Below are 72,089 nucleotides of genomic sequence, written 5' to 3'. Positions count from 1 at the left end.
ATGATAGGGCGCGACTCCCGGAAACGTTGCTAAGCGTGTGCCTAGTACACACACGTCAGTGCTACGGCCAACGACGACAGCTGCTGAGTGGGAACAGGAATGTGTGAGGAAACTGGGGGGGGATGTAATTATAATGTATTTTTGTTTTCTCTTCAAATTATCCTGTAATTGAAGTTTGAAAAACCGTGGGCTCTGAAGATTTTTTTTTTTTTTTTTTTAATAGCTTTTCAATTGGGATTTTGCGGATGCTGATGATTATCTGAAATTTGATGTAGCGATGACGAAATGTGTAATAAGACGTGTAATGAGATGATTGGATGGGAAGCTGAATTGCCAGCCATTCCGACGAAATAAAAAATCATGGTAACGTCGTCATTGTGTTTATTTAAAGTCAACAGTTGGTATGCAACAATAGCTGAGGTATTTACGTGTGAAATAGCAATTCAATACCATTATACTGCGGTTGCTCTAAAGTTTATCATCGAGTGTCTTTATATCGATAATTTTTTAATGACTACCATTCATCCTACGGTATTTACAAGGAATACATAATAGTTTACTCCCGCAAAGATGTAATTTTTTAATTCAGTTGAGTGTTATCTATTCCCAGAAAAATCATATACCATCTCAAAGTCTCCAGACGAACAATTTATCTCTCTACTCTCACGGATAAAGAACCTTGGGTTCAGACCACTGAAGATGGAATGTAAATCTAATCTCAATGCAGCTCAAAGCTATACCAACAATATGTTTTGCCTATTTAAATAACAATTACTTGAGTTAGTCGAAAGACTTGATAAACGTACACGCGTACACCATGTGGTGACAAACTGAGATCACCCTCGTATACTTATAGGTACAAAATTTGTTGTACATTGAAAATAGACGATTTATAAGTGGTTGCACTTTTCGCTCTGACAAAATTGTAAGTCATCATTATTATGCATTGGTTGTGCCTAAAAGAGTATGATCAAAAACAGTATTTATATCTCACGAAAAAAAGGAAGGTACCCTTTTGTAAACTCAAAAAAAAAAAAAAAATCCAGCCTCCGTTACGCGTAAGCGCAGACGCCAGAGATCCGCTTGTATAAGGCTGTCCGAGCTGTCGAGCGTAATATCGGGGGCACGCGTATAAATCGCGCAAATAAATCAGCCAAGCAACGCTCTTTTTCTGCGCGCGAAAAGACACACGGCGACGCGCGAAATAATACACACACAAGGCTCAGGACACTGCATAAACGCAATACGTACAGGCGCTACAACAATGACACGAGAGAGGAAGAGCGAAAAGAAGAAGCTGCCGCGTACGAATAACAGACAGATCTGTTCCTTCTTTTCTCGCTGTACCTATGTGTATATACGTGCACACGTACACTCCACAAGCCGGACACCAGAAACTCGGCGTCTCGCGAAACAGACAAGAGGAGAGCTGTGTATACGAGAGATGATGCTCCACCAGTGCGTGTCACATGTTAATTCGCGCTCGAAGCGGGTATTGTTCACCGACGCCCGCGAGAGGTACAGGTATAATGCGCATACGACCACGAAGCTATGGGAGGAATAATCGCTAGAGACGGAAGAGAGAGACGAACAAAGGGGCTCTCGGTGCGATAAATAATAACGGTAATATAACGCGGAGGTAGCCTCATTACGTCGATGGTGTGCAATGCACGAGGAAAAAATAGAATGGGTCAGGTTGTGCTGTGATGCTCAAAGGAGGGTCTCTGGAAATAACTGGGGCGTCTTTGATGGCGAGGGAGGGCATCTTGTTGTCCGATGCCTCTCTGTGGCTGTATCTTCGAGAAGCTATGCTTCATTCTAGAAGTAGGTATTTCTGACAGAAATTCGCTTTTCATTGCTACTATTTTTAATTATCAGTTTTTGTTTGTTTTTTCATCGAACCTCTTTATATGTTTATTAGTTCGTTTATCTCATCAACCAAATGGTTTGTTCCCTCCCTCTCTTCTATTTGACAGTTGTGATACTCTGCGTTTACGTCTCTTGTTTTATATTTTAGTCTCGTTTGCATTATTTTTATGTCTTTGTTGTGAAATTTCACCAGTAATAATGAAATATCAAAAAAAAAAAAAATCTTGTATGATTTCATAAAACATTTTAGGATTGCTTGTGAGAGGAAAAATAAATGAGCAAGTGGAGTTACAACTGTCCAGGGTGTAGAGAAAACTGCAATAAATACTTTCATTGTTAACTAAGTATAGATTATTTCATTTGCAACGCTTCTTGTTTCTTCCCCATGTTTCGTTGAATCGATCTCTACATTTTTTTTCCTCTATTTTATACATGTAAGTACATGTTTGTCTCAAATTTTACATACACCGTTTGTTTGCCCTTATTTATGTACGTCTATTTTTTTTGTGTTTTCAAATGCCTGTACAAACACAACTTTAACATAAACACTTGGTCGTTTTCCTTCAGTTTTTATGCCTTTCTCTTTCATTTCGCAACTTTTCGCTTATGTTTTTTTAACTTAGTTTTCATTAAGAACTTTTGTATCGATATTTCCGGATATTTTTACATTCATCTCCAGCTACCTATTTCTTGGTACATTCGTTTTTTCATTCCTTTTTCGTATTAATTTTCCCACTCGTCTCTTTCTGAATATATCCTCAACTCTTTTTTAATCTTCACTTGTAATTTCAGTAAATCAATATTTGTATAGATAATTTACTTCGTTTGTAATTTTCTATGTCTTTAAAAAGGACGTGGGGAAAAGTACAAGAGAAACCTTAGATATCTTGACAAATATATAATGCAGGAAAATGACTGAAAGTAAAAATTAAACAACCACATCACGGCTTTTTTTTACCCAAGCGTTGGTAGCAGTGATCATTAGCTGCATGCATACCGATACTCTTCTCTGAGCTCTACATTACACGTAAGCTTTCTAAGTCGACCGTTGATAAACAAAATCGAGTACAGCCCAGGCAATCATTATTATCTTCATGGGATTGATTTTTTTCGTTTTTTGGTAACTGGAAATGTAAATTAAGGAATATCGATCATTAGGTTAATCGTTTCCAGCACAGTAGATCCGGCAACACGCAGCGAGAGACCGGCAATAATCACAGAGTACATTATTATATCAATACTTTAGCCGCCCTTCTCCGAACAGTTTGTGGAAAAAGGGCACATCCGGTGTTGCACGCGCGTGCGATGCAAAGAAGAAAAGAACAAAAAAATGGATATGTATTCTTCGCGTGCCTTGTGTGCAACTTTGAGAAATTCTTACGTTGGTATCCGATGCTGTGCACGTATGGACTCACACGGGATATTTCGCCAAGAACTTCGAGTCGTTTGTTATTCATCGCCGATTTGGTTATTAACAGTCGATGGTATAGTAGCTCGACTCATTAGGCAGCGAATGATAAAAAGGTGCATACAGTACAGCCGGGGAGGGAGAGTAATAAAAGCACCTATAGAAAAAATTCCTCGCTCCAAACGCAGTCCCGAGGACTCGTATAAAGACATGCACGAAACTCGTGATGGACGCGCTTTCCCTTGACGATGCAGAGAGAGTCCATACGGGCATATATTCCCGCGCGACGCGGAGGATCGAAAAAATACCGAAAAGACGATCACCGAGAGAACAAAGTCCGAGGGGTGCATTATTGATTGGTCTAATATCTCACGTACCGCGCGAGAATGAATCGGATGAGCTATCGCCCAGCGATTCGTCACTCTACTCTCAATGCTCGTACGCGCGCTGACAGCTTTTTTCACGCGCTGGCATGTGTGTATGCATCGTTGTACCTGTAGCATCGAAAAGCCTCGGGAAAACGACTTGGCTTTGAAAAAAAAAAGTGATTCCCCGTGAATGGACCACTGCTATGCTGGTGGTGGTGGTGAGGTCTAGGCGTGGAAGAAAAAAAAAAAACGAATACTCGGTGAAAGCACAGCGGGACGAAACGAAATTTTCAGAGCTGATTATTACACTTCACGAGAACTTTGTAACTATCGTTAACTTAATTGCGTGATTATTACGCCCCAAATGATTGAACGTCGAGGTGCATATTCTCCGTGCGTGTGAGTGATTGTAATCCTTTTATTCAAATGATCGAGTGTTCGGTTTATGTGCGGACGTGGATGGTAGTGTTGTAAGGGCCACTTGATTGAATCGAACATTTGTTACAGCCGTCAATGAGCAACAATTTTTATTCGTTAGTATCAAAAGGAATTTTTTTTTTACGTCATGCGATTCGTACCAACGCATTACGACTCAATGCGTCGCTACTAGGGGACTTCCCTCACCCGAAGCAAAATACATGATTTACAATACAACAGTAATTTTGCGAATGAGGAAAAATGAGAAGGGGTTGCTGATGATGGATGCGAGTTTGTTTGCGTGTGTTTGAAGTCTAAAATATGGTGCATCGAATAAAAAAAAATAAAAACGAGACAGAATGAGGGTAAAAAGCTGACTGGGCGGTCAAACGGTGCTTTCGAGCACGTGATACCGGTCTAATTGAAAGCAAACAGCTTCATTGAAAAAAAACATTGTTTTATCCATAATCGATTGATGAGCAGCTTAGCGGCCAAACTTTTTTTAAGTAGGTGAAAAAAAAGGAAAAGAAAGGTGGAATAAGTTTTTTCATTGGTCGATTTTTTCAAAAGGCTATCTTGGTATTGGCATCCATGACATTCGAAAATTGGTAATTCATGTTCCAAAATCATCATTTCGAAGTCTCTTGTAACGTGATTCTAATTACTATTGTAAGCAATGGGGTTCTTGTTTAAGAAGGTTCCGGCAAATAATAAAAAATGTTAGGCAACGCTGAAACTAAATCAAGAACATTTTATGTGTTCATTCATTTTTTTATTACTTTTTTTCCAGACATATTTTTGGTAAAAAAACTCATTTAATTTCACAACTAAAACTTTGCTCTTACGTGGATTAATATTTAAATTATATTCAAACTACCATTTAAATAAATCAAAACTTTTTAAAATCAGTTCAATAATTTTCCCCGGTTAAAAGTAAGCTGGGCATTGAAAAAGAATAAACGTAAAAAAAAAATCACACGAAAAACTTTAAAACAGTCAAATTGAATTGAATCAAATTGAATAAAATGCAATTGAAAACCAATAGAAAATGTGGAATTAGAGAATTTTGTTTGCCTCGAAAAAACGTGTGGAAAATAACGTTGAAAATATTTATACGCACATTTCATGTTCTTTAAAAGAACGTAATTGTTATTCAGTGTTACAACACTTTTTTTTCCGGAACCCCCTTAAGCTATCCCCACTGTGATTCCAATGAATTACAACTGTACAGAATACTTGTAAACGCCAAGTAATGAGATCGTGCTGTGATACTCTCATAGTCCAAAAATTATTATATTCGTTTTAAAAATTGTCATAACAATGAAAATTAGCATAACTTTACTGGTACTCTCAAAAAGAGTTATTTAAAATCTAGTAGATCAACACCAAACGCTGTAACGTGGGTTAAAATGAGGACAAATAAATCAGATAAAGATAAAAACTTTTACAGCCACCGTAATCCGGGAATATGAAAACAGTTCCAAGTCCACCTTCGGTTTTTACCCTGCATAAGCACATATATACACCCCGAGAAAACAATCGTACACGGATACTGCGAAAAAGAGATGTATGTATGCACACCCATACCACCTTTTCGGCAACGCGTGAAGGCCCCAAAGTGCATATATATACTATCAGCAATCTACGATCGGCCGATTCATGAATAAAGTCGTGCGTATGCACCACCGAAGCTTTCCTTGAAGCCAAAGACGACGAGCTTCGTATACAGGCATATATATACGTCGCATAATGCGAATCTTCGACGAGGGACAACGCAGGCCAAGCGTTTGTACATGTGCCTCGACATGTGCACGTAAGTGGGATCGACTTCTGCATTCGCGAGGCGCAATCGCCGCCAGACGACAGGAAGCATTAACGCGATTCGTGTTTTGCGTGTTGAATTTATTGCCAGCCCCGGGTGTTGTCCTTCCCTGGAGGCGTCGATGTCACGGTTTGCTTTTGTTTGGCTCAACATTTTGGTTTACACGAATCTTGAATGATGCTTTGGGAGTTGAGGTAATGTTTATTCAAAGTTCGCTATGTACACCGCTAACAGAGCGTGTTTTCGCACATGCAAACATAATTCATCAACTGATCGATTGTGTGGGATACTTCAAAATGCTCCAAAGCAAGAAGCAACTGATTAATCTATATGTTTACGTATGTGAACACATATGCTCGGTGAGTTAAGAGCTGACTTAATCATCATTTCCAAATATCATTATTAACTCCAAATATCGGGGGAAAGCTGTCAAGGTCTCGTGTATATATTAAATATGTGCACAGGATACAACAAATGCATACGGCCGCAGAGAACACGATGATCTAATAATAGGAGGGATGTAGGCTTTCAAGCCTCTGTAAGAGCCTATGGACACACACCCACGAGTGAGAGCAAATACTGTGCACCCACATCCACATTTGTATTCGAGCCGTTATAACGGCAGATATTACCAAGGCTATGCCAGTGGTTCTAATAATTGCTCGCTAATTACCCGGAGGCTACTCCACCTTTTGCGACACTCCTTCAATGCTACGCGAAACATTTATCATAAATGTACATACATACAGAGCCCTCGAGATTCCACCACCCCATTGTCTACTCTGCACGCACGCAAAGCCTCCATGCACCATGAGATGACTTAGGCTCCGTCTCGTCCCTCTTGTTGATTTATTTTTTTTCTCAATGAACGAACATATGTGGCTTCAAATTTTTTTACCTTTGGATTTATGTATTAGGTGAGGGTAGTACCTAGGACATGATTTGTTGCAAGATTCAGTACTTACTGGCTCTTGTTCTCCCTCTCATGTGGGCCACATGTCGTGGTTACTTTTGCACATAAGGCTTTTTTAATGAAGGAACTATCGATGTCATATTTATTTTTTATTTATTGAACGGAAAATATGTTTTATTGCGCTTGAGTCTTGAAAATCTTCTCGCATGAAATTCAACGTTATTTTTGAGCTACTCGTACATGCGTCCATGTCTTGTGAGATATGTTTTCCTAGTAGATTAAACGAAATGGGTCGGTGAAACAACGACAAAACCTCTCATTTACATGATGTACCGTTAAAATGGGCCTTTTGACTAACTACTCGTGGACACCCGAGACAGCGGAGAGCCTCTCGCCTATGTGAACGTGTTCACAAGGTCATAGTACTTTTGGGGGTATTTTGATCACGATTATAGTAGATATTTGGTAGTTTTGATGTTGGGTAACTCTGAAAATGGCCGGTCTCCTATGTAAATCTGGCACTATTTTATAAAGTATGGATTATTTGTGTGTAGAAATACTTTGTTTTTATTTTTAACGAATATTTTGTGAGATGCGAATGTTGCTAATGTATGAACCTAACCGGTATAGTGTAGATTTCAAATTTCTCACACGTCATTTGAATTTACACTCCTTTGAAAGATTGACAACAATCAAATAAAAACCCAACAAAACTACATCCCTCAACTTTTACAAACAATTAAGTGCACGCACGCATCGTCGTTTTTTTTATTTTTAAGAGTCACACAAAAGGACGAACAAAACAAAACCCGCGCGAGAAAGGGCTACACGCACATATATATATATATATACTTTACCGAAATCGCTACTCAAAATCTACCCCGTGCCAATACATCGACCCACATCCAAGCCCCAACAATAATAACCGGCAGCTCCTTCGATATCCGAACAATACGCGGTGCTCATAAATATTTATTAACTCGGTGCTCACGCGGCGCGCCTCGATAAATTAAGACAAAAAAAAAAAGAAAAAAAGAAAAAAGAAAAAAGGACCGAGTAAGAGAAACGAAAATAAGGAACCACACAACGAAGCCTGTATAAACACATACCTTGTACACCACTCGAAGGAGTCTCGGGCGCGTTATTACCGAGCTCGCGTGTAACGCAGGAACACGCATGCGACGGGCCAATCATAAAGCATCGGAGAGACGGAAAAGGGAGATAAGCCGTCGATGTGCCCAGCTGAGATGAGGGGGAAGGAGAGAAACCCAGGGATGCACAAACATCGGGAGATGGTCCGAGATAGCGTGTCCGAAATTGCAAATAACAGAGACACGGAGAGAGAGTGAGAGAGAGAGAGAGCGATAAGAGCCCGATCCGCGACAAAATCGGAGGGGAGGGACTGATGGCACTTCCTCCTCCCGCGGGCGCCCGCTCAGTAGGCCATCGACGACACGCCCGGGCTGGTGACGATCTTCTCGAAACACGAGCCTTACACGCCGGCCAATTTGTAATTAAAGAAACGGTACAGCCAAAGGATGCTCCTTCGAGATACCGATCGGGTGGCGTATGCGGCTTTCGTACGTACATTGGTGATCGATTCGAGGGGGTTTCGCTGTAGCTTCCACACACACACACACACACACACACGTCCTGAATCGCTTACTGCATTTGTATGCGAGCAAGTGGTGATGGTCCAAGCGTAGGTGAGACCAATTGTCTTGTACGAGTGTGGATGTGTGTACTTATGTTGTTTAGGCCACTCGATGAGTCAGGGTACCTTGCATTCCTGCAGGTGAATAGAGATACGTGGGTCTGTACTTCTTTTGAAAAAAAGTGTGGATCTGATTAATAATTTCCTTGGTTCATCGTGAAAGGAGGAAAAAGCAGATGAGCCCTCCTAAGTGATCGTTTGAACAGTTTATACAACGTGAAACAATCGGTCACTCGTACTAAAGAAAAATGCTTCCATTGTGAAAAAAATTATACGTCCAATGTATACTCTTTCATACTTTTTTCTCTCGCATGAACCAAGGAAAGTATTTCTTCTCGAGTTTATTCAACCAGGAAAGAGAAAAGTCAAGGGACACACAAAAGTACCCGTTTTACGTGCCAAGCTCAAAAGTAGATGAGCTGGGTCGTCGTTTTGTAAGGTTCCTTTGACGAGCACGACTTTTTCGGAGAGGAGTGTGATATATAGTGCGGAGGAAAATAAAGGAACCATAATGTCTCGGTTTTTGTGTCCGGGCGTGTACTAATGGGTGTACCAAGAGGCTGCAATGGTCAGTTCTTCCAGTGTTTTATCGATTTTCTTTCGGGACAGTAACTGAGAAATGATGGTTATAAACTTACGTGTGACACAGTTTCATTAACTCTGACTCGCAAGCGTGATTGGGAGAATATTAGATCGCGATTTGGTGGATTGGAAAATGGAGAATGAATTTTGAATTCCTTTGCGATCGAAGGAAAACAACAGAATTAAAAATGTCAGTGTTTGCTGATTAATTCAAAAATGTATGTTCGAAGCAATAGAAAATCACGGTTTTGTTTGTTTTTCCCGTATCTATGGAGTTTGGATAACAGCAGCAAAATTCATTTCAGTCCCAAAATCAACAGAGTCCGGATGGCGTAACCTCCTTCGTGAAATTTTCCGTCTTTTTCGATTCGCGTAGCAAAATTTCAAGTTCACCCCCGATGAAAGAAAATTACCTAGTGTTTTGAATATCCAGCCTTAAATAAATATCTAAATAAAGTAAAACATTGGAATTCGTATAAAAAGAAAAAAAAAATATAACAACAATGCCCTGCGACGGTAAGAACAAGTCCTGCCAGAAGAGGCGCGAGCTCCTGCACCAGCTAAAATGCCTTATCACCACGATGGAGCGCAAGTGAGTCCTTTGAAACACAAAAAAAAAAAAAAGAAAAAAAAAATCTAAAAGTACTCACCGAAAATCCATTAAAATCCTTGAAAATAAAGAAAACCCTGCGAGTGGGACGAGGAGCCGTGCGGCATAACCAGCTGCCTCCCAAAGTGCCCGGCGATCTGCTACAAGCCGTTCACGTGCCAGCCCCCGGTCTGCAAGCCACCCTGCCCACCGCTCTGCCCACCCCTTTGCGAGCCACTCTGCCAGTTGACCTGCGAGCCCCTCTGCTCGCCCCCGTGCAAGCCCATCTGCCAACCACCCTGCAAGCAGATACTCTGCACACCGGCGTGCGGACCGGCCAGCCCCCCAGCTTGCAAGATGCTGTATTTACCATCGTGCCCGCCAAAGTGTCCGACACCCTGCACCGTCGTCTGCCTGCCCAAGTGCCCACCACCGTGTCCGCCACCGTGCCCGAAGCCCTGCCCGCCTCCGTGTCCACCGCCATGCCAGCTCGTCTGCCCAGTGGCTTGTCCACCAAAGTGCCCACCTCCGTGCCAGATTATGTGTCCAGTGCCATGTCCACCACCCTGCCCGCCCAAGTGCCCACCTCCGTGTCCAAAACCCTGCCAAATCGTGTGTCCGGTGCCATGTCCACCCAGGTGCCCGCCACCGTGTCCATCGCCATGTCCAAAACCCTGCCAAATCGTGTGTCCGGTGCCATGTCCACCCAAGTGCCCGCCACCGTGTCCATCGCCATGTCCACCTCCGTGCCGGGTTATGTGCCCAGTGTCATGTCCACCCAAGTGCCCGCCACCGTGTCCATCGCCATGTCCACCTCCGTGCCAGGTTATGTGCCCGGTGTCATGTCCACCTCCGTGCCCACCACCATGCCAGGTTATGTGCCCGGTGTCATGTCCACCTCCGTGCCCGCCACCATGCCAGATTATGTGCCCGGTGTCATGTCCACCTCCCTGCCCGCCAAGGTGTCCACCTCCCTGCCCGCCAAGGTGTCCACCTCCCTGCCCACCCAGGTGTCCACCTTCGTGCCCACCACCGTGTCCAGCTCCCTGCACCGTAATGTGCCCATCACCGTGTAAAAAGCCGAGTTGTCCACCACCCTGCAAACCCAGGCTCTGCTACACGTCGTGTCCTCCCGAGCCGAAGCCCTGCTGCGTACGTATAGTCAAACCTAACCTCAAACATTATCCTCGGCTTTGTTTCGTTCATGAAAGACATTTCACGCAGATCCCCCTGAAAGCGTGCAAGAGCTTCGAGCTGCGGAGCAGTTTCATGCAAAAGTGCCACTGCATCAAGAGGAACGGCTTACAGGACAAGTGCCTCATGTCCGACTGCATGGGCTACCCGGAGTGCATGACCAAGCTGTTCCCGATCTGCGACCCCGGACAGTGTGCCCTCATGAAACTCAGCTACATGGGCGGGTCATAGGTGGATTGTTTTGTTCCTTCGTCCACGTCGTCCCGTGTGTTTTGTCTTGTTCCTGGATTTTTTTTTTTTTTTTGAAAAATAAAGCCATACTCTTTTGTACACTCTTCAAAACGGCCTTGGTTGTACTCTGTTGCGCTAACCTCAAAATCAACACCACGTACAATCATTTTGAATTTAAAAAAAAATTGAATAAATATCTCTGGGTAGCCGCGATTCTTGCAAATAAATCTCTCAAAAGTCCAGAGCGGAAGAAAGAAAGAAAGACAGATCGGGGGGGCGATTACGGGCATAAGGTAGAAACAGGTTTTCCATGGCAAAAGTAAATAGTGATCTGCGCCCGGTATTCCGCGACTTCGTGATTTGGCCGCGTGCGCGTGGGGGTGCATTCGAAATATGCGGAAAAATATCTGCAGTACGCCGCTACTACCAATGTTGGGGTGACCCGAGCGCTTCCTCGCTACAGTCCTGGGATAGGCACGTGGAATCTTTCTCTCTAAGATTCTTTCGCTCGATTGCCCTTCAAACAGATTTCACGCGCTTAGTACAGAAATTGTGACGACGCTAGTGCTAAATCAATTAAATCCCACAAAGGTACGTATAACCAAGAGCAGCCCGACGTTCCCCTCTCATCTCGGACCTGCAGACAATGCCCCATCCATCAATTTCTTGCGCAATCAAGCCCCGACGGAGTATCGAATGGCCAAGGCGCGACCGTACAGCCAACTTTGCAGACTTTACTCAATAAGTCGGGGCGACAGTGGAGCAGACGGACTCTGTCGCTATATTTACACGTCTCGGCGACTGTGGGTATATATGTACCGGGTAAATGGAAACAACGGAGACGTAATCCGATCGCGCTCGCCGGAAATCAAAGTTTCCCTCGCTCACCGAGCCACGTCGATCCGTTGACTTCGGGAAGGACGGATGATAAAAACCAACGACCCAAGCGATGTACTAAAAAAAGGGGGGGGGGAGCTCCAAAAACCCCGAAAATGCAAATATGGTCGAAACAGCTGCAATAACTCTTTTAACGCGAGACGTTTCGAAACTCGTTTGGCGAGTACCGGGCACGGAAAAAAAGGGGGGGGGGGTTGGTGGGGTACAACAATGCAATTTATTGATGTATCAATGACGGAGGAAAAGTGGCGAGACTCTTCCTGTCTGCGTACACGTATACACACCGACTTCCGCTCCCTCGAAGGGGTTGCTGTTGGCGCACCGAGAAAAAAAAGTACTTACCATGGCACGGGGGGGGGGGGAGCCGACGAGCAGGTGGCGGAAAGGTAAATCTTGCACCGCGGGTCCTTGGTTGTGTACGACCTTATCGGTGGCCTTAATTAACGCCGGGGCTGTGTGCCGCATCGCGCGTCACCGGCGCATGAATTTATGAGGCACGAAGCGCGATTCACACCGCAGGTGTGTGCATATGTATACACACAAGTGCGAATATAAATATACACGTTACAGAGAACTAGCTCTGGATTTTCAGTAAGTACATTGCACACACGTATACGTGTATATATACAGTATAGGTGAAGGAAGGGACGCGTTGACCCGTGCCCTATTGTATACAAATACACCCACCGAGTGAAGGGGGGGTTCAAGGGACGACCCTCTTTCGCTTCCTTTTGGCTCTTGTTGTTATTATTTATTTCCACTCTCGGGCTCTAAGAGTATATATATATATGGTTTCTTATAGTATGTGCTACTTGTAGGCAGGTAATATAAGGTATGCAATGCAAAGGAAAGTGCAGAAACGCGAAAACACGCCAACCCGGCGTCATCGCGATCGCGTTGGCGATGCAAATTTTCACGCGCCCTCTTTGTTATAAATACACGAGTATATATAAATGTATGTGTGGGTGTCGGTGCACGAGGCCAATAGGAATAATAGTGGCTGTGCAAAATCTCGAGTTGTGCACGTTGGGAAAGGAGAGAGATGATCTTGCTCGCCTGGGAGTTCGCGTGTGTGTCTGTGGATGTTTTGTATATATATATGTATACACGAGCGAAGGTGCGAGAGATCGAATGAATGAATGAATGAATAAGTAATTTTTGGAATATCGCAGATATGGAGGAACGGAGGCGCTACTGCGAGCGGGGCTCTTTTTCGGGAGATGGAATGGAAATTCCGGGATGAAAAATTGCTTCCGCGAACTCTTTGTGCTTTTGTTTTGGGAATTCTTTGGCTTCTCTCTTTGTGTGGTGTGCACAATGTGTATCCGGATACCAGTGTTCCATACAAACTTGCACGCCTTTAAGCCGTGCAAATGAATCGCTTTTACAAGGTGTTGATTTAAAGTTGAACATTGGTCCACCTGTGTGTGTGTGTGTGTGTTATCAATTACGAAAAATGACGAAATTTCTGTTGCTCCCAATTATTGTGGTGCCATTTTCTTGGCTTTTATGAAATAATTGGCGTTTCTCAACTTGGCGTGTAGAGTATTTGTTGGCTCTTGGACGCCCACCTATGAAATCCCTCACTATGAGTCACTGTTACTCACTTTGTGACTATATTTATACGTTATTATGGGACATATCACACAATAGATATGCGACTAATCTTCTTGGCATCCATACCTTTCGAAAGACAGGAGATGACTCTATACCCATAATAAAATGCTGATGTCATTAGGATTGGCATTACCAAATGCTGATGGGTAGAATATCCTAGCCATTTTGGTCTCGTGAGGTAATAGTACCTGTACGTTTACCCCTTATCAAATTGTAACAGTAGGTTGAACAGCTTGAACACAACAATTTTCACCTTGAATGAAATGGTTTGGAAGGAAAAATTATTCATCCGAGCAAATTGTACAAAATGGATTGTGATGTTGTTCGAGTAATAAAGCCATTTGGTTTTGCCTATTACCCAGTACTTGAACACCCACGAAAAATTATTAAAATCACTATTGATCAATAGTCGTATTGTATGTCAGCTAGAAATAAAAACTTCGATAATATCTGACAAATGATATTCAAAACAATTGAAAGTGAATAAAATTTATTTAACATAATATATTCTCCATCCCATTTAATCACCAAGGAATATGCGAGTACTCGGCGTGAAAAATGCGTATCGGTACTAATACTTGAACATGCTGTTCGTCTACTGGGTTGTTGTAAAAAAAATACTTTGAAATTAATTTAGTAGCTTCCTCGTCTTTTTTATTGATAGGAAAAAATATAAACTCACTGGTGCAACTCATTACGTAGTGAGGAAATTTATTAAACATAAAAATTTATGGCCAGTGCATGATGTACATCGATTGGCGGGAACAAAAAAAGTAACGCTTCCTCGGTAAAGTTCTCGCGAATATTTCACACCATGTGCACACGTAACGAGTGGTCGTTCAGCCACACAATGGTATAAACTTGAAATCCCGCAACGGCGAAACAGCGAATTCGAAAAACTCCCGGGAGATCTCGCGCGAACAAATCATCCGCCCTCGCATCCCCGATTGTATGATAAATCCCCGCATAAATCACGCCGGAGTGATAAATCACCTTGCCAATCAAAATCGGTTAATACAACCGGTCCCCTAAGCCATGTTCGGCAGCAGAAAACACACGACACCCCATATAACTCCGCAATAATTGCACACTTTTGTTTCTCACCTCGTAAAACGATCCCCATACGTACAGAATATATTATATTCGCCGATGGGTGTGCGCGTGTCGCGTGTGTACATAAATACACGAGCGAGCGACAGAAAGCTCGGGAATGACGAATGAATCGCGAATAATAAACATCAAAACGCGCCCACAATTTCGAGTTTCCCCATCATCAATCGTATTGTACACTTAATCGCGATAAATATCGTGTGCACACACAAGGTATATATTATACACAAGTCTCTTGTTTAATCTTGACGTATCGGTCATTGTGCTCGCCCATCATAGGTTGATCGGGAAAACATTTTTTGCCGCTAATCACATTATGGAATGAAACAACGAACACGGATCGCTATGTACTCGCTCCGGTGATCTAGTTTACCAAAGATGCAACGGGCACTGGCTCCGACCTCGAAAAATCGGTAAAGTGCATAATATATACACGGGGACGTCACGCAGCGCGAGCCCGACAGAAAGAAGAAGGCAAAAAAATCCCTAAACGAATTAACGAACTCGCGCGTGCATATATTTATACACGCGGCAGTAGCACACCCCGAGGCGGCGATTAAGACGTGCGAGGCAAAAGCGAGGGTGGGGGGCATTAAGTGACGTTTTACGAGGGCTCTCGCGTCCGCGCGTAACCCAAAGGCGTGTAAAACCCCATTAGAGCAGCACTTCCGGCCCTGTTCTCTTTTCCCTTTGGCCGGACGGTCTATATATACATGTGTGTACGCGTCAGGGGTGGGGCTGCTCTTCCTCTTCCTTCGAGCGCGTGCTCGTAATTAAAGTCGCGGCGCACATATTATTGCTGATAATCGCCGACACGATCTTCTTTCTTTCGCGCTCTGTACCCTATGTGCGTGTACGTACACATGCAGGTACTCTCTTCGTCTTCTACTATGTGTGTGTATGTGTGTGTTCATGAATGCATGTGCTAAGCTCTGCTGTTGCATGTAGGTACCTATATAATATATGGTGCAGGTAACACACAACCGGACGCGCTGATATATCACGGTGCTTGCGTCTACCGCCGATATATTGTACACCCAGTGGCGGTGCACATGCAACTGTATGCGTTTATCCATTGTGTGTTGTAGGTAGGTGCATCCGTGTACGTGGAAGTGCAGAGAGGAAGACTCTCGTTTTTCCCGGAGAAGAGCTTCATAGGCGCGATACATCCGACTTTTTTGGTTTCTCTGTACCTGAGGAATTGTACGCCCACTTGTTGCGTCGAGACTCTCTCGGGGGTATCAACACAGAAGGTATCTCTATTTGCCGATTTTTTTTTCTTATACCTGATGCGTGTACGAAAAAAAAAAAAAATTGTATTTTATCTCACATTGGTATTCTGGTGCCTCGCACAGTAGCTCACAAATGACGAAATTCTCATGCAAAGAAAATTAAGTATACCAGAGTAGTCATTTCTCAGGAAAAAATCGGTATCAGGATAAAGACGACTTCAGTATATATAAGAAAGAAAATAAAGTGTAATAAAAAACAGTCATCATCGAGAGAGTAACGTAAAGATGCAATCTGTCGCGACAATACCGATCGTCATCAGTAAAAGCAGACTTATCAACTGTACTCAACTGTACCGCTACCGATACTATATTAAAATCGAAAAAAAAAAAAGGTGGGAAGAAATAGAATAAGAAAACACGGCGCATTCGTCGTCAGGGCTGTTATCATCATGTGTGGATGAATCGCGACGAGAATAACGAGGCGCGAGAACCGCTAGTCGGACTATATTACACGTATCTGTTATACATGATCGGTATATATAGCTTGACCTTGCGACCGCGGACGCCCTGCCTTGTATAGTACACCTCTCTGCTATTTACATATAAATATTTCATAACAGATCTTGCGCTGATACACTTTTTCCCTTTGACTCTCTTGCTTTTGCACACGCGTTTGTACATCCACGAGTGTATACAATATATACATACGCATATACGGGGTGTGGGAAAACGCGACGTGGCGAACAATTACCAGCTTGTGTGTGTATAGGTATGCATATAGACAAGTCGATCGCACTTTACGCTGCACCTATGCACTGTGTGCCCTCTGTATATATGCATACATTCGTATTGTACATGAGCACCTTGTGCGCAGCCTTTCTCTCCTTCTCGTTCTGTTGTTATAGGTGTAGGTACACTTCTATTCGCCGAGGAGCCTGTACAATATGATGTGTGCTCAACCGGTTACCATGTGCATTAGGTGTGTTGGATTCACTCGCGAGGGCATGTACTTACGTGTGAAACATATTAGACCGGGCTCAAACAGTGATGAACCGGGAAAAATTATTCGCAGCCAATTTTTTGTGCTTTCTTGTTTAAAATATATTAATGTACCTAAAAGTTAATCTTGCCACCCAAGAATGTGGTCAGGTATAGTTGAAACAATTTTTTTGTTAACAATTTCTTTTTAAACAATATATAAGTTTCGTGGCTCAGCGTGTAGTGAACATATATAGGTATACACTCACGCGGGAGCGCGTGCTGAAACGCCCTGAACGTTTATTATTAAAAAACAATCTTGCCATTTAACTTTTCGACATTTTCTTTTTTGGAAATTATAGAGGAAGGCTTACAGTTTATGATCGTGTGTTGTAACATATGAAAATATTTTTATTTAGTAGTCTCGTAGAGCCCTAAAAATCGGAAAAAATGCATTTTTTGAAACTTTGGGAATTTTTTACTCGAAAACAATGGGGTTTAGGTATATACACTCCAATTAGTTTTTTGTTCCAAATGCGCCAAAGAATCTGAGAACATTTTTTTCAGGTCGAAAAAACAACTTTGACGAAATTGTTTATAAAAAAATTGTTTCAACAATACCTGACCACATTCTTGGGTGGCAAGATGAACTTTTAGGTACATTACTATATTTTGAACAAGAAAGCACTAAAAAATTGGCTGCGAATAATTTTTCCCGGTTCATCACTGTTTGAGCCCGGTCTATATCGCAATGGTCGCGTGCGAGCGCTCAACCTCTTTTGTGTGTATTAAGGTACGTTGTTACGAGAGTTGCAGCTGCCGATCGTAAATCGCCCTCGCGAACGTATGGTTACGGAGGCGCGAAAAAGGTTTTCGATGAATCTTTTTCGTCGGACGTAAGTCCAAAGGGGTAATTTTGTTTTTGCCTTTGAGTATTTTTGCAATTTTCGAGAGTCAAGGAAGCATAGGGTTTTCAGTTGTGTGTAATTTTTTTGGTTTTTGGTTTGAGGATCTTGAATAATGCATGCGGGCACGCAGGTGCCGAATCGGTCGTACTTGGGTGACTCGGTGTCGCTGAAACTGTCGATTATGGGACATGGATGTGGCATAAATTATGCCCAACTACCTGTACAATACTCGAAAACTAATTTGTTTGCACGTAATGTACGTCATTAACACTCTGACTCTAATTATGTTAAAAAAAAAGATCGGTAACATATGCTAACTTGTTTGACGATCATTTTACACTTTGACACCTCGATATCGATCCCTCATTGCACGTAATACTACATAAAATCGTTTTAAAAAACTTAAAAAATTAAAAAAATTAAAAAAAAAAAAGAAAGCTCATGATAAAGTAAAACATTTTAAAAATGTTGATAATACCCACTTTTAGGTTACTCACAAACATGGTGTGCTTACCACCTGCATGAAAACACTGAAAGTAATGGACTCTGCGCACAATTTTTCGGCCATTTTTTTTTTTCAACATTATTAAAGCGCCGAGTGATATTTGGGCTATATATACGCAGCCACAAGGGGAACGCCGCCAGACGCAAAGAGCCCATCACGCGGATCAACGCACGGCTCTCATTTTCACATTTTTCTCGTTACGACTATACCAGACGAGCCAATTAATTCGTCCCCTGCACCTCTCGAGCACGCACGTACGTATCGCTGTTCCCCTCCTGCTGCATAAAAGCCCGCATTCCGCTCATTGATTAACTAGCTTCTCGTTACTCCTTATATTTTCCCTTGGCCACCCTTATCATCGTCATCTTTTGTTAATTTCTTTTTTTTTCTCTCTCTCTCTCTCCCTCCCTTCCTCTTCGTTACATCCTCGCACTTTCCGTCCTCGTGCACGTGTGATGAGGCCCGAGGTAATGACAACCGGGCGTGGTGCAACAATACGCACCAACACGCCCCTGCATCCTCTCTCTCTCTCTCTCTCTCTATTTTTTTTCATTCTTAAACATATACACACCTATTTACACATCAGCTTCGATATCGGGCGTACAGCTAAGCGCATCTAATGATTTAAGAACTGATGCGACTTACGAATCAACAACATCGCGCAAGAGAGCGAAAGTATGATACAACAATAACACACGGGCGCGGGGATTTATAAGCGTAATAACGAGCACCTCGGCCAGCTGAGCTACAAGCACGCGTAGGTTTTACGTGCCGGTGGAAAAAAAAGGGGTGGAGGAGGAGATTAACGAGATTACAGGATGCGCGCGTGTGTATTTTTCGAGGAGGGGAGGGGAAGGAAAAAAACACCGAGGCGAGAGCGCGATTATCAAAAGTCGGGGGGGGGGGGGGGGCGAAAATTAAAAAGCTCCGCGAGGGTTCAGGGGAGGAGATCGCGCAGGAGGATCGTTGTGATAGAGAGGATTGATTTCGTTCGCGAGGCTCTGTGGGTTTTCGCGCGTACACGTCTTTTTTTTCTTTTTTTTCACGGGGCAGGGGGAGTCTGGAAATTGAGGCTTGTTATTTTTCATCTGATACTGGAACTTCGCGCCAAGCGCGCCTCCTTTCGCGGATGGAAATTATACTCGCGGATGGGTGTTACTCGAGCCGATTGGAATTGGCGATTTCGGGGATATTTTTCGCACAGCACAAACGTTACTTTTTGCGGTTGTTATTTTTTTATTTTTTTATTTTTTTTTGTTGGAACTGTGTCCTGTTTTGATTGGTGTTTTGCGGAGGAACAATTAATGCTTGAGCTGCATCTTTGGTTGATATACAGAACAGTCGATAGAGTTAGGGTGTCTTTTGTGGCCATAAGCGAAGAGTTTTTGGTACAAGATTTAAGTATGTAAAGAAAGAAAGTAATTGCAAATTAAACAATTGCACCAATAAAAACGTGCTTTTCCTGTTGCATTGTGGTAATTTAACATTAATTTTTTTCGCGGCTATCGATTGCGAATGACAATTTTTCTTCGCAACTTTACCGGCGAAGCGAGTGGATGGAAAAACAGAGTACTTTCGAAGAACCAATCAACTCGAGGGAAATAGGAGAAAATGAAGGAAAAGGCACGGATGAAAGCTCCTTCCTGAGCAAAAGTCCGCGATAAATCAATGCACGACTTGCACACGCATACACCCCGTATAGGCCGGTAATTACTCAACGTTCAGTGCGAGAGAGATCTCGCGAGAGGAGTTGAGCATTAATTATATTTATTAGAGATAATCATGATTTATGGAGCATTAAAAGATCAAAAGTGCAGGCATGTGGTGTATGGGGCGATGGTGAGAGTTGACGCGCGCGTCGCCCGCGAAATTCCTCTGTGCGCGCGTGCGGTGGAAAAATAAGGAGTATAGGGGGGTACATCGGAGGCAACGAAGCGCGGATAAACCGGACGGTTCGCAGGATCTATCTATTCAGCCGAGACTGGCTCCCGGTGGTGGCAGCTCTCGGAGATCACAGAGGCTTGTTTTCTTCGGGAGAGCCGAGCGCGCAAAGGTACCCGAGTGTGAAATAATTACCGTCGCCGTGCAAACCAGTCCCTCGAGCGCGCGGAAGCTGTGTGGTATATACAGGGGATCTGCAGGAGAGTGGTGAGATTAGCGTTAATGATCGGGGATCATCGGCGGACTACTGGATGTATACATGGTTTGCAGTCTATTGAAGTTTCTTTTTTCTTTTTTCTTTTTTTCCTCCCTCGGTCGTGTAGGCTGTTTCTCATCGCTGTCGTACTGTTTGGTGGGATAATATTATTGTTTTGAAGATACCGAAAGGATAATTTTTTGGGGTTTTTTTTTTGTACCTATGCGTCTGTGATGAATCAAAATCCAATTTGCCATGTCATGTGTATGGTTTTTCACTTAATTTTGAGAAATGGAGGAAGTAAGTGATAAAACTTTACGATAATGAATAATGAAAGACTTTGATTATATTTTATTTATTTATTTTTTTTTTTATTTTGTATTTTTTTTCAACCACAACTGCTTATAGGGATGGTTGTACCTCCTCGCAGTATGTAAATAAATTATAGTTGCAAAGTATAATTTCACCATGGAAGCAATTGAACAGGTCCTCTTAAGCCTTGTAATCCCACATGTAAATGTATGAAATTTATTGGTAATAAATAAATAAACGTTCGAATCCTGGAACGTCAAAATTACAATCCCAAAGCTTTCCAAAAAATTTTTTAGGCTGATAAGTACCTTTACATTCTGTCATAAACAGTGACTTTGACACGGCATGTTCCTATTTTGTACGGTAACTTGTTGATGCCGAATCTCCTCTTCTCCTACTACTTACAGAGCATCTATTATTTAATTACTTTTAAGACGCTAATTACATCCAAGGTAGAACAAAATTTAACTTCAAAAAATTTCAATTTTACAATAACCCGAAGAAAAAACCAAAAACAAAAAAAACTCAAAATCTCAAAGCTGATAAGCCGCAAGACCTCGTTAAAACAGTCCCCTTTCTCCACCCTATGCGCCAGAGATGAAGATAATTCAGATATAAATTCCCTTGTATAGCGCACTAATTAATGCACCTTTAGGCCGTGGAGAGTAGCACGCTACGAGACACACACACGAGCGGTGGCGTCGTCAAACAGAAAAGCGCATTTTTCGGAAATCCTCGATTTGGCCTTAATTACCATCGGTCCCTCTATACAACAGCCTCCACCAACATTTTACACACACACGAGTTCAAAAGAGAGGGGGTGGCCCGCGCCGGGTTGTTTAAGGACTCGTTTCTCTCCCTCTCTCTCCCTACAGAGGGCGAGAGTCGAGTTAATAAAATGATAAGCACCGTTTTTCTCGAACTCGTGCCAGTGCCATCGGCATTTTTTGCCATTGTAACGAATAACAGAGCCTGTCCACCCCACCCCGTTTTTTTTTTTTTTTTTTCCATATTTCCTCTTTTCGCAGCAGTCCCCAATCGCGTCCCCCTTATGTATAATGCACCCGAAGGCAAGCGGGCCCAGGGACCTCTAACACGACGGGGAAATTTACGGTCTCGAGGTGTCCTCTCTCTCTGCTCCTCCCGTCCCACGACGATTCCGCGTTTATCACGCGCCGCGTTTCTCCTCTTTTTTTTTTTTTTTTTTTTTTTTTTCTTCCCTCTCGCTGGCTCCTCTTCTCGGCGATCAAACGTGTTCCCCACCGTGACGCTCACCTTGTTTTTTTTTCTTTCTCTTTTCAATTTATTTATTTGCCCGCAGTGGCATACATTCGTCGCGGGGAGGGAAATGTATACCGTCGTTATTGGGTCCAAGAGGGAGCTGGTGATTTTCGCCGCATTGTTTGCCGTGGGTTTTGTGTGCCCCCGCCGAGAGTGGGTATACACTGGGTAACTGTGCCTCGGCTACTCCTCCTCTTCCAGGTCGTTACTCTGTTCCTTTTTTTTTTTTTTTTTTTTTTTTTTTTCGGGGCTAACTCGAGGGGAGCTTGTTATCGCGGCCGCGCTGTAACTGGACTCTAAGAGTCGCTTTTTCGGGCCTCCCAACCATGATCTCGCATCTTAGGACCTTTTCGCGGTCCTCGAGGGCGCGTGAGTTATGGTCCATTTAAAACGACCGGAGTTATTTTATTTTGACGATCGTGTGAAAAATTTTTGGCCTTGGTTAATTTTTTTTTCCACAATTTGGGAACGGGGTAGTTTTGGGCTTTTGGGTTGGATTTTTGACCGAATTTTTATCATCAGTTACTTCGCGACAGCATTACTTTTTGCACTCACAGTTCAGTGGATCCCATTACATTTACCGTAGTGTACATGTAACCGCAAAGTTCATGCAATTTGTTCGAGTAGAAAATGAAATGAAATAAAAGATTACCTTTCCCAATTTAAGGAGGTTGGATACATATCATCGACAATAGTTGGGGGCTCTAATTTAGTTTTTGATTCATTCTCTGTGTTATAAAAAACAAACATTCTTTTTTTGGGCGATCTCAGCCATGTAGTTATTAAGATATTTCAAATTAAAAAATGAACAATTTAACATGGGCTGTTAGGGGAGCAATGTTGTGACCTCAAAATGACATTCCTTAGTAATAGTTAAAAAATCGACAAAAAATATATTTTGATACTTCAAATACTGCAGATTCATATGATCCTCTGATTTTTGTCAGTATCCATACTAATTAAAGAGAAAATCACGATTTTTTGAAATAAAAATGAAAACTTTCGTTAGGTTTATAAGATGGTTGCATGCATCCGTAAGAATATGCTATATTACGTTCTGTCGGTTATACTGTGAGCTTCCCACACCCTTGACCCCGCTTCACCTTCCCTCTGAAAGATTGTATCGAACCTCCTAAAGTAAATTTTTGTCAAATGGATTACCAAAACTTTAGGGTTCTCTGTCTAGGTCAATTTTTATTAAAATAAAAAAACCCTCATATTTCATATTGTTCAATAACTTGTCTAGCAGATGAATGTAATGAAAACTTTTATTTTTTTTTTTTTTTATGAAAATACCCAAGACTTGTCACCGTTACTTTGATATCCACTTGGTTCCAAGATCGGCCTTTAGCCACTGCAGCTGAGCCAGCGAGTGTTTCGCAAAAGATCAAACACTCGATCGCTCGTGTGTACCATAACTCATCCATCCGTCTATTTGCTCGGATTTCCGGGCGTTTTCCGCGCATCGCCGTAAAAACAACGCAACTCGGGTAAACACAAAAATTTACGCAACTGCGTGGCACGAAGCACAAACAACATGGAAAAAAAAAAGCCAACAAGGCTCTCTCCGCTAATTCATCAATAATTCATACCGCAACGGCTCGTAAAATCACACACCGGCCCATTAAAAAAGCCGGTGTACATAACAGCGCGGTTGTCCAAACACCGCCTCAGCACCTTTGTATGTGCTAGGAAAAACAAAACGAAAACGCGAAACGAAGAGAGAAAATCCCTCGCGTCACTCTCGGAAAAAGAGCACCAAAACCGAGCCCAGGAACAAAAGAGCAGGAAGCTTCTTCCTGATTCCATACGGCAACGTTAAGCTAAAAAAAAAGAAAAAAAAAAACATTGAAAATCCCTCGTGGGCGTGCGAAGCAACAAGCGCCGTCGTTGTTATGGGAACCCGCGGCATTAACGGTTTAATTACACCGCTGTTGGAGAGACACCCACGGCGATTTTATTTTTCCAGCGCCCACAGCAACGCCTCGCTCGGACACGCGTGCCGAGGGTGTTTTCCGCGCCGTTGTGTATACCCACGTTGGCAAGGATGCGATGTAAGGAAGTGAGGATCTTTTTTTTTCTCAAGAGGCGTTGATAAGAGAAGCTAGGTGTGGATGGGAAGTGGAAATTACTTTGCCGATTCACGTGGATGTACAGCGTTTTTATTAATAATAATACGTAAGCGCTGATTAGGCCCAGTTATCTAACCGGAGAGCCGAACGCAATCTCGGTTTTGTGTTGGTCCAATGCTCCCGACAAGCCCACGATGATTTTTTGTAAAGCTCCATCCATGTAACTGCTATTGCGCACAAATGCAGTACAAGATTACGTGTGATATCGTGTTCAAATTCACAGATGTAATTTCCAAGTTATCATTGGATCCAAGTGTGGGTTGACGGACTTGGTCAATAATGGCAATTTGGTACAGCAGGACTATGGCTAATAAGTCCGATGAGCCGATCAACAAACACTCGAGTTCACGTGATACATCTGATGTAACCAAAGGAAATCCTCGACACGTAGATAGACATGATATGTGTGACGTATACCTTTCCTCTTTGTGTTGTATCGTGAACCTCGTAGAAGAGGGTCAAGTGTGCAAGTTGTGGAAGAATACCCATGGTGGAATAATGTGAGCGGGAAAAGAGGCTAGCGTGTCTTATGTATAAACATGCGAGATCGCGAGTATTTATGTATATACACACGCATACAGAGACACGTGTGTATGTACAACAAGTACCTCGTGGTCCGTGAATTCTCCATAAAGTGTTTATGTCCCCGAGCGACTCTCCATCCGCGGCTCTCGAGAGTGACGGCTCTGTTCGGCTTCTCTCTTCGGTCGAGTCCCGGTACAGTAAATATCCTTTGCTCGAGACGACACAGATACCACACTCGTGACATACCAATGTATATACACATTATAGTATAAACCCACGCCAGAAGAGCTTTGACGGTATTTAGTTTAAGTGGAGGGGCCGTTTTCTCCTTGGAAACTTTTGAGCGTAAGGGCTGACTACTATGCCGCTTCAACTAGTTACTATACCAAACGAGGTATGGTTCACTGATAATTCTACCATACGATTGTTCCTCTGTTGTCCCAGCTGGCTTCTGCAGAGCTAACAATGTTATACAAAAATGGCCCATCAATGGGATGGCCATATACTTTTAGCCGAGCAAAATGTAACAATTGATGACATTCACCCTTGTTGTCTCTGTTATATTTCTACCCATGATCATTTGAGATCATAGACCAAAAAATCATTTGATCTTCACAGCATCATTTAACATTCCTCACAAATGTACACACCACCGAATCAGCGAGGAATAACTTGGAAATCAATCAAAAATCTACGAAATCTGAAGCAATTTGGCTACACCTCACATAGAAGTTAAGCTAATAGCAGTGCAAGTGAGTCCCTCCCATTTTAGAAACCAAAGCCACTCGGGAGTGCTTTCGGCACACTTTACGTCATAAATACGAATTTGAAGGGTGTCACGCGTTATATACGCAAACTTACGCCGGGTATATACACTTTGCATGTATAAGACGTACACACACGTCTGCACCACCACCAAGGGGCTTTTCACCTCTCCCGCATCCTTAACGGAACCTCGCTCCCGCTGACGCGTTCCTCGATAAATCCTCGCAGGGGAAAGAGCGAGAGAAAGATATTTCGTTCACGTATGTGTGTGTGTGTACACCCGTACAACCGGGAAAAAGGGAGAAAAGGATGAAAAAAAAGGCGCAGGAAAGCCTGGCGCGAGAGGTCGAGACAGAGAGAGAGAGAGAGTCCCTCCGAAGAACGAGGAAGCGCTGCCATATGGCCGCAGATATCTCGGCGCAGTCATCTTTTTTTCGCGCTCGCGGTTGTTAGCTTTCCTCTCCCCCCGATGATCCGAGACGGTTATCGTAACGAGTAGTCGACGGGATCCTCTCCTCTGCCCAAGCCCGTGTGTCTACGTGTGTGTGTACATATTTATCCGAGTACGTGCGCGCGCGAGTTTATACGAGTACGCGGGTGTTGATGCTAAGATCGCGCGGGCAGCTCTTTCCGCACTTGCTGCCGTGGGCTTTTCCTCCCCACGGCGCGATATGTATATCCCTCGGCGAGGAAAAGATGCGCGGCGTGCGATAACTCCGTATTTGCCGAGGAATTTTTCCCTTCTTTTCCCGACTGTCCATGAGACCGGGCCCCGAGAGGTGTAAGGGCTGGGGGGGACTTTGGCTGGCTTATAATACCTGTTGCGCTAGCCAGTGGTGTAAGTACGATGAATTAGGGATGATAAGCGTGGTAAATGCCCACCCCTCCTCGAGGTCCCTCCTAATACCTTGGCGCGCGGCTGCGTGTATTGAATCGCAGTGTTTTTCCAAGTGGTTAAAACTAGATTCTTTTTCCTCGTGGCTTTTTTTTCTTTTTTACATCGATCACAAGATGATATTATTCCTGGTGAGAAAAAAGATACTCCTCGTTTCTTCTTTGGACGGCTTAGCTTTTGTACAGCAGCTCGAGTCTTGCTGAATCCATTGACCCATTTGCCTGGCTAAAAAATACGAGTAGTAAGGTTGTAGGAGTAGAGTCAAAGGAATACTTGACCTGGCTGTCAGTGGTTATCCTAAAACATGAATTCGTGTATTATTTCTAATCAAGTGTTTTGTTGGAGATGATGACAAAGTGCAAAAACTGAGGATTTTTAATTTTGTCTTTCAAAGCCACCTTTTAATCAGGAATAAAAACATGACTGTAATTTAAAGTCAATGATAACAATGCGACAACGATATTGAATATTTATTAATTGACTGTGACTATTTTCTGGAACCTCAAGTATTACATTTAATAGTCTGCAATGCAACTCTTGTTCCTTTAATTGTTCAATACTCATGGGAACGTCAAAATATGTTGAAAATTACAATTTGGATGGTTTGGTTAAGATGGCATTAAACAAATTTACATTAAATTAAAGAGTTTAATATAAATGAAAACAAGATACAGTTAAAATGTAGCTTTCATTGTTTTCAAAAGGTATTTTAGTTCTCTTACATTAAGTTGGGCCAAAATGTTATCTATAATTTCATTAGGAATACATATAAAACCTATTGTCTGAACGACACCTTCAAAAATTTCGTTTACACAATCTTTCGCAGCATTCAACAACTTTCTTTTTTCTAACGCCAAATCAAAACGACATTTCATCACATACCCCATGTACTCAAGATCTCTCTTTTCCTCAAGTATCGAACTATACAGTGAAAAATTATCAAAATACATCGGGTTGTTTAGCCATTTTACAATCTTATTTAATGGCATTGTCAAAATGTCGTAGAAAGTCATGTTACCTGCCTTGAATTTTTTCGACTCTTCCAGTACCTCGTTACAGGTAGAAAAAATTAGAGACAACCCATAATGTAGCTCAAATAATCCTTTCGCTGGAATCAAATCTGCACTTAAATTATTCATGTGCAAACACACGGCATATAAAAGTACCAAAAGATAAGATGATTCAATCACAGGTTCATTCATAACAATACGACGAAGGGCATTAATTATTGCTCGGTTAATTGTTACGCTGTCCTGGAATTCCCAAAATAAACAGATGATTCTTAAGTTATCCTCGATACTATTGGTTGCATCAAAGTGAGGTACTTGAGAGGGAAAGTGCCTGAAAAAAAGAAGCCATAAGTAATTACTCGAATAAACATGCCACGAGAATTTCAGATCATAATAATTGGTTGACTTACTCATCAGCTCTGAAGCCGGACTCAAGGAGCAGCTTAACAATCTTGTATTGTCCTGTTTCTGTCGCTAAACTTAGCGCTCTATTCATATCTTGGCAGCTATTTCTTTTGATCTTGTTGTTAAAATATGTGTCTAGCAAGTGATCTACAACTTCCGCGTTTCCCCAAACAATACTAATGATGATTTCGTAAAGTTCAGGCTCGTTGCTATTGAATGTATGATATTCAACAATGTCAGAACTATATCGAGCTTCAGTGTTATACGTTGTCGAGGGGATTCCTGTGATTTTTTCTAGCATTAACTTCACTACCTGTATATTGAACGTTTTTGCTGCCAAAAAAAATGGTGTTTCCTGTAAATAGTTTTTGACTCGGAAATCGCTTCCTGAAAAATTCTTCTTGTCATATAAATGAGTTGAGATCTTATTTTAGTTATTCGCAGTGGTTCAGTGTCGAGAAGTAATTCAATGACCGAGAAATGATTCTACGTTATCGAGACTTCAACTGTCTATAGTATAGGATGATGACACGACAACAGTAAAAAAAAAATGATTATTTTTTTTAACTTACCATTATCAATAAGCAAAGTAGCTATTTTGATGCAAGTTTCACAATGATAAATAGAACTACCTTTTCGTAAAGCCAAATGCAATGGTGTTTCACCATATTTATTTTTAACGTTAACGTTGGCCCCCCTCTGAATGAGATATCGAACATGTTTTACATCGTGGTAACGGACAGCTAGATGCATCGCTGAGTTTTGCGTGTTCCGATTGGAATTGGTTTTGTGCAGTAACTCGATAAGCAAACACTTTTTGCCTCTGTGATATCTAGGGTGCTTTTTTGATGTTAAATAGTAAGATAAAGCTTCGGGCGAAAAATTTCTGTTAATGTCCAATCTGGATGCGTGTTTCAGTAAATACTTCAGAAACAATTGGTTGCGTTGTTTTGATGAGCCATCACATACTTCAGATATCATGTCGTAGATATGGAGACTCTTTGCTCTATAAATAAGTTAACACATTTGATTACATTCACAAAGTACAATTTCTAAGTGACAATACCATAAAGTAATACAAAGACTTTATACCTGTACTTTACGAGTATCTTTAAGAAATTTAAATTGCGATGACGGATAGTCATATCTAGTGGTGTATTTTCAAATGTGTCACCAGTATTTAGGTTTGCTTTATACTTTATCAACAGTTTCATGATGATTCCAGGTTTATAATGTGTCGCAAAATGCAAGGCTGTGCCATTATATTCGTTTGGGATGTCAGGGTTACTATGATTCTCCAGAAGAAGTTTTATCCCATTGATCTTTGGATATTTTGGATAAAAACATTAAACTTTTGGTAAACTTTAAATTGTCGTATTAAAATTTTACCTGCTGTTTTCTAACTGCTAAGTGAAGCGCTGATTCATGTCTAGGTCCACGTGTATTTACGTCTGCCCCGTAGTCAATAAGGAGTTGCATAATAGATAGTCGGTCATCAGCTTGCACGGGATTTAAATCATTTATGTGATCGTAGACCATGTGCAGAGGTGTTTTAAACTCCAGATTCCAATCGTTAATACAAAATGGATCTCTGAGAAATGTATTAGGAGATTGAGAAATTGAAAGATTTACAGAAAATAAGGTTTATTTTTAAGATAAAATTACTTTGTTAGAATAGTTTTTACTTTTGCAAGGTCACCACAGTAAACTGCACTGTGAAGAGATTCCTCGTTTCGATTGCTCATGATTTTTCGTCCTTACCTTAGTTTAAGAATATCTGATCGTCGTAGATAGACGAATAAAAATGATAAACCTTTGGTTTTGGTACTTACTTTGCACTCAAGAGTAAATTAACTATTCGAAAACTTACTACCCTTATAAGTATATTTTTAAGTTTGCTGGCCAAGTTTTATTGGTTTTACGTCGAAACATCTACTAACATCAGAACTGAATAGAATTAAAATGGTTATTTTAGTTTATGCTTAACGACGAGTAAACAATTATTCCTCCAAGTCACACAGTGACAATCATTACCTCGATTTTATCTATCCGTGGGTTATTAGTGTGCTTTAATTAGTGGTAATATTATTACACTTGAATACTTAGTTAAAAAAAAAAAACACGTTTTTTTTATTTTTCAGACTGCCCATTAGCCCGGCCCGATAGTAGCCTCTTGCTGCCTGGCTTGTTTAATAGTAAATTTCAAGCATTAGGCTGGTATAGATAAAAAAATGCCTGAAGGTGAGACACTTGTGAATATGTTAATTGCTTAGCGTGTTGGTAAGTATATCTACATCCCCAGTCAACGTGCTTAATCGGTTATATAGATATACTGATATTATCATGCTAGACGTAGGCCCGAATCGTTCTCAAGTTCCTTATCAGAGGGCGCTGTTTCTTAACTGCGATTGAGAGTCGAGGCCGGCTGACATGTAATTAATAATTAGTAAATGCAGCAGTGAGTATCTGAAATAATGACAATCTACGGTCTTGAAGCATATTAGAAAAAAACGGCAAGTGTAAGCCAATCCGATGCTATAAATGACACATTTTAGACGTTAAGTTGAAGTATCTACGTCTCCTCGTGTGAGAAAAATAAAGTGTTGTATCGTGTTAAACATCAGCTTCTGCAGCTTAAAAGTATAAAAATCGTGGATGCGGAGTTAGTGGAGAGTATAATGTTTTGTACTCAATCATAAAAAAAATCATGCTTAGATCTTCAACTAGAATGTTACTAAAAATTGTTGCTTTGCTTGAGAGTTCTGTTAGTGGCATATATACATACATTTGTCAGTCGGTCGGTCAGATCCCTCCACGTAAGTATATCTATGTGTAAATATATTACTTATATTATGCCATTGAGTCGCCGCCATGCTGCGCTGGTAATTTCTTTAAAACCTGTGTATGTATATAGATATAAGAAACGCGGAAAAAATATAACCAACTGGCTATAAAACAGAATTGCTAGATGCTTTTTCACATGAAAGGAATTTTAGGCGTCATAAGCTCCCACTCGTGAACTTCGACCTGCTCTATCTCGACCAATTCATGTTTATATACAAAAAGAAACAATACATGTCTAGTATTTTTGTACAATCTACAAGACGGACCAGTTAGAATTTTTCATGCTAGATCCCAATTCTTATACAAAGCTAATACACAATTAATATACAAATAATATGAAGAATCATTTTTGGGGTAAAGCTTGATCTAGTTTATATACAAACTGTATACAATACTTTTACTTGGGATAGCATAATCACTAAGAAAAATAATGCATCCGAATGAGATCTCTGATGATTTCTCTAGTCCCGTAATGGACGACTAGACGTATGGCCGTGTTCCATGAAATACTTGGAATAGATTTTATGCAATGACTTGAAGAGCCAGCCCTTTTGTCTTTGTGATATCTAGGGTGCTCTTTATGTTTTTGTAAGAAAAAGTTTCTTTAAGGGGGCTCCTACGACTACTGCTGAGGTCAAACACAAACAAAAAATAAAGTTTTGTTTTTCAATAAACAAATGTGTCTGAAAATCATTATGATATTTTTAATAACGTATGAAGTGGGAAAAATGATATTTATGTGTGTAGTTTCACTTTGTACGAAAAATTAATTATTGTTTTGACCAGTCTAGTGCATACGAGGGTACACCACCAGACCAGACCACCTGTGCTGGTGTAGTATAGCAATGTAATATATAGGTATATGGTATATATATGTCGTGAACAAGTACGTCTGCTACCCACGTGACCTCCTGACCTCCCGGACACTATTTATTTATTTCCATCACAAATATCTCGCTAAAATGGTCCTTTATCCACAATTTTTAATACAGCATATTACAGAGGAAGACTTCGTCTACAAAACGCATATATTCAGTCTGCTGGGACTTTTAATTTAGGTTTATTATAAACGAAAACAAATTGTTTTTCACGCTGCCCCATAGGAACACGTGCTAATAGTTACAACTTTGAGCTCGGATTTCTCAAAATTTTGACCCATTCGAAATATAATTTAGACCACCATTAAATTCAGTAGACTTTTATTTACAAGAAATAATATATCTCTGTTTGGGGACTTTCGCGAAGGAGCCCCCTTAACTGTCCAGTTTGTCTGCATCTCTAACAAACCTATATTTTGACCGCAGATAGTGTTATCAAGCTGTATCAAGTCAGTAAATGAGTAGTAATATGGTTTGCTTCATACTTGAATAACAATTTTTTGATTAGTCCAATTTCGCGATGCACCGTACCATGAACTGCAAAGCTGTGAAATTATCATCATTTGGGGTATCGGGGTTAATATTGTTTTCCTAAACATAGGTTTTGCCTTATTCTTTGTAGGATTTAGAGAAATTAAACTCACAGTAAGTTTTTTGTCGTATTAAAATGTTATCTCCTATTTAAAATTTTTTTACTTACTATGTACTCAAGAATAAATAAACTATTGGAGAAATTACTACATGTCTCAATTTATTTTTACCGGCCAAGTTTTATCAGTTCCACGTTTAAAAATAAACTGATAGTGGAACTGTTATCCATAAGAAATGGTATAATGGTATATTGCTCTAATATATTTGGCAATCTACTTGCAATAGAATACTATTCAGTTGGCCAAGATAGAAAGGTACTCAAAACATAGGTGTTGTTAGCTTAGAAATCCGAATTCATCGAATAGTTGGAAATCCTACCATTCATCATTCCGTTTCAACAGTAACGATCTAACAATTAATTAGCATCCCATTTCCGATTTGCTGATTCGATATTAAGACGTGATCTAACGAACGACCACCTTATCATATTGATTAAACAAACGGATCATCCAAGCTGAATGAAATACCAAATCGGTTGACCCAAGCGCAGGCCAATATCTCTCAAAAGCCGCGACTAATGGAACGAAACGTGCCCGTCCACTTCATGAGAAAAGGTTTTAATTACAGTCAAGCGTCTTCTCGAGTTTTTACGCTTCGTCCCAAAAAATATCCTCACCGCTTAATTACACCGGGTCCCCTCGGACGATGCCCACGCATCGGTGGGGCCGGAGGAAAGCATTCTTTCTCGGTAGGACCCGCACGTCCGGGGAGGACTTGGGTGGTCCCCCTGTTACCCCCTTCTCGCCATTCCACACTCGACTACTGCCGATACACGTGATTTTTTGGGACAAAAGTCAGGTGTTCGGCTTAAACGTTTTTTCTCATTGATCGGCAATTTTTCAAGAAGACACTCTCGTCCCAGAGCTCACGCATTCCACGATAACCACTCGCACGCTGGAGGAGGGGCCCGCGATGATTATCGGGCATGCATATTACGTGCACGTTATAATCAACCCATACCCGAATATTCTTTAAAACCAATACTAATAATGATAATCCCCACAATCGATCACAAAACCAGGCCGGTCCAGTCGACCCGCGCCAACCTGTTCAGCCACCGCTGGGCCCACGAGATGCACACATCGCTCGCCCGACTCGGCTACCGCGAACGAGCAACCGATTCCGACTCTTGGCAAGATATCTTGTAGATTCAGGTGGAGGAAATTGATCGGGCTCAATTCCTCCGCGTGTGCGAGGTCCTGTTCCTGGAGTCGATGGGGCGCGAATTGCGTCCCGAGACGCGGGAAAAACGGGAGCAGGAAATATTTTTGCCCGAGAGGAGTTTCGCGTGGAGGCGCGCGATTAGGGGAACGGGAGAGGGTTGAAATTCCGGGGACTTCTCGGAATGCAGAGCAGCTGCGGTTGTCGGGCAATCGGTTTCCTTATCGTGTGTATTACGTATACATGCCCCGAAAGGAAGGCGTGTGCGTGTGTAGCCGGGGCAGATGCTATTACCGAGGGCCAAAACTACTTGGGTGGCTGGACCCTCTCTCCGCGCGTTTTTGACGCACACGTGCGCGTAACCGCAGCTCGGAAGTGGGCGACGTTCCTCGGTCTCTTTCTTTGTCGCGCCCGGGGGGACCTGAGGTTATTGTCGTTGTTCCGTTTCGAGATCGTACGTGCCCCGTGTACGAGATGCCGAGGAAAAAGGTGAGAGAGTGTGTCAATTCTTTGATTTTTTACTTTATTTTTTTTTCGGCACCATTTCGGAGAGATCTGAGGCGCTCGATGTGGCGGTACGATTGAGCTCTCAATTTTGGTTGATCGGTATCGGCGTGGATGATGTATTTTCATCGTTGCTTGCTGCGGTTGGTTGTTGGGTTATCAGTTTTCGGGATTAAAGGCTGTTTTTCATCAGTCGTGCAACACTAAGTTTCATCTTTTTCTTTCATTCCTCTGTACGGTTTAATTAGTTGATTGCCTCGTTACGATTTTAAGAAAATACGTGAAAGATTTGATAAGAAACAGTTTTTCAGTTTTTTCGTAAAGATAAATTTTTTATGACAAATAATATTTTGGATCTTATTTTGTGATAATACATCAGTACCCAATGTCAATGAAATTTTTTATTGTATAACTTCTATTTTGTAAGTATGAAATTTTGATTGTACCACCTGCATAAACTCCTAATACAATAATGATTAATCAGAAAAGAAAAACATGAATACAGGTATACTTTTTTTTTGGTGGAAATATATACATTGAAAATTGAAACAATTATTTACGTCATTAATTCATTTGTTACATTTGTATAATAGACAAAGCGTACAAGTTCTCAAGTAAATCCAATTAAAAAAGTATGAAGCATATTTTAACTGTAAAGAAGTATGTGTTGGTCGTAAATATATCATTTTTTTGCTTTTTGAATGAAAAATTTTTTTTAAGCTTTAAACATTGGTCTTTGTACGTGACAAACACACACGTTTTTATATAAAACTAGGTGATTTTGAAAAAGACGCATTTTAGGATTAAGCATCATTCTTTCCAGTATTTTACCACAAGCTTCTAAGCAACAATTTCAAACTATCAAGAAAAGTCGTCTCACAAGATAAAACCTAAATATTAAAATTGAGAATACTGAAAAAAAATTTTTTTTCAGGCAGCTTTGTAATAACCTAATCAAAATTAGTTACGGCTACAAAATATATACAATAAACATATTTTAATTTTTCGTATCAAATGGGTAAAATCACTTTTAACAAGTAGAGTGCAACGCTTTCCACTGTGGACAATTTTTAATAATTAAAATAAACTTCACTGGTTTCTGCAATTTTCTTTAGTTCCCTCATATGTAAATGAGTTAAAATTTTCATCGTAATTTTATCAGGCAGATTTACAAAATCAACTGTACTTAAAACACCTTGCAGAGCTTCGTTCAAATTATCCTTCGCCATTTTCAGTACCTCCATCTTTTCTATCGCTGTGTAAATACGAGCTTCTATTACTATGTATTGGTAATACTGTAATATTTTTTTTTCTTGTAGAAACGAAAGCACACGCACACAAGCATCGACATAATTTTCATTGTTCAATAATTTCACTAGTGAACCTTGTTGCATCAAAACAATGTCATACAGTGATTTGCTTTCTACTTTAAAAGTCTTTAAACCGCTCAATTGATCACTACAATCATCAAGAATTTCCGATAACTCTTTGCATGATTCAAATAGTCCTTCAAGTGGGATTAAGTCGACATTTACTTTATTCAAATGCAAGTCCATGGCATAGTAAAACACTAGTAGGTTCGTTAGTTCATTTACAATTGGTCTCCGTTCAAGAACTTTGTCAATGATATCAATCGTCGCTTGGCCAATCATTGCGCTATCTTGGAACTCCCGAAACAAGCATACTGTCCTTAAATTACATCCTGTCTGGTATACTGCAGAAAAACGAGGTACATCATGGGGGAAGCGCCTATCGATGAAAAAAAAAAAAAAAAAATACTCATTGAACCAATTTTAGATAAAGCTTTCTCAAATATCACCAATCAAGCAGCAAACCTATCTGTTTGGAAACCAGACTCCAAAAGTATATTGATGATGTCGTATTGGCGAGTAAAAACAGCTTCTTTTAGTGCTCTGTTGATGTCTTGGCAATGGTTCGTGTTTTTCTCAACTATGTAGTCCATTTCGAGCAATCGATGGATAACTTGTACGTAACGTAGGGCAATAGCAACGATAAGCTCATAGTAGGAACAAACATACAAGAGAGGAAGTGCCGTAGGATAGGAACACATGAGCGTTGTCTCATCGACTCCTGTGATTTTTGCCAGAATCAAGTTTACCAGTTTCATGTTTCTTTTTCTTACAGCCAGAAAAAATGGTGTTTCATCCATACAATTGCGTGCACGTAGATCTGCTCCTGCAAAAAGAAATGATTATTCTTTTGTCTGTCGGATTGCTCTTTTCATCATAATAAGTTTCGTGGATAATGTCTTGAACACTTCAAAGTCATACAAACTTGAATTTACCATACTTAACAAGAAGACGTGCAATTCTGGATGGTTTTTTATTCATTGACAACAAATGCAAAGGTGTCTCAAAAAAGACATCTCTGGCATTGACGTCTGCCCCTTCTCGAAGAAGTGCCTCGACCACTGCCTCTTCTCCTTCACAGACCGCTAAGTGCAGATCCGGTTTGCCCATAATATCATGAAGGCGAACACTTTTTTCTGATAGTATCTCGAGGAGAATACATGTTTTGTGGTCCTCGGCATTCAAAAAATTGTGTTTTTCGGATAAAATATAATAAAATAGAGCTCCGAGTGAAAATTTTCCATGGCTATCTATTTCAGTTGAGTGTCTTAGTATGCGATCAATCAATTTCTTCTTTGCCAACTGGTTCAAGGAATTTTTGCATACGTGTAGCAAACATTCGTAGATATTTTTGCTCTTCACTCTTAAAAATGTAAGTGAATCACATGACAGAAATTATTTCACCAAAAAGCATGCGGTGGACTGTGTGGACGCCCTACCTGAAATCCAAGAGTATTTTCACAGAGTTCAATTTGCCATTCCTTATACTGACATCCAGTGGCGTTCGGTCACGATAATCGACGATATTCGGGTCTGCCTTGTGGTCGAGCAACAACTTTATAATCCTCGCGTCATCGACAAATGCCGCACGATGAAGAGCTGTTTCATTGCAGACATTCATAATGTTCGGATCCGCCTTATTCTCTAGAAGACACCTCATCCCTCTGATCTTTGAATTCACAAAAGTTAGAATTTTCATTCATTTTGTGAGTTTAACAATTCATGAAATCGTTACCTGCTTCTTTTTGACGACCATGTGCAGTGCTGTTTCGAGATGAATATATCCACCTCTCATGTTCACATCTACTCCATACTCGATAAGCAGTTGCATTATCGGTAGCCTTTCATCAGCCGTTGCAGGATTATAAAAATAAACGGGATGGTATACCATGTGCAAAGGTGTTCGGAATTCAAGGTTCCAATGGTTCACACAGGATGGATTTCTGAAAAATTGTTTACAGTTACAGATTAGATATGACGATCAACTGAGTACATGTTGTTGGAAAACTTAAGTAGGATAGCTAAAACAAAAAGGAAATTATGATTTCTCGTTAAAAAAAATGATTTTCTGCAAAGAGCAGCAGGTTTTCTTAAGGTAAGAGTGACGAACATGCAACCTTGACTATTTAAGATCCTATTTGCGATATCTATATGATTTTACGTGTTTCGGTATACCAAAGGAGCTGCTCCAAAAGTGTAATAGTATAAATTCTTTGTACTTCCATTGTAATGATTATCCCCATATTTAAGGCATTTGTGGTATTATCCGCAGAGATTTTTAAAAAACAGTTTGGTTCAATTTCCAAAATAATAGTGATGGAAAGAATATTTGGAATGTTGGGCACAGATACCGTATTTGGTTTGTTAGTACGAAGAAATTGAAGTCAAAAAGTTACTCGTCGAAATTGGTTTAAAAATGCTTCGGATTTTAGCTTAGTGTTACAAAGAATACACGAATAAAGATATTAAGTAGCTGGTACGTTTCCATGCCAAAATGTATCAACTCTGATACTACGTATTTCTGTAACGATTGTTAACAAATTACTTATTTTACGAAACTTGAAGTGTGACTGACCAAACTGTTACAAAAAATCAGAATGAAAATTACCTTTGTAGAATTTTTTGAACCGTCGCCATGTTGCCAGAAAAAACTGCTTCGTGAAGATTTTCCTTATTCTGGTGATTCATTATTGTAGTTTCACTGTATTTCTTTGAAAAACCTTACTATTACGAACTAAAATTTGGAACTAAATGTTTTTTTCTTTCTCGTGTGAAATTTCCATGCAAAAATAAAGAAAATTGTTTGAAAAGTCACAATTTTCAAGAGGTATAATTTGTATTAGTAAATGAACAACGGTACCACTGCAAGAGCACAGTGGCTACTATACGATTAAGTTGGACGCATAAGCGTTTGTCGATAATGAAGGCCAATAAAGCTGTTATTTCAAAATCAATTTACTTACTGATCATTAGTAGCTTCCTTTGTTTTATCACCAATTGTGTACTTATCAGCAGGTTATATCTCTAACAGTTTAAAATACCAAAGAAGTACATAAAAAAAACCAAACGAAAAGTGGTTCGTGTTTGATTAGGTAATCATACGTATGCTTTTCAGTTTACATACATTTTAAGGTAATACTGTCGACACCACACTAATCAACTTAAGAATTCATCTCAATGGCAGTGTGTAAGTGTATATATATACATGCATTGTATATGTATATGTAATAATTAAATATCTCACAGGCACATAATAAATATTTTGAGGTGACCAAAATGTAGTTTATGTTATAAGCGTCTTCTTCGTAGACTTTTATAAATATCTTGTAGATCAGTGTTTTAAAAGACAAAATAAATCGCTATTGTCCATAAGATTACGTGTTAAACTGATAAATAGTAAAATGCCCACGATTTTCTCCCTACGCACCCAAAGTCCACAAAAACGTAACTAGATCATTTTTGGGTACTGATTATTTAATGTGAAATACGTTCAATTTGATCGAAATTAGATATCTTCAAAGATGTTTCAATGGCTGCTTTAAAAAACGATAATGACATACGAACCGTAACTGCACGTTAGGTTAACGTTACACTAAAAAAAAATCACTTAATGTATCAAGAAATTTCTATTTTGAAGCCATTGATTATATCGCAGGCGTATCTAATAAACGATAAAAATCTTTTCAGATTCCTAGAAATATTGAGAAAAGTTTCCTTTACGATTTGTTGTTGTAAACTGAAAAGTTTGTTACTATTTGCGTTTGATGTATACAGCTCTCAGGTTTCTAACATCACAAAGTACATTTATTTTTTTTAGAGTTGGTTTAAATAATGATTTTATCAACCAGACTCAACCCATTGCGTCATCAACTCATTCAGGTGTTGTCAGCATGTCACCTGCGTCTCTGTTCATCCAAACCCCAATTCAACCGTGTAGGCTTGGCTAAAAATTCTTTCCCCACGAGAAAAATCACTCGACGCTCGAGTAAATGAGATACTCAATTAGTTAAACATTGTTGGAATTCCGCAATCCAACGCATTTCCAATGAAAAGCAACACCCGTAATCTTATAACACTCGAATAAAAATACAGATCCGTACACAATTTTCTCGCTCACCGTATAAAATATATGTACCTTTTACCGAACACTTTTCGTAACCAAATACACGTGTAGCTGCAACCCAACGCTCGATCCCAGGAAATCCCATTAACACACTGTTTGAGAAAAAATGCAACGACACAACATGGCTGAGCCAAAAAAAAAAAGATACATCGCTACTAAGTATACTTTTCTGCATTTATCAAAGATTTCTCCGTCAAACCCGAGGATATTCACGTATACCTGCACAACTTTCGAGACGGAAAAAAAAGACGAAAGATTCAGGAGGATGAGTGGGAAAAAGTGATGGTCCTGTACGTAAAAGCCGGACGCAGATTGAGCGCAAAGGTATACGTATAGAGTGAAGCTCCTGAGAAAAATTTACGCAGGTATATGCACGTCAGCGGTGCCTCCCGAGCAGCCGTACATCAACGGCCAAATCTCTGCTGCTCTGCTTGCGCATACGAGGTGTATCAGGGCCGAGCAAAGTTATACATCCCGGCCCGTAAGTCACCCACGCCCGAGGTGAGTTTCGGCCACCGAAAAGATATCCCTTGTACGCTTATATATATATACGCACCACACATTATGTCAGCTGCAGCTCGAAAGGAGGGACTCGTGCTCCCGAGAGCGGATTTGCAATCAGCATAAAAGAAGTTGTAAACGTTAACCGAGTTCGAGAGGGTGCTGTATAATATATATGTACGCGTTGCCGATACATTTGGGTTTCCCCTTGCTTTTGTTTCCGGCGAGTATTTACGGGGTCGTAAGTTACTCCACCTCAAACCCGCGCGGGAAAAGGTGGGAGGGGCCTGAAAATGTGACACCTGTAATTATAAGCGCAGTTTATGCCCAGCCGGGAGTTTTACCATACACTTTTTGGCGATAAAATTTACTTTTTGCCGGACGTAAATCCTCTCGGGTATGAAGATTTTAAAAGAAAAAGTTATTAATTCTTATTGATTATCGGACAAATAAGTGCCTTTTCGAAAGTACCGTTTGGTTTTTATACGCATCTGTTTTTCACATCATCATTCGAGGTTCCGTGTTTTTAGATTTTTTTTCTTTACACGTTTTTGGTATATAACGTTAAAATGTAAAAACAACAAGTACACGTAGAAGGTATACGAAAAATTACCTTTGTTTCGATAATTGAAAAAAAATATAATCCGCCAGACTGAGAAAAGGTATGAAGAACATTGTGTCATGTAGGGCATTGATTCTAACCTCCGTTTGGCCTTTTTTTTGAACTAGCTTCTAAAGAATAGAGCCAAGAAGAAAAAATATGTGCGGTGTATATTTTGTCACCGTGATTATGGTATAAGTTTTAAAAAACATGTGCTTCACCAGAGAAATCAAGTTACGTAAACTCAAAAATATGTAATTTTTAAACTGATGCCCAAATCACTAGGTCCATTTTCTTGGATACCTTCGATTTTTCATTATCAAACTATACTATAAGCAGTGAGTTTCGAGTGTTTAAGTGAATTAACACATCCATTTTTTTGTTAAAATAAAAAGTCCCTCGCTAAGTTCTACGACTGATGCGCCACTACGCGCTTTACAACCTCCTCAATAGGTTTTGGCGCTCAATAACACCGTCGAGCATACCATCACGGACTCTTTGGACGAAGCTTTGGTACACGGCTAAAATCACACATCAGTGCTATTCACGTATTTTATCGCTCGTACACCAACGAATGAAAAAGCCGCTTTTTATCTAAAAGCCTCGCGCATACGCGCACAAACCGAGGGCATGTGTATACATACCCGTGAGGATTAAGGAGCCCTAATTATGGTCCCTTTTTGCTTCCCTCGCATTAGCATCGGGTTCAAGGTATGTAGATACATGCGCACAGTGAAGGAGGCTACAGTACCTGACTCTCCGTGCCAGTGTGGGCCTTTTTCCTTTAATATCCGCGAGCCAAAGGACGAGCAAGTATGCACGCGGGGAAAGAGAGAGAAGAATACGAAGCACCGAAGGAGAAGAAGAAGAAGAAGGGAGCCTTGAGTCGTGGCTAATGATACGCGATGATACGCGGCATTCGTCACTGTCCGATGTCCGGCTTGATTGCCGCTACTGTTCTCCTCCTCCTTTGCCTACCTGCACATCCTCTCTCCCCCCGTTATAATATACAAGGGTATAGAGGACGATGCGCCCATGTATATATGTGAGTATGCACCCGACGCACACGTAGCTCATTCTCATGCGGAGCCACGCTATCTCGTCCCTTTTCTTCTTCTTTCCTCGCAGACTCCGTCTTCTCCTCGTCTCTCTTGCATATTCGCCTTTTTTTCGTTTCTTTTTCCTCCTGATGCGGGAGATGAAACAATGAGGAGGGGAGGTGCGTGCCCGTCGCGGGGGAGGGGGACGAACTTAGGGGCCTCTTTTTCAAGGGTCCCCCTCTCTCTTCTTTGCTCTAAGATCGTGTGACTTTTACTTACGTTGCGTCCAGCTGTGCGAGGGCGCCAGTCGTGGGGAGAGAGAGCCTCGAGAAAGCGAGATCATATCTCGAAAAAGAATCGCATTCCGCGCGACTTTCGGCCTTTTTTTTCGAGGCGCGAGTTTTTTTTTTTTTTTTTTTTTTTTTCTCCTTCGTCCGTCGTTTCCTGTCGCGGTGTTTTGCGCAGTCTGTGCGGTTTTCAAGAAAAAAAAAAATCGTGTTTTACCATCTTTGGGTGCGAATGATCTCTACAGAGAATATCTTCTCTGTTGCATGCGGTTTGTATTTTGTCTTTTACGAGTGTGTTCACACCGAGGGAAAAAAAAATTGGTATCGCCTACTCACAGCTTATAACCGTCAAGTTAACAGTGTATTTATTAATAATGTCTTGTTACGCAGTTGCCCCGCTAGTCTGTATTTGTCGAAACAAAGAATACAAAACAACTTAAATTAGCTGTAAAAATCCATGAAAAACGATAAAAAAAATAAAGCTTATAAAACTGGGTATGGAATTTTTGTAGAAGCTTGTTCATATATCTGCTGGGGGCAATTATCAAATCGATTGATCGTCAATATATTTCGACGTCTCTCCTGTTGTAGATGGGATGCACGAATCGCCAAGTTGCAAAATTTACTGTTGCACATGGTTTTTATAAAAAAAAATTAAATGTTTTAAAAAAAATGTGAAGGAGCTCATTTATGCAATCCTTTGTAGATTGTACAAACTGGTTTTCAGTATAGCTGTAGGCACAAAAAGAACCAATAAATTGGGCATGTCGATACATATTTTCCTCAAGCCTAGCCTATACCAAACCAAAATTCATTCCAATGACTCGGACCCAATTCTGTTTTCAGTGTAATAGAGAGATTTGCAGTAACTCGTACATCGAGTGCTTTGAACTGAGGAATTTGCTCAGCGCAAACACGAGCCTATACGCAGTTGGATCCACTACTACATCTGTCATATAATTTACAACTGTAGTATTAAGGGAAGAAACAAAAAAATATCAACCGTTACCCACACTCCACGACACCCGTCAATTAAACATCGGTATCGTTTAATTGTCCCGAAAAGTCGGTACAGCCGCAACCACCGAAATTTTCTTGTCAATTCAACCAAGACCGCCAGCTATAACTCAAACTCACTCGGACACGTGGCGAGATATAAAGGCTACCGTTAAAACGGACTCGTTATCGGGAGGAAGCGACTGCATACGCGTTATTAATCGACCGTCGAAGGAGCATCTGGTTTCGAGCTAAAGGTATTTCTGGATTCCTGCACCTGACGCTCCTTCTCTGATACACTTTTGCGACTGATATGCTCGAGGAGATGCTGAAAGTCTTATCGACTTTGAGGCTCGGTGTGATATGTTGTACATTTTTTTTTTTTTTTTTTTTTTCACAGTACATGTGTTTGAGTTTCAGTTAATGAGTACCTGTGCAACGTCAAGTTGCTTCACAGATTATAATTTCATTCACAAACATGGTCCAATGGATTTCAAGACATTGAATCACTACGATACGATCAAACCCACGTAAATTGTAGAGACTGCCTTAACGAATTGAAAGCGAGTTTTGGAAACAATAAATAAATACATCTGTAGCTAAAAGGGATTAACTCGATAACTCTTACTTATAACTTTTTCTGAATAAACTTTGTATCAACAGTGATAATTCGCGTCTTCAACATTAATGAAGATTAATCAGTTTTTAAATTTAAGAGTATAATATTGACATCTAAATTAGTCGATGAAAACGATTCAATTGAAATCGATTGTTTCACTGTCAAGATATAGTGATCTTACTCGAATTAGTAAATCAGTGAATGTTCGCTACTTTGGATACGAATGCTCTGCAACAAAAATCAAGTTAGTGTACAAAACAACTACCTTTTATTTTGTTGAAGAGGAAAAAGTCATGAAAAAAAGGATCTCGCACTTCCAGCGAGTCGTGATTTATCGATCCCCATCACCTATTATCCGCGATTTCCACGCTCACAACCCGCAGAGGCTATGATCATTGGAGCGTGTCATTGTCACAATCAAAAGCAACACGGGTACCGCAACACTTTACAAGGCCCACTCCATTCGGACCCGAAACCCATCGAAGGACCCTCTCCGGCGTGGACATCGACGCAGTCATCAGTTGGGCCCATACAGCTGTTGTACATCCATCCGGGGGATGAGGGAAAAAAGACAAAAAAAAAAAAAAACAACGGTATCTTAGGAAGTCGATTAGTCACTCCGCTCATCCCCGACCATTGCGCACACACACACGGACGAAAGCGAACTTGGCGCGTGTGACGTGGAAATATGATCGCTCTCTCCCGCGTATAAGGAGGGAACAGATCGATACTTTGTACGAGTCCTTTCTCTCTTCGCGTTGTATCTATTGTACACGCGACATCCTCGATGTTGGCATAATAACAATAACACAACACGCGATGTCCGACAACTGCGACGGAGTTCAAAGTCTCAAGCCGGACGCAGGAAATAAAAAAAATAATAAAAAAAAAAAAAAGAAGAAGAGGAGAAACATCGCAGCCCATTAGGCCGGTGCGCTCGCGCTACAATAGGAATCGATCGTCCCCGCGTGTATATATATATATATACCCCTTCGCAAGCAAACCTTTGCTCGTCCTCTCTTGTTCCGATGAACTACACCTTATTCCCTCGCTCTGTCCATGATGCCCCATTTCTCTTTTTGCTCCCGCGTGCAGAAATACGAATAAACGGCCGTAGGGGCCCCACTGCGATCGATCGGTACACACACACACGAGCGTTGGGTTCCTCCCGGTGTCCTTCTTCTTCTTCTTTGACTTGCAAATGTTAGCTGCGATCGGATGCGCGCGTCGAGAAAAATCGAGACGCCGGGGAGAGAAAATGGTGTACACAGACGGTGCCGGAAGCCAGAGGATCGATGGGCCGTACACTCCCGGACGAGTGGAAAAGCGTCGATAAAAGAAATAAGGGGGAGGACCCATCGATCATCGGCCTATAGGGGGATGGTTTTTTCCGAGGTTAATTTCGAGCGTCCTTATCACCCCCCCCTCTCGAGCTCATCTACACGGTGTGTCTTCTTCTCCCCTTGATTGATAGGCCCATTGATTAATGACCCCCCCCCCCACCACCACTTGTTTATCCTATGGGCGTAGGTGACTTTGTTGCTTGCAGTTACCCCCCGGCAGTGATTTCGTTACTTTCCTCCGGTCGGATTTCCTACCGCCGAGATCGTTAATTACCGTGTTTTTCTCGCCCGACCTGCTTAGAAAGTCGCGGGCGGCACGGATTCCAAGAGAGAGAGAGAGAGAGAGAGCGGAGCTCATGTGTTGCGGGATCTGGGCGACAGCGGATTGGTACATGTGCGGGTATATAATGTATATCCGGGGGACAGTTGGCTTTGACGCGAAAGGTTGCTGGCTCGGATCGTTTTCCGGCCTTACTCTCTTCACGCGATCGATTGGCGGTTTGATTGGCTTAGTCGGGCCTTGAATAATAATTGGCGAAACGACTGTGGAAAGTTGAAGATCGCGTTTTCGATGGTTCATCCCTAAGGCGTGTTACTGGCTTTGTCGATCGTTAAACTTATCTTTTGGTGCACTTATGATAACTCCTGTCGTCTTTACAATGGACATCAAGAGGGGCATGCAAGCTTAGCTGTTGTGAAATTTTTCACGGTGTTTTAGCTCCAACTGATGAAATATTGGGCTATTGTTTGATAAACAATTTGGATGCCTGTTGTTTTATTTTTAACATTGGCTTTCTTCGAAATACGCTTTAACGCGCCACGAAATTTTGCTCACTGAATCTATAATAACAATTGTAACTATTAACAAACAGATGTTTTTCTTACCTCCGCATCCTCACAAATTATTTGCCTGCGTCAAAAAATGAGGTAGAGATTAACTCCCTTAAGGGCCATGTTAAAGAAATTCCACTACCAAATTTTTATTAAACTTAAAATATAATTGGTTAAAGCCTGTATCTCCATTTTAATCTGACTTGGCTATTGCGAGGGGGGCAGTTCACCCGAAAGGCATAAAAAACAATTTTATATCCTTTGAGACTTTTTCAATCTTTGAATTAAAGGACTTTGGTAGACTTTAAAGCCACCAAGAGTCTTTCGTAAGCTTTCAGAGATTCTTCAAGACCTTGTGCAGCTTCAACATCTTTTTCAGCGACTTAAACATGAAGAACAACTGCCAACTAATCGCCTAATCGATCACACTTCTAAATTCCACCTCATTGGTATACTCAAATTGTGAAAGCAGGTTCCTTTTTACTTCAATCATTATACCTAGAGTAGAGGAGCCTCGTGAATATAAATAATAATAATAAAAAACACAAGTTCCGCAGAATTCCTTGACGCCACCCCAGTTACCCAAGAACAGCGTAACATATACAATACTCAAGCCAGAGGCCAATCTCGCAAACGGGGAGGGAAAAAAAGACCAAAGAACGACCAAGCGCGTCCGCACCTGGAATCGAGAGCAGGGATCCGAGCAAAATTGAAAAACCCGCGGAAAACACATTCCACCGAGAGAGACCTGCTGGTGCATCAGGTATATGAGGAACAGGAGTGAAAAGCCTCCTCGGCGCGCCACTCTTCTCTTCGTTTCGCGCGAGAACCGCTCTCTCCCCCCGCGTATACGAAGCAAAAAAAAAAAAAAAAAAAAAAAGAAAGGCCTACGACGTCGAGTATAGGACGAGAGCGGGAGGCGATCGTGAAGAGATCGCCGGGCAGATTTAGCGGCTCCCGCTGACAAGACAATAGCCCATCTCGCGCATTCCGCGCGCCCGGGGATTCCCCGGCTATGCGATTCCTTTCCGCCCGCTTGTGCACACCTATACACACACAGGTACACTCTGCTCTCCGTCCGTCACGTCGTCCCGCTTGTGTGTATATATATATATATGGAGGTCCCCTTGCACTTTCCTCCGGTAGCAGGGCACCTCTTCGTCTTGTATCCCGCGAGGGCCTTCTTCTTCTTATCCGCTTGGCTGTCCAGCCGCAGGAGTGACACTTTCGCGCGAAAACACGTAGGAGCAGCTCCCCTTGTATACATGTACATGTATACTATTGTTGCCACCGACGCTTTGTTTTCTCGCCGTTTCGCTGTGTCCTTCGTGTTCGCGGCCCTGTCTCTTATCTCCTGGAAGCTTCCTTTTGCCGTCCTCGAGCCTAATCGCGCGTGTCGTTGAAAATTACAGACGCGTGCACACGCGCTGCAGGTGTGCGGCCAATGGAGATGGAGGATTAGCTTTGTATACTATTTGCGCATGGAGTTTCTACAACGAATGATTTGGGATGTTTTTTCCTTCGATAAAGAGTCCCTTTGAAAACGATGGAGCGATAATTGCAGCCAGATAATGAGCAGTACAAGGTGGTTCGACAACGATCGGCTTCGAGTGGAGTGCGCAGAGCAAATCTTTCGTTTTTGTGGGCTGCAAGAGTGCGAGCAAGAGTGATTTGTACCGCGATGCTTTTTTGGAAATTTTCGAAGTACTGCATAGCACAACAGATTACTTAGTTGTTTTTAATTATGATGAGAAATACTCCAAAGTACGCACTGAAATATTATACATTAGTGTTTATTTTTCTTTAATAAAATGTTAAATTATAGGCAAAAGTATCGTACGCAAAATGTATAAGCTTATGTAATAACTTACATTATAAAACTTTCTGACAAAGTTGATCAATTCGATGTTTATGTTGTGATTTTTCTTTATGTTGCAGGTACGTAAGTCATACGATGATAATATGTAGCTTGTCAAACCAATGCCAAGACACGTCCACCGTAAGTAAGAAACACAGATATTAGTTAGGCCCACTTTGAATACAACTTTAAATAAAAAGAAGTAATTTGTGAGTACATCAAAATCATTCCGTTCTATGGAGATTAGGGAATGTATAAATTATACTTTATATTGCAATATTATTGTATTCGCCTTGAAATAACATGTCGACTATTCAAACCTGAACTCCCTAAGCTTAAAAAAAATTACCTTATTAGTTTTAATGTATATGTAAACTGTTTATTAACAGTGTTTTTTCTACATCTATTTAGTGAACTAAATTACTTGTATAAGAAAATTTTTTTACCGTTCAGTCTCGTGTAAGAACTATAATAAGTATGTATTATTTTTCCTGTCTAAAACTATTTTTTATTTCATTAATTTATTGATTAATTCTTATTTCCTTTTTTTTCTACCAAATAACCATGGCTGATGGTACCATTATACATTTTTTTTTACTGCGTAGGTCAATGTAATTCACGTATGTTATTTACATTCCTCATTACATTTCACCTTATTGCTGCGGGGTTTCGTACCTATACTAATTTTTTACTGTTCTACTTGTGAGCTTTTTAGGGATTTCACACGCAAATGAGTAAGACATATGCTTGGACGGCTGCGAATTTTTTAGATCTCGGAAACACTATACCATAATCTACCTTGCATCTTATGCATGTGGAAGCCCGAGAGAGTAAGTATACTACAGGTGGTATTATATATACGCTCAGCTGTTGTAGCACAGCTCATTTTTTACGAAAATTGCTTATAGCTATCTGATCATCTAACAATGCCATCTTTTTCAAAGTCCATACGTTGTACGGAGAGCTTTGCCAGTCATCACTTTGAAATGTAAATGACGTTTGACAATTTGTTTTTTTTCTTCTCGTTATACCCCGCTATTTAATACCCATGAATCAATGGGATTGCGATTAAAAAAATAATTCGACAATTTGTGGTCACAATTACGCATATATTTGATACATCAGAATAATGCATGCATGTACTTACTACACTCTATATTGTCTTGATGAGTAAAAGTGTGCAAAATGTCATCTTGATCAGATTTTGGGATGTATCGATTGCATCTGCCAACTGATGCGCATCGGACCCTTAAAAATCTGCAAGATTGACCAAAAGAACCTAACTACTCAGACTTCACGGTGGCACTATTCAGTGTCAATCAAACGTAAGATTAGTACACAGATACAAAGATAAAGAAAGATATGTTATACGCGTATACGGCTAGCACAAATATGACGCCTTTTCTATGCTAATGACTGACAAATGATAATCGCCACCGCGTATATATATATATATATATATATATATATATATATATATATATATATATATATGTACAGACCCGCGCAACACTACGCCCATCGGGGCATACATTAGCATAATATGTCAACGAAACCAAACTTGCCACCGTATAATGTACAATCGTAGTACGCACATATACTTATGCCCGAGATGACCACACCCGCGTCTATTTACATAATCGCGCCTTTATCCAGCTCCTGTGTGTATATATATATTTACGTGTATATATGTCCAATACACTCTTTCTCGATATACACGTGTATCCAATTTTACCGTCTCCCGGAGACTTATAAGTGCCAATATAGGTATTATCGGGTAAGACACGTGAAATGCATTTGCTATACTCTCGTCGTACGAGTGTGACTCTCTCTCTCTCTGTTCTTATCTTTTTCATTCATCGCGCAAATAACAAATAATCGACGCAGCTTTTGCGCCTGGTATGCTCACCCGGAGATTAGTGAGAGGGAGAAAAAAAAAATCGGCTCGTGGGAATCGGTAATTAGAAAATAATTGTTATTGTTAATGCCACAGTACACACGATGTGATCTATTATCTCCGTAGGTACATATAGGACAAAACACTTTGCGGCTGACTTGCTTTGTTTCGCAGTGTTCAAGGCTTCCAGGATTGTTATTCCTTTTACGTATAGATTCGGTGTATTTATTATTTTGAGCTTTACGCATTGATTTTGCCACAGTTTTAATGGCAGCGAGAGGGGATTAGCTCAATTTCACAATAAATCGATGTAAGTTTATATAGGGTACTTTTTGTACCAATGTGGTGGTGCCTGAGTTTTGTCATGAACTGGATTTCAAAGTTTCAAGAAACAATTCGTGCTGAAACAAGTGGTTACAGATGTAATATGCGCGGAGAATGCGTGTTATATCTCAAGAGCATTCGAAGAGAGTGTTTTTAAATACGCAGCGTTAACGAGGGGTCAATCACCTTTGCGTGGAAGCTCAAAATGGATAAGTAAGGTCTAGGTCATAAAATCGTAGAAGCAAATGTTTTCGTTTCTTTATTCTAGTCCAAACTGCTTTTTGGTGGTACTTCTCTGGAAAATTTTCTTACAGCAAACGCAATGTTTATTTTCTCATTGCTACCAGTGAGGCGGAGGGGATTGAAAACGTGATTGGATTTGTGAATAAATAGAATGATGTATGGCCAAAATGTACAACGGGATGATCTTACACTATTGGGTGAGGAACCGAATTATGGAAAAAGATATTTGAGATACTTGACATTATTTTTAAACAAGACAGTGGACGTAAATCTGTTTATAAACGGTTTTTAAAATACACACGTGTCTAGTTCGTTGTACGGGTACAAGTATATTTTTATGAATACATGTTACTGTTCGGGTCATTGTACTATTGTACAAGTGTGCATCTGTTGCTTGTAAATGTGGTGGCGGCCCCATTTCTCGTGACTGCGTGTTGAACCTCACTAAGTATATCTGCGGCTGCCGTCGAGGAAATTTCGGTTCCTACTTTAAAAGTGCAGGTAATTAACGTGCGTTGCTACCCCCACCATCGACTTGCACACACAGCTAATGCGTGCGTAGATGAAAGTTGTCAGCGATACAGAGTGATGTTGGCACTTTTAACTGTTTGACCTGTACGAGACAGCTGTTTGTTACCTTAAGCGATTACTTCGGATATTGTAAAAGGTAATGTGTACAATTTTCGTCTGTTACTGCATTTTTATCTATTTTTTTCGTGTATCGTACATCATTCATTGTAATTTTTGGAAATAAAACCTGAACAAGTTGGCACAGTGGTCAATAAAAGGTTGCGTAGAAAAAAAGTGTCTTTTTTTTTTGTTTTCGTTTAGTAACTTCACCCCAGAAGATAAATATACGTTATTCATAGAGTAATATAACATGGAAGGCATGAAAATTCAAGTCGAATTAATGTCGAATTCTTGGAAAACAAAAATAAGATTAACACATTTTATGTTTACTCGATCTATATCATAATGTCATACAATATGATATCGTTGGCTTGAAATTTTTAATATTGATCATAACTTCAAAAAAGCACCCGATGAGCGTGGTCAGTGCATCGTTTACAATAGGAAATAAAAAAATAGTTTAGAAAACATGTAAAATCTATATTTACGTCAGTTGGACACCATGCAACTATAGTTTAAACCGTTGAACAGTCAGCTAAAATTTGTTTACAATTTTCATTATTTATTTTCTCTCAGTGTACGGAATAACTAATTTCAATGAGTATTCGCGTTGCAAGTATTCAGTCCGAAGATTTACCAGCCAAAGTTTTAATTTTTCTCCATCAAAGAAACGCTCATGCAATTTTTCCGCGTATACCTATTTTATCTACATAAAGACATATCCCACATGGGGATTGAGAAAACACGTTAGTCCCACAATTTGCAGGCTTATCTGGTTTATGTCGTCATCCGCTGTTCACCAAAGAAATAAGGTGTTGCATACATTCACTCACGTGAAAATAGGAGAAAGTAACACACAAACTCTTGTCACGACTACGATATTATGACAACTACAAGAAAATCGCAGGCTTATCGCACCCGCGCGAATTTCCAAATAAATTTAATTCCCTCGGCGCGAATAATGTACCAAAGCCAATGTAAAACAGCGATTTGCAATTTATCACCGATATACTCTTCCCCCCCACCCCCGGCATCCTCAGCAACGTTTACTTATGTACCATAACGAAATTCCGATCCGCGCGTCGATATGGTAATTCCACGTTCCAGCCGGGTCCAGCTCTCCCTTGTCGAGATAATTTTCTCCCCTTGCACAAGCGCTTCTCCCACCAGCCTCCATCAGCTCGCCGATTTACACGTGCGAACACAGCTATAGGTCACGAAAAAGAAGATCCGGTGGAAAATTCCGAGACGCGCGGATAATATGTGGGTACATATGGTTTTACCTGTAAAATATACACGCGGAGAAATTTTTGAAGTCACGAGGACGAATTGACGATCTGCGATTTGTCAGTACTCATTTTTTCTTGCATTGATGGTGGAAGGGGACCCGGACAAAATCAATTAAATAAGCTGGAAATGGTACTATTTGTCACTCGAGGCTATTTTTCACCCCCATTTCGTAAACTCAAGGTTATTGGAATAAGCCTTGGAAGGAAAGCGCTGATAACAAAACAGTTTTCGGTGCATTGGATACCAAGTACGTCTTATCAGCTTATGCACTTTAGATTGCCGTTCAGTCGTACAAAATCTTCAGTAAAGTAGACAAAGCTTTCACTTATTTTGGTCATTGTTCGTGACATGCGAATGTAAAATGTACGTATTTTTGGCACCAAAACCATTTTAAACGGTGTACTTGCGTTTTAGTATACGAGACAAATACCTTTTGAAATATTCAATCCGAGTCTGTTAAACTAAGTTTTTTTTGTGTTCGGACCCGAATAGATGGACAACCAAAACAAAGCAAGCCTTCACGATGCAGTTCTGTCGGGTGACGTCACAAAAACTTACGAAATTCTGCGAAGGTGAGATGAACCGAAGAAAAAACAAATACTTAAAAAAAAAAAAAAAAAAAAACCTTTGATACATTTCAATAACACATTCCTTAGAGATGCATCTCACGTGAATAGCTGGAATGTTTACTTTAAAACGCCCTTGCAATTGGTCTACGACAGTGTTTACTTCGATGATCCAGTGCTGTCTGACGACAAACTCAAAATAGCCAAACTCCTCGTCGACTACGGGGCAGATTTAAACGCCCGAGGATTCGAGTACGAGTCACCACTGTATACCGCGGTCGAAACGAAGCAGGTAACATTTCATTCAAACCAAAAGTGAACAAAATTTAAGTTTTTAAAATTTAAAGATCAACGGAGTGGAGTTTTTACTAAAAAATGGAGCCAATCCGAGTATACGAAGTGAATTTGGTCGCACGGCTTTGTGGCTGGCATCGATCAAGGATAACCAAAACGTTTTTGACCTGCTGTTGGACTACAAAGCAGACCCCAACATCTGGAGGCCTTTTGACGATTCACCCCTGAATATCGCCATCTTGTCTTCCAGATTCAATTCTGCGAGGAAACTCATTTTATCTGGGTAGGATGTCCAGGGATAATTTTCACAATCACCACTGTCACACGAGCCACGTTCATTTAAATTATTTTTTCAGCGCAAAGAGTAGAAACGTTTACGATGATCTCTTGCACGCGTGTGCCAATTGCTCAGGACAGTCCGACAAGCCGAAACATATGCTGTTCATCGAGTACTTGCTGAGACAAGCGCCCAAGCTAGACAGCCATGGCAACTTTTCCCTTGGGGCTTTGCTGTACTACGCCGTATCTAAAGAGCACGAAAAACACCATGGAAACAAAAAAATGTGCTTTTTGTTGGAGTTGTTGAAAGAGCAGAATCTTGACTTTGACGATGCATTGGGTGACTCGGAGCTACATTCAGCCGTTCGCGATGGGAACGAGTTATTGGTCCAAGATCTTCTCCAAAAAGGGGCGGATGTCGAAGCAAAAAATGCCTTCGATTTGACACCTCTGCACCTGGCCCTCGAAAAAAGAGCAACGTGCGATGAAAAACGATCCGAGAGAATAGCTACTATGCTCATTAATTACGGTAAGTTTTATTAATATTTTAAATCAACGCAAAAGTATATTTTACAATACCAGAGTATATTACAAAAGGCACGTTCTCGTCTGTTTATTTATATATTCTATACGTGGAAAGCAAGACTAAATACTTTTTTCGCTACATTACAAATTTCCGTAAACCATAGCAATCTGAAGAATCATAGTGTTTCGTGTGATGCCTACACGTACTATCAGAAGATTCTCCAATGTTAAGTACTTGAATGAATTCTGAGTGATGGTCATTACCAACGTGTTTTATATACATGTATAATAAGCTATACTATAGCTTAATTGAGTCGATCAAGGTGTAATTAAATACGATAAAATGAATAGTTGACTCTTTTGTATACGGTTAGAAAACTTGAAAACAGTATCAGTTATGACTAATAGATGAATATATATATATTAATCGAACATTAGATGAAAATACATTTTTAAAACTCTGGGACAAAGAAATGTTTGCAAACCTCAAGAGAAAAACTAAATGCAAATATTTTGGCTGTAAACCCTCATATTGTTTTGAACTACAACTCCCCGCCTTCGTGTTGTCATGACGTAAAAAGTGTTGAGGTCAAAAATGAATAGCAAATGATTTTTTTGTTTTCAGGTTCAGATTTGCGAGCCCCTAATTGCCTGAGTGAAACGCCATTTTTTTTAGCAACGAAAATGCACAGCGCAAAATTAGTGAATCTCATGCTAGCGAAAATCTCGGGGGTCGACGAAGGAACACTTCGAAACTCACTTTCGGGAGAAATTCCCAAATTGAGTATGCGCAAAAGTAAAAGCGATCCCGAACTACATGAAGTCACGGTCGCCAGTGCTTTGGATTACGAGGAAGTCGTCGACCGTCTCCTCGACTTGGATTACGTCAGAAAATCGAGCGAAAATCCTTCTGAAGAGGTCAACTTGGCGCTCAAACAGGCGACCAAGCGATGCGGTATCGTCAGGATACTCCTGGAAGCGGATTTTCGATGCGATGGGTTCGTCATCCAAGTACAAGAATTGTTTTATTTCATACTTAATTTGCATCCAATAATTTCCGATCTCTTTTTTGTGAATGTAGGCGCTTTACCGATGATTTGCCTCGTTTTTCCATGGAAAATAGCCACGACAACAATTTGAAGACGCTATGTTTATTCTGGGAGTTTCAAGACAGCGTCGTTGTCGAAAGAGCAATCGTGGACGCCGTGTACGAAGTCGTTGTTAACCAGTCATTTGTTAATAAATTCATGAAATTGGTGATTTCTTACTACGCGATGTATTTACGTAAGAACACCAGGTTAAGTCCAGACTTGGACCGGGCCAGGGGACTTTTTGAATTGGACAACGAGTTGGCCGAGGTTTTTTCAAAGTGCAACCAAAAACTGGACGAATTGAAGGAGATGAAAATTGGCGACATACCCATCTACAGCATCATTACCATGAAGTTTGATTCTTTCGTGCAATTGTTAGACAATGAGAATCACCTTGGTGCTATTGCACAGTACAGAGCATCACTGAGAAAACTGGAATATTACGATTACGCGGTTACTTGTCGGATCGATCTGGCAATGGAAAAAAGGAAGGTTTTTTATGCCGCAGGAGACTGTTTAAATAATGCCATTGAAGGTATCCTAGAAGCAATAAACTTTAAAAGTCTACCTGATAAAATAACATACAGTATCCTTGCCCATCTTAACATGAGGGAATTAAGGATCCTTGCAAAAACCGACTGAAGTCGTATTAAGGTGTTCAATCATCTTAAAAGTGTTCAAAATGTTTTTTTTTTTTTTTTTTTTTTTTTTTTAATTGTTTGGATTAATTGAATAATAATAAAACGTACTTTAGATATTATGAAGTGATCTGCCAAACCTCTATGATTACTATGTACTAAAAATATCGTTGAATGATTTAAGAAATAAATTGATTTTTTTTAATAAAATTTAATTTTGAAGTAAATTCATTTCAACGCAGCTGACAGTTATTATATAAATGCCCTTGACTTATCTGTGTGTACGCTCGAAAGAATGAATTTAGCCCTTCAAAAAAAAACGTTTATTCCGAATTTGTGGTGTTGATGAACCATAAATCCAATTGATAATTCAAAAACAGGCAAAGAATCCGGAAATTAATTAGAAAAAAAATTTGACACGAACCTTTTGATTCAGCGATTCGTCCGAAAACCATTACACTCGTGAATATACGTAATACTTACAAGGACAATGCATCGATGTACAGGTATAGGTGGTACCGGCCGCTGATGGCTAACTACCCACGGCTCCGCGTGCAAGTCGTTAAGTGAGACGCTTGCATTGAAAGACGGCCAATGTAAATGGCATTGACGCACCGCATGCTGCGTACCTATACATATACACATATCCCCCTGCATATGCGTGCCATTTCCACCCAACGAGGACAGCCCAGTATATAATATAACGTTCATGTGCACGCATTTACAGCTCAGTTCTCTCTCGATGCGCGTATAGGCCGTGTTATTATATGTACGAGCAGCGATGATAAATCAACGTCAGCAAATTGTGATAAATAAAGTGCAAAAAGGCCCCCCCCCTCCCCCCGTTAAAGGTGTCTCGGGCGACGATTTTTCACCTCCGATTCGTCCCCCCTTTCCATCCCGTTCTCGTTGCTCGGGAAAAATCTTATCGACTCGCGCGCATTTTCTGCTCTCCTGAGCAGTGTGTAAGTGTATCCCCCAAAGGGACGCATCGGCGGCGATAACGCACTCCCGCGGAGCCTTCGTCTCACGCTGGTTAAAAGAAACGAGGGAGATTAAAAAGTATGGGACTCTGCGTTATCGCGCGTGCACTCTTCCCTTTCCTCTCTCTTTCTCTTAGGGGGCAAGGGAAGCGTCGTTATTACGTTGCCAAGCAGTGCCGGACTTTTATTGACCCACTATAAGGGGATCCAGCTACCGGTGCAGGGGAAAGAAGCTGCATGCGGTGCTATGGATAACGGAGTCGGGGACGATAGAGCGAGCCAGGCTGAGTAGTAAAGTCGGGCAAAGAGCCATGGAGGCTCTCTGCTCTTTTTTTTTTTTTTTGTTCGGAAATGGTTAAAAAAAGGCGAGAGGTGCGCTGCTGGTCCAGGGAAAGGGGTCATAATGAGTTAGGAATCGAGATTTATATATTTTTCTGTGGAATGTGCAACTATCTAGTTTTTTTTCTTCTTCGCAATCTCACATGCAGGTAATTCTTATGTTTTCATTCCTTAATTCTTGCTCCCGTTTGAAAGGAGTGGTTTAGCACAAATAATATTTTTATGATTTGCAATACGATTAAATGGCCCTGCGATGATGCTACGTGCACCTAACAGATGTTGGTGGATGTAAGAATTGAAATTGATTTGTAGGTACCAATTGAGAGGTGAATGTGATAATTCTATGGAAAAACATACGAAAAAATGAATTGCATGTCACAATTATAAATGAATAAAATATTATTCTAAATAAAAATGAGGTTTGTTATTCTGACGTCTAAGTTGACAGGTACCCACTTCAAAATTCGTAACAATATTTCTTATCAAAATGTTTAGTCGCATTGCAGTACATCATAAAAATATTATCTTTGGTTATTTATTCGTTCTCAAATCATTTTTGTCCACAAGTTGAAATAATTCATTCATTACTCTCTAAATTTTAAATAGTAAAAATTTTACCATTTGCGCAAGTGAACAATATTTCTACTGTCCAAATAAATTTTAATTTTAAATATTTATCAGTAATCCAACAAATGATCTTGATCCAAGTAAAGATAATTGTATAATCCACAGACATTATTTTAAATTGTACCAACAATAAGTTAATCAACCAATTTAAGTAGTGAAACGTATATTACAGTGAACATTCACTACTTCAAATAAGTTATGCAACTTAAAAATGATGAAATCGACTGTTTCACTATTACAATAGTATACATGCATAATTTTAAAAAAAGTTGTACTCTTATCTCTATTTCAGAATTTAGAGAGCGAAATGATGTAAAAATTCACGAGAAAGGCAAAAGAGTTTTTCGTGATTAAAGTTGTTTTGAAATGAGACGATTCCCCGCCAAACCATCCCCGTATCATAAAAAGGTGAACCGAAGGCTCCGATCGACGGGCATAAGGCCCCAAAACCCAGCCATCACCGAAACCGGATCCAGGATCGACGAACCCCACCTTCGCCGAAACGAAAAACCCCAGGACCATAAATCGGCGCTGCACTCTTTCAATCAAACGCTCGGCTCGTAAACGCACTCACCACCGCCAATGATCTCTAGAGTATAGGGGACAGGCTAAAAATGAGCGATCGGCCGGGTTTTCGTTTAGTTTTTTTTTTAATTTCGGCCGATTCTCCACGCGCGCGCGACCGGTGTCCCCCGAAACGACCGATAAACTGTGTGCATCGCGGAGGCAGCTGCCCGAGGGTAATAGCCTCTCCCTCCTCCTCCCCAACGCTGTCTGCACCGTTAATTAATCGTTTAAGGAAACAGTAGTTGGGCCACGATGATTGCGATACTTAATTATCATCCAAAACGAGACGGGGGGAAGGGGGCAGGACGGGCAATTTGCGAGGAAATCGCGGAGGAGCGCGCCAGACAAATGGTCCAGCCTGGCATCGATGTGCGCTGCGAGACGACGACCGCACCTATTTTCTTTTTCCACAGCTCTGGACGAGCGATCCGCGTATAGGGAGGAGGGTGTAATGGCTGTGCGTGCATAACTGAGTTGGGTGGTGAAAGCTCGCTTGATCTATGGGGGGAGGTAGTCGTTTAACGGGGAGTGAAGCTGGGAGCCAAGTCGCGTTGTCGTGGAAGATTCCTCTTATTGTTGTATGTAGGACTGTTTCGGAGGAATTACGGCTGGTCTCTGTTTATCGGGTCGTTTCTGGGGTCGGGGGACGATTGCGGGTTGTATTTTTTTTTGTACTGATGTGGGAGTTGGTGACCTACGACTTGGAGAAAATGTCGCCTCGGACGTTCGGTCGATATACGTTCATTTGAAGGAGGTTCTCCTTTTTGTCTTGCAGTATGAGCATAGATTTACGAACAGAATATTTCAACAATTGAGAATCAAAGTAAGTGCAGACCTTGTAAGGGATATGTCAACTTCATGACCCAAATTATTACAGAAATATGGATAAACTAAGGATTGTGGATGATATTCTGTAGTTTACGAAACCCTGAAAGTGTGAAAGATGTAAAAGCCAATGAGTACGAGTGAAATGTACAGTGAAACATTTGAGTTTACTTCACAAAACAAAGTAAACAGTACCTACATCTTTTTTGGCCAGCATAATATGATAAGGGCAGTTAAAAGCACCTCATGAGATTAAATGGACAAAAAAAAAAAAAATTTCTTGTTATTCATGAACTGAATTTTTTTTCAATGCCCTTATTAAGCTAAAAGGGTTCGACCTTTCACTGAGTCTATCAGTATTTACTTATGAAACTCCTACATTTACGATTTTTTATAGATCTTAATGTTTCGTTGCAAAATTTTTGATTTCATATTTATAATAATTAAAAAAATTTTTTTTAAACGCTTAAATGCTAAAAAAAATGCTATTTTATATTTATATACATGTAAACGAAAAGCATTAAAAGCGTCGACGCCAAAAATTTTATATTATCTACCCTTAACTAATACTTAAAGCCTTTTAACGTTTTAAATTGAATAGTATGAATGAGTTTAAGATTCCTAATGGTAATGTTAACACTTAAAAATGTAATTTTGTAAAAATATGGGACCCACAAGGTACAACAAACAAAATTGTACACGAAGCTGAAATAATTTTTAAAAAATTAAAGAAAAAAGAGCAATTTATTTACGATGACGTGACATCACACATTCTCGACTGGTTTTTAAAGTAAAAGTATACACACTCGAACAAGAAAACCACACCACACTCCTGCCTCTTTTTCTCAACCCACATTCTTACATGCCATATACACATGTCCGCGCACATCGGCGGCCTCCCTCTTGCATATTTTTTTTTCCTCCCCCTAAACCCCCCTTAATTTACTCCCCTCCCCCTGACCGCCACCGTAAAAGCGCGCATCCTCTATTTTCGGCGGCGCATTCTCGTAGAAGCGGTGATTGATCGCCCGAATAACTAAACTCCCGGTCCGTCGGCGAGTCCTCTCCTCCCTCCCCGCGGCTGTCATTGTCCGTCCCCTCCCGGCTGTCATTATGCCATTTTTAATCAGCCGAGAGCCCCAGCAGCAAAAGGCCTCTCACGTCATTAGCCGCTCCCCACCAGAAAAGAAAATGAAAAACGATCCCCGGGGCCTCGAGTCGGCGCGTCCGAGAAAATCGAGCGAGATAAATCAATCGATACCGATCCCGGGCGTCACGCGGCGAATCGTCAGCGCTGCGCGCGCCCAACGACTTCCACGGATCGGCCCGTCCTTTTTGTCATCTCGCAGGCTCTGTGTTTGCATTACGTGTTGGTGCGTCTCTTTTCAAGTGCAGCTGACGCCGAAAAATCTTTATGCTGATTGCGCCAAGGCTGGCGCGCGCGCCTCAATTCTCGTTAAGATCATGTGATTCTATGCGTGCAGTGTGTTGTAGGTAGCGTCGGGAATGTGGGCCCGATGGTAGTGACTCGATTCATCACGAAAGCGAAAGAGCGATTTTTTTTTGCACCTACCCTATGTGTATACCGCGTGGACGGGGATGACTGGTACGATGTGGCAATTAAGGCTATTTCTGTCAATCGACGTGTTTTTTTGGGGTTTTATTTGGAGATTTTTGTCAAATTGTACACGGAACATAGTTTATCAGTTCGATGTGATGAGGATACACGGGATGGGAGGTGAATAAACAGAAAGCATTCAATACGATACGTGAATCCCTTTTTTTTACGCTATATTATGCTGTATCGATTGGAAATCTTTTCGTTTAATGCATGGATACAAAATCAAATACGATAAGTTTGCACCTTGTGGGGTAAAAAAAAAACCGTTTGTAGCCATTAAAAAAAATGTTTTGAAGGTTAGGTTCGTCTTTTGGCAACGATCAAAGCGTTACTGTATACATAGCTTGCAATTCTTAGTAATCTGTGGTATCACCGTGGGACAACTTTATTTTAAAAACCACTACTTTTAGGATGTTGTTTATCGAGATGTCTACTATTGTCTGTTACTGGTGAAATTTACTAGATTTTTAGGTTAGGTATGCAGTCTTAAATCTTAGAAAGGTAAACAATTTTTAGTAAAGATTTAAACTTAAGTTTAGAAACACGTAGAGTCTTCGTTCACAGATTCATTCATCGTTCGATTCGTATTCTTCCAAAATCCGGCATTTTCAAGAATTTTTCTAACCTCAAAAATCTTTTTTTCTACGCCATTTTTACAACTCCAAACCAAATAGTTTTCAGTCAAACACTGTACGTACGTGCTTTTGAAAAAAATCCAAGCCAAATCGAATCGATGAAAAACACACTCGCCAAGATTGTTGCAACTACAACAGAGTTTTCCAAAGCTCAGCGATAGCTGCGGGAAAAAAAGTCCCATTGCGCAAAATTCCATCAACACGCGACAGATTTAGAAAAGCGCGGCTAAATCCCATGAGCACCGATGTACACAAAGATACACACGTACCCACGAGAGTCGCAGTAAGAAAAGAGCCTTGACGTATTCAAAAGACAACACAGACAAAAGCTATGCTCGATTAGCGCAACCTAGCGATTTATATCTAAGAGAGAAGTCAAAAGAAGCAATGCACGCCACACCGAGAGCACATTCACCCGATCCCCGACCGATAATCTCGCGCACACGCGCCGAGACATATATACCCCGAGGAAAGAGAGATGCGACTGTCAGGGCCGATCGCCGCCGATCTCGGAAAGGAGGGAAACGATCGCGAGAGAAATACCGCGCTCGCCGCCTGTGAACCGAAGAACGACTCTCTCTCTCTCCTTCCGTACATCTAGAGGTCCGTGGCTCTTCCTTCCCTTCTGATGGATACCGCGACATCGGCCAAAGGGACGGCGATGAATCCCGTACACGGGGAAACCGCTGGGGAAAAAAAAAAAAAAAAAAGAAATAAAGGCAGAGAAGGAAATAACGCGGTTGGAATATTTGGCGAAGCGAGACGCGTGTTAACATATCCTTTGCCCTCTGGTACATGCACTTTTACGCTACCGGTGGAATTCAACGCGGCAGGGACGCGCTTCGATCGTAATTAGGGAAAATGTAAATCAACGTCCGTGCTCGCCTTCTTTTGCTCTCGTTGCCCGGCTTCGCCCCGGTATTCGAGGGAAACGCGCGCGTCTTCGTTTGTCACTGTCCTTAACGATTTCGTTTGAATCGGACGCGAGAGAGACCCCGTGTGTATATATAGCTATTTCGGACGCTAGTGTAGGAACGAGGTGCACGTGGGGGGAGGGGGCACAAGAAAGGGATTTTTCGCTTGTTTGCTCGCAAGACGGGCTCATTAGCTCACCCTGGATGCAGAGATATCACCGCACTCGTTGCACCTATATGTGTACGTATATACTCGCGGACGGGAGATCGTTGTCTCTCTCTCTCTCTCCTCCGGTGGAGGGGAGAGGCTACCCCACAAATTAGACTTTAACAAGCGCCCCATTAATCAACATTGTTCGGCGTATATACCACCCCCTCCGCGTTTAATTGCTTTCATCGCTATTGGCTCTTCTCTTCTTTCTCTCTCTCTCTCTGTGCAACCTGCAGCCGATCTTTTGTCGAGCAGTCCTTTCGGGCTGATTAACATTATCTTGCTCGCGACTGATTTCCTATGTATGACTGGGTGTAGACTCGAATGTGGAAAAAGTGTATAGGATTCCTTCTAGCGTCAATGTAATACCAGCGTAAGGACACCAGTTTGGATCTTCTTATGGAATCCTCATCCGATCGATTACCCGTGAGGCGCCCTGAAAAATGCTCGTCCCGCGCGGAGTGCTATCGAAAATCACTTAGTGCGTACCGTATTTATACACACGCACCCTCTCGGCCGATGGAGTCGAATTATCCGTATCGGGGAAAGGGGGGGGCTTAATGCGAGTTCGATTGGCGATGTTTACGGGCCCCCCTGTGCCCTTATCTCGCGTAATTAAACGCAAAAATGTATATATATAACCCACGGCGTCGCGTCTCCGGGTGGTGGGTGCAGGCAAACGTTGGCCGCACGACCAGGGTACCTTTATTCGTTTGCTTTCGCTTGGCGCAAAATAACGAGCGGACGCCAGAGTGTATATATATAAACGATAGCCGGTTATCTGGAGGCGGTGGTGCGCACATAGTAAAACACCGGCTACGCTGCGCGGGAACGTTCTCTTATTTAGTCCCGCTTTTTTCTTCTCTCTGCTCAGGTGACGAAACTACACAAAAGGTAGATTGAATTTGGCTATTCATACTTTGGCACGCAGTTTGTCGGGGATGTACTCTAGAAGGGGAGACAAGATTACCAGGCATTTTTCAAAGTCCTCGGTGAGAGAGGCTTAATGTTTATTCGGTGGTGGTGCGGATGCGCTAATAAGAAACGGATCCTGCACAGCTGGTACTTCTGGTTTTGCGCAATGGATACAGATATAGGTGTGTGTACCAGCGCGAGGGAGAAAATTACGTCTCTTGCTTTCGCTTGTTAATTATCTTCTGTTTTCAAGAGAACGAGGGTTGACGAATTGCGGATCGTTTGTTCACGTCGACAAGTGCGAGAATATTCATTGGTCTATACAGTATAATTAGACTTTTTTACAGCAACAATTAGATTTTCATCGCTTGAACTTAATGATTCGTTAAAGTCACATGGCAAGCGAGGTCGTTATTTAAATTTGAATAAAAAATCTTACGAATCAGAGACGTCGTTCCAAATGTGACACTCTAACCGCGTATAAGCAACTATACTGCTCCCACCACTGTATTTTTATGCACCCATATAATATTGTCGATAAATTTTCCTACTTGTAACTGAAAAAAAAAAAAAAAAAAAAAAAAAAAAATAGGAACAAACTCTCGCACAAAGTGGAGCGTGATTGATTCATTGCCTCGCGCCCGATCGACATATATATCAAAGCGACACCTCTCGCGCACACGCAACACACATAACTTTATAATCTATGCTTATAATATATACATATATATATGTATGTATGTATGTATGTATGTACAGCCGTCAGCGAGTGTCGGTGCCATTAACCAAATGAAAATATTGCGCGCACGCATCCGTGGAAATGAGATCCAGCAACATCCATTGGCCATTAAGATATCGAAATGCCATTTATCCAACCGATGCTATGCGGAGGTGTAAAACGCACATACGTGTATGTATATATATACATAAGTAATGGGGCGCACTCTCTCGCGTGTGTTTGTGTTACAATGCGTGTGTGAAAGGGAAAACGAGAGACTCGGTGAGCACACTATGCAGCCGAGGGAGCTCAAAGAGAGAAAAAAGGATCGCTTTGCAACCACCTATACATGTATAATATGCACGCGTATTAGACGTACACGCGAATGTTGCGCGCGTTATATATATATTGCTTGGCAGTCAAGGAGAGGACATAACAGTTGGAAAGACAGCGGATTACAGAACAAAGGGTGGGCCGGGGGAGGGGGGGGGGGGTGGGGGTTTAATGTACTAATCGCTCGACAACTGCCGCCGTGTATCGCGTCGACATCGTGTTCCATTATCTCGGCCATACAGCATTAGGCACATAAGTGCGCGTCGTCAGCCCCTGCACCGACTCTGACTTGGGCTGTTTTGTTTATGGCTCTACGCGCGTGCCAAGATAGCTGTACTTGTGTGTACACCTACTGTACATTTGACGGTATATGGCAGATGTGTGTGCGCTATCTTTCCTTAGGAAACGTATATGTATACGTACATGTGGGTGGCTAGACGAAAAAAAAAAAAAGGGAACCGATAAGGAGCCGACGGATGTCGAGATTTCCTCTTTTTTACGTGTTACGTATAGTACCATATTATCTGCGCAAGTTTACTGGAGTACATTTGTATATGTATACGCCATAGAGCTTCCGACGCGATACGCAATCGAAGAGTCTCTATCGGCAAACACGTGCGTGGATCGATGCACCTGCGGCATTACGATCTCGTTTAGATTAAACCCTCGCTTCGGCAGATGTCAACTGATACAGGTGTATGTATGTATTGGTACACTCATTATTTCCGGATATCCGAGCAAATTGACGGGTGTATAAAAGTACTTGCAGTTGACGCCGAGTCCTTGATTTTCCAAGGACTGTTTGACAAGTAAGTGCGAGACACGTAGCTGTTTAAAAGTGTAAGAGAAAAATAAATTCCGACCAAGGTATTTTTTCACCCCCCCCCCCCCATCAAATCTACAAGGTTACTGAAGTCATCGTTGCAGATATCTGATCTCCCAAGTTTGTCTTTATAAAAATTGATGTACGATTAATAAAAAAAGGCTCCAGTTAGTACGCGTTTGATTCCTCAGAGTTGAAATCTCGCTCCATATAATAGTCTTGGGCACACATGTACTTGGACAAGTTATAAAAAACAACTGGTGCATCGTTTAACAAAATCGAGACAAGTGCAGCTTGAAGTGTAAAGCGATTTGTGATATCGGAGACGATGGTCCAATCGTTCACATAAACATTTAGACCGAAGGTATATGCTTTTTACGTTTCAGCTTCCATCAAATATCTCTGGATGCCCAAGATGTTGTAGCCGAAGCTTAAACTATAGTCGAGGACTACTGTACGAACCAACCGAATACTCGACAGGAATCTCATTTCCGCATAGAGTCTTCGTTTCATGGTTCAAAAAATCGCGGTCAAATAATTTAACTTTGAGCTTCAATTATTTTGTGATTATCGGGGTCACCATACACCAAATAAGTGTATGTACATGCCAAAACGACAATAGGCCCATAATGATGTAGAAACAATTTTTAGTACATACCTATAAAATCTATGACTGAAATAACATTCCACATAAGAAAGTACGATAATAACCGGCTAGCAAATGTACAGCCGTATAAATCGTACAGTGAAAATTATTGGAGCAGACATGATGGTCGTAGGTCTTACTCGTATTAAAATCAGGATACATGAACAAGTGTGTACACTTGAAGTTGCGTCACTGTAATAAAGACGAAAATCAAAGCTGTAGCATGTGGATTGTACAAGATTTTTTACAAGTATAACAAGCCTCTCCCGAAGACGACACAATCTTTATTTGAAAAATGGGACGAACGCTAATCGTGATTTTTTAGCTCACCCTTTCCGTCTTTTTGTCGTTTGATTAAAAAAAGGCAAAAATCACAGGGGCCAATTCGTAATGAATAATCGTCACTCCCAAACTGCAGCTTCTCCTCCCAATCACGCCATTTTCATCGAGAAGCTGCAACAAGAGGCACAAAGACGAGCCGGGAAAATGTTGCAAGCGATGGATACGAGGAAAACTTGCGCGGACGTTGAATTCATTTCCAGCACCCGGTTAACGACAGCGCGCGAGTAGCGGATCGGCGGGGCATGAGGATGGTAACGAAGCCCCCCGGATTTCGGAAGCGCTGGAAAGTACATAATGACACGCCGAGGGGACGTTTTTTACTGTCACTGGTCCGCCTGTGCAATTAGCTCGAGCTACGGGCGAAGCGGGGCAATTATATTTTCCGCGTTTATGTGTGTACCTGCAGGACTGGGGGGGTCGGGTCCGTCCGGTGTCGGGGAGAGGCGGCGCGGAAACGATTTCTGGGAAGGCGCGTCGCGGTCGAGGAAACGACCCGAGCCACGGGACAACGGGATCCTTTCTTGGTTGAAAGTCACAACTACTGGGGCTCTTTTTCTGGTTTGTTGCCTCTTTTTATCATTTCTTCGATTGAGCGATAAAAAGGACAGTACAAGGGTTTTGAGAAAAAATTTCTTTTTGAAAGGCTTACGATTGATCTTCTATGAAAAGAAATAAACAAAAAAGGGGTCAAGTTAACTTTGACAGGGGAAAGTGGGACAGTTTGGCCCTAAAAAAATAACATTGCTATATCTTCTGGAACGAAGTACTTTAAACGAAACCAATTACTTGTCATTTGAGGTAGTTTTCGCGAAGACATCAGTAGCCGGAGGCTGCCCGAAGAATTTTTTTTTTTTTTTTTTTGACTAAACACAGTAGTTTATTGAGGCAAATATGACACTGTACCCTGTACTACTTTTAAATAGATGGCACTACTTTTCAAGGGTAGGCAACGGTAACGTATAGACATTATACAACGTGTCCTTAGTCACAATTACGTATTTATTTGGACCCCTTCACTCGGACAAATTGAAAGTGAGATACTATGATTTTTTCGGTGTGAAGTGGACCTCTTTTGCCGGGAGACTGAAGCCGACTTGTTTCAAACACCGGTTGGTTCTCAAATATCTTGATACACCTAACAATTGGTCCAATTTGCAAGGGAACACTGTCGTACTTTCACTAGTCATTTCAAGGAAGCATTTCACTTATTTAAGGTTGTCCATATCTTTTACCAATTAAGATTGAAGCTTGACCGCAAAAAAAAACAAATCACTATATCCACAAAACCAACCATAGACATTTAAGAAGCATCTCGTACTTTGGTAATCCACAATTCGATAAGCTCCTACTCTCCTATAATCTCATCCGAGCTGATACATAAACAGATCAAGTTAGCCCGTGGGACACTTCCCCGATGATTAGCCCCGAAGGAGCGTCCTTCCCCATCGACTCCCCTTCAATCATATTATATACACGACACAAAAGAGGTACGAGCCGTTCCTCCGCCCGCATGGATACCTCCAAGTCATCCTAATCAATGGCTCGGGGGTGACGCGGCAGATCTCTCGTGCTTCCCGTCGTCGCTATATGCTACGCCGCGGAGGCCGATAACTTTTGTGCGTTTATTAAAACGTGTATTACCAGAGGAGACGCTTTTTCTCTTTCGAAGGCGGCATCTTGCACGCGCTGGGGTTTTTTCGCTCATCTCTACGTGTCTGTTCGCCAGAGTTGCTTTATCGTGTCTCGAGGGAGCACTGGGAAAATGTTTTATTTTTTTTCTCTCTTCGAAGCACGATGTCAGGCCCGCTGTTCGGTTGAAATGGTTGAGCGATTTGTTTAACTTTTTCAAGATAAAATTTTGACGAGGGTGAAATTCAATTTTTGAAAAATCTCCCTCTCTGTCGGGTCCGATCCCCATTTAGATGAGCGAGTATTTATTTTATTTTTCGAATTTTGTAATAAGCCCCATCCGAAGAGGCGGGGGAATTTACCGATCACGCATTGTATAATCAACATAACTTAGTGATTGGTCGAGAGAAAAAAAAAAAAAAAAATAGATTGGCTAAAGATCTTTGGTATCGCCGATGGAAAAACATTGTCGTCCAGTTTTCATCGTGCACGTCAAGCCCAGACAAGCACACATCCACTCCTCCTTCCCTCGACGTGACCATCACTCGCCACAGGTATATCCACACACAGGCGCACACCCTATATACACGATGCATCAGCGAGTGAACTCAGCGGCCCATTAAAGATTTCGCGATTTCGCCAAAGAAATGTTAATGTAATTATATAAGGCCTGCCAATAAATACACGGAGCCCCCCCCCCCCCACCGACCCAACCCTCGATAAGCCCTTCGACTGCTCCGGTATCGAGTAGCCGCAATCGCGAGCCAACCGAGAAGAGAAAAAAAAAAAAAAAAAGGAGCTGCACGAGATCGGAGGAGGTACAACAACCTTACAATATATACCTATACCTCTGTGTGTATTATATACACTGCCAGGCGTGAAAAACAGACTAGCACGAGTGCGGGGCAGTGTAAAATGTACTATACAACGAAAAGGACGTCGACTCTTTTCTCTTCTTCATAACTCGAATACATCAGACACACACACGCTCATGCACACCAAAGAGTATACATATATACATTGGACACCTATTGCACCGCGGCTCAGCTCCCGGACGCGTAAACGTACAAGCTGCAGGTGCCTCCCTCCCTCCCTCTTTCCTCTCCTCCTCTCATTTATCATTATTGTTATTATAATTTCGGTGCACATATATATATATATATATATATATATATATATATATACGCACACAGAGACACAGGGGGGGGGGAGAGTTGATGAACCAATGGCCCCGAGTGTATAAGAGAACCCCGTGCACACACATGTACGGGCGCGCGTTCGCGGTTGGCCCCCCCTTTGGTAATTTGTTGGGGCCCCGATATCATCGCCGCAGTTAGTCAGGAGGTCCAACCATACACACACGTATCTGTATGTATGTATACGTACGAGAGAGAGAGAGAGAGAAAAAAAAACAAGTCCTCCGTCTATACGTATCTACCGATAGCGCCTCCCTCTCGGAGCGCACCTACAAGAGATGAAGGGCGTATCTGTATATACGTGCACACGCCATCGAGCCTCCCCTCGTGAACGTAGTTGGGTGTTTTTTCCTCTCTCCCTTTGCTTCATCCTCCTTTTTTTTTTTTTTTTTGTTTTTTAATACGTACGTGTAGTACCTTTCGTCGCTTTTTTACGATCCGCGCATATCCATGCAGAGATCGGCAAAGCGCACGCTGCCGATCATGCATTAACTCCCTCTCTCTCTCTCTTATAATCGGCCGGGAGATATTGGGCGAGTATATAAGTATGTACACGTAAAAGGGTGGGGGGTGGGTGTACGCAGAGGGGTGTTGTAATGCGTGTACTTACGAATATGAATTGCGCGCCTCGTTTTCGCCTCGATCGGCTTTTGTTTTTGCGTTGTATATGTACATGTATATGTATACTTACAGCGTGTACGTGGATATAAATTAATGGCGTTCGATGAGCGTTGCGAGCTGATGAGGTGCGATGAGGGCTTTTTACGGAGGCTTCGAGCGTGTGTGTGTTATTTGCGCCGGGATTGCACGGGGTTTTCTCGGGAATGAGTTTCAAGGCTCGATGGTTGACGAAAAGCAGAGTTTCTTTTTTTTTTGTTGAATCATGATAAATGGTACTTTTTACTTGGTACCGAGTGAATTGCAATGGGGATTTGTTTGTTTCTGCGGCGGTGAAAACAACGTGGTACAATTAAAAGCGACTTTTTCCATTAATTTGTATTTTCCATTGCTCTTTTCCTGGAACCCGTCCAGAAAACAAATTAAATCGATCACTTTTCGTTGGTTCGTCCAAAGCAATTAATTTTCATAAAATACAAAACATCCAGCACCAGTGCAGTTGGGAAGGAAAAAAAAACTCCACGATTCACGAACCAAGGGATGCTAAAATTTATCAACGAGCATAAAATGGAAATCGATTTCATTCCCATCGTTTGATTAAACAAAGCCATGGGTAATTTACAGATCGAGCATCGGTTTTTTACAATGCGAAAATCAACTATCGTCGAAACTGATGATGCGTATACAAAAATCTTTTACAAAAAAACGTTTTTCACGTTGACTCAAAGCTACAACCACTCCGAGGTGCAGTTTAATGGAAATTACATACCACGGACTTTGTGACATTCAGGAAAGTACATTTCAATGCAATGTCCACCCATGCGACACGCACCGTCGAGTAACAAAAGCTTCGAGTGGTATTATTACAATCTCCACAGTTGGCACCTCGACCCGATGCACGTACGTACACTACTCGAAAAGAAAAAAGAAAAAACGATCGTCAATCCCTCTCTATTATTTCCCGGTGCATGTAAGAATTGAAAAATCACCACATGTGTACACTCGCCGGGAAAAAAAAAGCTTAAGGAGACAGTTCAATCAAACAAGTACCTACACACATTGCGACGACTCTCGAGCTATTCGCAGACAACTGGACGAGAGTGCGTGGTGACAAGAAAAAAAAAAAAAAAGAAAAGAAAAAATTATACCCTCATTGTGCTTCCGCTCGCATTATGCGTGTATAAACAATATATTGTTTACGGGGGGAAAAAAGGACACGAGAGAGAGAGAGAGTGCGCGTAACGAAATGAAAAGGAAAGGAGAGAAAGAGTAAGAAAGACAAAACGAAAAAAAAGGAAACACGGGTCGCGGGGGTAAGGGGGGGGGGGAAATTTCGCACCCACTCGAAAAACGAGAGCACGCATGAGCAGCGCTATACATAGGCACGTCGCACCGAAAAGGAACAATGGTCGCGCGCATGGCGATCGCACGGGGCAATGGTTGTCAACACCGGTTAGCGCGATATTTCCTCTCGTGTGGGCATCGGCCATTGACGTCGTCGCACGGTGAACACCTCCCCCGTGCACTTATGTACACCCATGTAGGCGCGTGACACACAAATCCCCCGATGTGTGGATATATGTATATACGGTACACCGTACGTATACACCGCGGGGTTGTCGGGGCACGCAGGACGGGCGAGGAAAGCGCACGTAAGGAAGAGAGCGCACTCGCAAAACGTAGATGGTGGTGAAACTACGGGCTCGCCCGTATATAATACACACAAAGGGGGGTGGGGGGGGGTAGCTCCTCTTTATTTGCCCGAGCTGCGACGCTTTGTCGAAGCTATATGTATGTAAGGCTCAAGTGCGTCTTTGTTGCAGACGCGGCCGGGCAGGCGAGAAATTCTGCCTGTCCTCTACAATTACACGCACCGTCGTCGTCGTCTCCCATCTCTCGCTCCTTCCTTCTGTACTTGTATACATTTTTTTTTCCTCCAATTTTTTTCTTCTCTCCCCGCACTGCTTCCTTGCAGTTTGCTTGTGTACTGCACAACCCCCGATACCCATACATATTATACATATACATATACGCTGTAGCACACGTATACGTGTACACGTGTAAGGCACCACAAGAGCCAAGTGTATGTACACACCAGTGGGCGCAGCGAATCCAAGATGTGATCCCTTGGCTTAGCTGATGGTGGTTGTGGCATTTATAACTCGTGTCCCGCACCGATACCATACCCCATACCTACCCGTTTGCGTGTGTACGTAAATGTAACGCTGTAGCACCCCTGCAGTACTCCAAGCATCCCCTATATATACATGAGTATATACGTATACCGATGCTAATGGAATTGCGCGCCGCTACTGATGGTTTTTCTCACCATCGCCGTCGCTCCCTTCCTCCCATCACCTCTAGCCGAGGCTGTAAAAATGTAAAATCATGTGTGTATGTGTGTGTATCTTTTTTCGCTAATTGGCCGCGTGACGCGTGCGAGTTTAAAAAAAAAAAATCGCTCGAGCGTGGCGTTTCGAGGAGCAGAGGGAGGGGGGCCTTTTTTGAATTGGTGAGCGCGCGAGCTTGCGTAAATTTTTATTTTTTTGGGGGGGGGAGCTTGGAACCTTGCCATTCGGGGAGTGGCTCGGTTGGCGATGGGAAGCGCTTTTGGGGGATTGGTTTTTAATGAGCTTTTTTTTCTTTTGGTCCTCTAGTCCTCGGGGCGGGGGGGGGAGATTGTTGCGTGAGTGCGCGTGGTTGGCCTTTTTTTTTTAATTAAATGTGCTTCGAGAAATATGTATACGGATGCGAGGTGGATTTGGATTAGTAATAAAATACTTGCCTAACTTTGTTTGAGCGGGGGTTGATTGAAAAACTTTGTTTCTTTGATGAAAAATTATGATAAAATGGATGTTCGATTGGCTGTAACTTTTCTGGGCTATTGGCTGAAGGGCAGGTACACAGGCGGATATTAAAATTAAATTTTTTTTCTTTAATAACAACA

At 41.5% G+C, this 72,089-nt stretch overlaps 3 protein-coding genes and 1 long non-coding RNA gene across 7 annotated transcripts; 2 read left to right on the top strand and 2 right to left on the bottom strand.

The window, feature by feature from the left end:
• Positions 1-9,596: 9,596 nt before the first annotated feature.
• Positions 9,597-11,107, top strand: LOC106643979 (uncharacterized). The gene is made up of 4 exons (XM_089589057.1): positions 9,597-9,685; positions 9,775-10,536; positions 10,768-10,834; positions 10,907-11,107. The coding sequence occupies exons 1-4, from the start codon at positions 9,597-9,599 to the stop codon at positions 11,105-11,107; spliced, it is 1,119 nt and encodes a 372-aa protein (XP_089445183.1).
• A 24,198-nt stretch (positions 11,108-35,305) lies between these two features.
• On the bottom strand, positions 35,306-36,262 carry LOC149375396 (uncharacterized). Its single transcript, XR_016292846.1, has 3 exons — positions 36,160-36,262; positions 35,690-36,050; positions 35,306-35,603 (listed from the first exon to the last, which is right to left on the bottom strand). It is a non-coding gene; the product is annotated as an uncharacterized LOC149375396 (long non-coding RNA).
• Positions 36,263-36,309: 47 nt separating this feature from the next.
• On the bottom strand, positions 36,310-37,880 carry LOC106643967 (uncharacterized). Its single transcript, XM_089589093.1, has 5 exons — positions 37,833-37,880; positions 36,960-37,167; positions 36,664-36,893; positions 36,449-36,587; positions 36,310-36,360 (listed from the first exon to the last, which is right to left on the bottom strand). Exons 1-5 carry the CDS (start codon positions 37,859-37,861, stop codon positions 36,310-36,312), a joined length of 657 nt encoding a protein of 218 aa, XP_089445219.1. The 5' UTR covers positions 37,862-37,880.
• Positions 37,881-48,208: 10,328 nt separating this feature from the next.
• Positions 48,209-55,243, top strand: LOC149375395 (uncharacterized). Of its 4 annotated transcripts, none has more exons than XM_089588738.1 (7): positions 48,209-48,253; positions 52,300-52,379; positions 52,464-52,665; positions 52,721-52,950; positions 53,024-53,475; positions 54,097-54,469; positions 54,553-55,243. In XM_089588738.1, exons 1-7 carry the CDS (start codon positions 48,236-48,238, stop codon positions 55,202-55,204), a joined length of 2,007 nt encoding a protein of 668 aa, XP_089444864.1. In that variant the 5' UTR covers positions 48,209-48,235; the 3' UTR covers positions 55,205-55,243. The 4 variants fall into 4 exon arrangements, with proteins under 4 accessions (XP_089444864.1, XP_089444865.1, XP_089444867.1 ...); XM_089588739.1 differs by lacking the exon at positions 48,209-48,253 and adding an exon at positions 50,391-50,554; XM_089588741.1 differs by lacking the exon at positions 48,209-48,253 and adding an exon at positions 51,994-52,054.
• The last annotated feature ends 16,846 nt before the right edge of the window (positions 55,244-72,089 follow it).

Source organism: Copidosoma floridanum, unplaced genomic scaffold (assembly GCF_036245765.1).
Source record: "Copidosoma floridanum isolate Cflo_tuat_1 unplaced genomic scaffold, Cflo_Japanese_pri ptg000007l, whole genome shotgun sequence".
Taxonomy (NCBI): Eukaryota; Metazoa; Arthropoda; class Insecta; order Hymenoptera; family Encyrtidae; genus Copidosoma; species Copidosoma floridanum.
Note: the sequence above shows the minus strand (reverse complement) of the source record. Positions and strands in the feature narration are given on the sequence as shown.

Bases quoted from the DNA above. Each gene is read 5' to 3' on its own strand.
- LOC149375395 (XM_089588738.1), top strand. The intron at 52,951-53,023 runs GTAGGATGTCCA...TTATTTTTTCAG, and splicing joins AGGAAACTCATTTTATCTGG to CGCAAAGAGTAGAAACGTTT. The intron at 54,470-54,552 runs GTTCGTCATCCA...TTGTGAATGTAG, and splicing joins GCGGATTTTCGATGCGATGG to GCGCTTTACCGATGATTTGC.
- LOC106643979 (XM_089589057.1), top strand. From the start codon at position 9,597: ATGCCCTGCGACGGTAAGAACAAGTCCTGCCAGAAGAGGCGCGAGCTC. The intron at 9,686-9,774 runs GTGAGTCCTTTG...TTGAAAATAAAG, and splicing joins ATCACCACGATGGAGCGCAA to AAAACCCTGCGAGTGGGACG. The intron at 10,835-10,906 runs GTACGTATAGTC...CATTTCACGCAG, and splicing joins CCGAGCCGAAGCCCTGCTGC to ATCCCCCTGAAAGCGTGCAA.
- LOC106643967 (XM_089589093.1), bottom strand. From the start codon at position 37,861: ATGGCGACGGTTCAAAAAATTCTACAAAG. The intron at 37,168-37,832 runs GTAATTTTCATT...ACAATTTTTCAG, and splicing joins GTTCAAAAAATTCTACAAAG to AAATCCATCCTGTGTGAACC. The intron at 36,361-36,448 runs GCTCTATTTTAT...AGATACTATCAG, and splicing joins ATGGAAAATTTTCACTCGGA to AAAAAAGTGTTCGCCTTCAT.